This window comes from Humulus lupulus, chromosome 8 (assembly GCF_963169125.1).
Source record: "Humulus lupulus chromosome 8, drHumLupu1.1, whole genome shotgun sequence".
Classification (NCBI taxonomy): domain Eukaryota; kingdom Viridiplantae; phylum Streptophyta; class Magnoliopsida; order Rosales; family Cannabaceae; genus Humulus; species Humulus lupulus.
Window position 1 is genome coordinate 27,029,888 of NC_084800.1, and position 71,214 is coordinate 27,101,101.

Genomic DNA, 71,214 nt, shown 5'->3' on the forward strand with positions numbered 1-71,214 from the left:
AACAGAGGAAAGGAAAATGTTGATCCCAATACTTGCATTCCTTCAACAAAGAAGATTGAGTAAGTATCTAAGTTACTTGGATCTTTCTATTTACTTCCTGTTTTGTATTTATTGTATATCTTGATGGATGTACAACATCACTCAATCTACAGTCCGAAAAAACAATACCCTTTGGCGCCGCCTTTTAAATGAGATGCCCATAATGACAATAAAGAGGCAGAACTAATAATATCTCACGGGGTCTTGTTCTTATTATGCTTAATATATAAAATCTTGTTCTTTCTGTTTGGATTATATATGTATAATATAAGTAATATACTTACCTTTATGAAAAATCATTCAGTACTTTTCTATTACATGATGTTATAGAGGTCACTCGAATCTCTAATCTCTAATGGTAAGTACAAAAATCTTTTGGAACTAATATATATATATATATCTTTTGATTTATTGCCTTTTGCCTGATGTTGCCCTCTTCTTTATAGGGATTTCGAAGGTTTCGAAATTCAAATGCCATTATTTATTAAAATCATATATATGCATTGAGTTTTTTCTGTGGTGAATGACTTATATTCTTTTTCTTCATCATTGTATATTACTTAAGTTTTGGGGTAGATCTTTTGACTACCGATGTCTTTGTGTGATTTGTGTGATATAATCATTTAAGAACTTACAATGCAACGATGAGTATGCTACAACCACTAAGAGAAAAGCCACGATAGAGAAATGTATATCCAAGAGACTTATGATAAGTAATATTTCTAGAAATTAAAATTTATTTTATGCATTTGCTGTTACAATTATGAGGTAGTTTAATTAGATTGGTAAAGATTTTGAACATGCTAATGTTTAATCCAATTAATGATAGTCCTTTAAAAAAATCGTTAATCTTTACTATTATTAAGTCCAGTGAAAGTTTTATTAAAAAACTTATGACCATTTACATATCATTTTCACGCAACTTCAAAAACCATTATTAGGCGGTTTATTTATTTATAATAGCAATATTATTGGATATTAATTTTGTTCGCAGGAGAAGTCTCAGTTGACGTCAATGGATCATGTGAGAAGGGTAAATGTTGCAAACTCAGCTGCTATGGAGCAAAGTCGTATGCTTGCTAATACATTAGCTCAGAACAATGATCCTAAATTTCAGGTTTGTAAGCTATGTTGTGCTGCAACTTTATGATTCTCTTGTTTTCAACATGAAGATATTCTTCTGCACGTGTTTATTGCTTCTAACTTTCATATATATTTTTTCCATGTCTTTTTGAGTGTGTGTTATGATACAAGTATTGTGATCAATACACTTTTCGTTGATTACAATTATGCAAATGTTGTTGGGCCGTTAGTTTCCGGAACTTACTCATCTTTAAAGATGTTTGAAGAAGGGAAATCAATGGCAAACTACCATTTAGATTTTTACTTAGTTTGTATTGTATATTACATATGGGTTCCACAATTTAAATATCTTGGAACATGGTTTTTTTTTGTAACCTAATTTTTTGTTAAATTTTCATGTAGTATATTTTTGTTAATTGATGTTGTGCTTTGCTCAGTCAGATTATGTTGTGTGATTATATCATTATAGCAATTTATACATGTTCTACAATTTTCTTGCATAGCACATGTTTGATGAAAGTCCCAAGTTTTATCCTATAATCTTAATATTAATGTAATGCCCCAAATTTCCTAATAAGGTTTAGGACCTTGATTAGGAGGTCGGGAGGGCCATAATTGATTTATTATGGTATTTAATGATTATATGCATGTTTATGTGAATTATATTATTATATGATGGTGAATGCATGCATATGGGCTCATATTTTAATTGCAAGGGCATTTTGGTAATTTGGTCGTTGGGGGCGTGATTGTGTAATTTCATGCATATGGGTGAATTATAATTTTACCACATTATATGTGGATTGGTTCGAGCCATTCGGCATGAGACGATCATGGGAATGCAAGTTTTCGGTCTAGTCATAACGGGATTAAGTTCGGGGCTCGGGATGTTTAAATGATTAGTACGTTGCCGGGAATTAAAAGGGTAATGGGATAAGAATTAATGGCATTTGAGAATATTGTGAATAACGGAAAATGGAGGGTGTTAATTATAATTAACGGTATAGGTTGGAAAGGACAATTTTGCCCTTGGGGTGGCTTTAGAAACCTTAAGTGACCTAGGGGCATTTAGGTCATTTGGCAAAGGATATGTATCATTTAGATGGCTGTAGAAAACAGAAAAAACAGAGCATCGTCATCTTCATCCTTCTCCCTCTGCCGTACACCATTTCCCTTCTTTCTCCCTTTCGGAATTTTGAGAGCCAACTTGAGGTAACAAGCTAGAAAATCAAGGTTTGGGCTTAGGGACTTGTTTCAGCTATTGAAGGGGATTGAAAACCAAGCTTGAGGTAAGGAAACTCAGCCATGAAAGTCTGATTATACTCTGTTTTCTTTTAAGTTTCAGCTTGTGATTTCTTGGTGGTTAGTTGGAATTAATGGAAGTTTGGTTGGTGTCTAACTTGGGTTTTGATGAGGGTGAGTTGTAGATAATGTTTAGTGGTTGAATTGGATGTTAGGTTGAGGTTTGGGACTGGTTTGAAGGTTTGGTTTTGAGGGAAACGCAGGGGAAGAAAATCTGACTGTTGCTGGTTTGTGTAATGTGTCGCAACCTGGCTATGGCGTGTCGCGGCCTGAGTGTGCTTCTGGGCAAGTTTTTGCCTCTGTCTGAGGGTGAGCCGCGGCATGGCTATGGTGAGCCGCGGCCCATCAGGGCAGATTTGGCCAGAAATAGGTTTTTGACTTGGGGATGCTAGCTTAAGGCCTCGGGGTTGATCCTACTACCCGGTTAAGTGTGGATTGATGTCCCGGAGGCTAGTTATTGGTTTGGAAACCTTTGCTTTCATTTTTCATTGATGGTATCCTATATTTTTGGTTATGACTAGGTGACCGTTAAAGGACCAAAGGACTGATCGTTCTCAAAGGTCGTTTCTTTTATTAATTCTTGCTCGAACCCAAGGTAAGAAAACCGCACCCCATATGTGACATGCATGGTTATGTTTGATGCATGTTGGATGTTTAAATGTAAACATTGATAGCATAATGAATGCTTGGAAATCTTGCCCATTTGCATATGATTATTATTGAGGCATGCTGGATGATTAAGTGTGATGCATGTGATGCACGAGAAACATGTGATTAGGGCATGCCATGAATGATGAATATGAGATTGGTCAGAGCTTGAGCCTCTGTGTTTGTGCACAATCATGATTATGCTGGAAACTGTTAAGTAAGCATGCTGAGTGCCCTACTCTTGGATAATTGGCATATGATACACATTGATAGCATTGCTTACTTATGCATGGCACTGACTAATTAGTCAGATTTGGCAAAGGTGTTAGTATCAACTGTGAAGCTGTGACTCACTAGTCAGGTTCGGCAGTGGTACTGGGCACTGGTCACATTGTGCTAACTCACTAGTCAGGACAACCCTAGTGTGTTTAGTGCAAGCTATGTCGATTAGACCTAATCAACCTTCTACATTGAATGACTCAAAGAGCATTAATGCAGGACCGACCTCAAGTTCGATGAATATAAACAAGCTTTTATCTAGCCAAAGGCTAGTCATTTAGAGCCAGGGCCAGCGAGCCCTGTGACTGTTAGGTCACATGGCTATGGGTACCGGCCCCTTAGTGACATGCTTGTCAGTCACTCATTTGATAAGAGCCTTTGCAGGAAAGCCTAAGTAACGGTGTTGTTACACGGCTATGGGCACTGGGCCCCTAGTGACTTGGTTGTCAGTCACTCAGTATGGTTTACCAGGACCTCAAAGTGATATTCACTCATCTGATCAGAGCTATGAGCTCTGTATGATCATTTTGATCATCATATGCATGGCTTTGGGCACTGAGGCCCCAGTGACTTGCTTGTTAGTCACTCAGCATGGTTTACCAGAACCTGTTGAAGGTTAGAGGCTTACCCAACAGCCAGCCTTCCATTTGAATTAGTGACTTGCTTGTCAGTCACTCAGTATGGTTTACCAGAACCTATTGAAGGCTCGAGGCTTACCCAACAGCCACCCTTCCACTTGAATTAGTGACTCGCTTGTCGGTCACTGATAGTCCTCCAATCAGAAGGCCAGGATTTCTTATCCTGGATACCCCAGCATCTGTTTGAATTCATTTGCATGCTGAATAGAGCTATGAATGCTAGGCATGCCATATATGATTTGGTATCGTGATATGACTGTTTATGAGCATATGAGTTTTCTTGCTGGGCTTCGGCTCACGGGTGCTTTGTGGTGCAGGTAAAGGAAAAAGGAAGCTGGACCATCCTTGAGTTGGAGAGCTTAGGTGATGACGTGTACATATGCAGCTGCTCGACCAATACTTGGGCAAGGTTTGAAAGTGGAACTAAGGCTGAACCCTATTTTGCCGCTTAGAACGGCCTGTTGTAAACACTTTCTTGTAATAAACTCTGAAACTATATTTTGGGATCCCAATGTATACAGTAAACGTTCTAGTGAAACGTTATATCTTAACCAAAGTTTTTAACCCCTAAACTGCTAATCATGCTTAGTTACATGTTTATGGCCAAACGACTCGATTAGCGAGTTTAGCACTGTTTTCAATGTGCACTGTAGCGGTCCCTGGAGTTGGGGCGTTACAATTAGGCTCCAAAATTAAAGGTTTGAGACACTTTTAAGCATGTTTTATATAGTCAATCGAAATGTTATATATTACATATAATTAAGGCCACCTCTCTACTTGGCTGACATTTATATAAACATTACTTGAATATAAAATAGACTATGTAACCACCATTATTTGTGTGGGGTCCAATGTTGTAGAAACTGATATTCTAACATGTTTGCCCATTTTTTTCTTCCTCTTGTGTTTAAGATGTTTCGTCCAAATTACTTAAAATTTATTTTTGCATCATGCAATTTACAAGTAACAGTTATTTCTAGTGGTCAACATTTTAAGAACTTTTTATTTCCAGTGGAGAAACTTTTTATTAATTTTTTAGTTTGTTGTTCTCTTTTGCTTTGGTGATCATTATTCTTTAAGTTCTTACCACTGTTCTCTGATTAATTCTTTGATGACAATTATTTCTTTATGAAGCTAGGTAGTTGACAGAATGGAACATTTGGTTTTGGAGCAAGAAAATCAATATCCATCTGGAGTAAGATGACAACTTTCAAATGCACATGTATGTTTGCTTTGCTATGTAGCTTGGTTAATGTGTGTGTTGCATTTCTATAGATTATCTCTTGTATAATAATCTTTATTCTCCTATAAATGTTTAGTATAATCGTCTCCCCGCTTTTTGTAATGCCCCGAATTCTCCGATGTGTTTAACGGCGTGAACAGTAGACCGGGAGGGCCATACTTGCTTAAATATGCTATTAATTGATTAAATGCATGTATATGTTGATTATATTATGATATGATGTGAAATGCATGCATGTGAGTCCATATTTTTATCCACAGGGGTGTGATGGTAATTTGGCCCGTTGAGGGTAAATTGATTATTTGTTCACATGTTGGTGATATATCTTGAGACCACATTATGATGTGGGTTTGTTCGAGCCATTTGGCATGAGAGGATCAAGGAATGTTAATTATCGGTCTGGTCATAACGGGCTTAAGCTCGGGGCTCGGGGTGCTTTTAATAATTAGAGTGTTACCGGGGATTAAAGGGTAACGGGATGTGACATATTGGTGTTTGAGAATATTGAGATTAGTGGGAATTGGGAAGCGTTAATTATCATTAACGGTGTAGGTGGAAAATGCCAAAACTGCCCTTGAAGTGGTTTTAGAAGTTTTTAAAGACCTAGGGGTATAATGGTCTTTTGGCTTGGATATATATGAGCTTGGAAGGCTGTAGAGAAAACAGAGCCAAAACAGAGTGTAAGTTTCTTCCTTCCCATACCTTCACTTTCCTTGTTTCTTCTTTGGAGATTTTGAGCTCAAGGGGTGGAACTAAGCTAGGAAATCAAGGGGCTTAAGTTATAGACTTAATTCAGCCATTGGAGAGGGTTCAATACCAAGTTTGAGGTAAGCTTTGATCATTACTTTTCTAGTTTTGCCCTGTTTTAAAGATAGTTTTCAACTCTTGATTTAGGTGTGGAAAGTTGGAATTAAGGGGAACTCTTGAGGGGTTTTACTTGGGTTATGTTGGGGGAGAGTTATGGGTGATGTTTGGAGGTTTAAATGGGTATTTGAAAGAGGTTTAGGTGGTGTTTTAACTGGGTTTGAAGGGTTGGTTCTAAGAGAAATCGTAGAGGAAGAAAAACAGGGGTTTTGGCTGAACTGGGTGTTGCGCCGCGGCATGGCCAGGGAGAGCCGCGGCCCTTGGTGAAATCTGAGTTTGGGCGCCTCTGTTTGAGGGGCGGGCCGCGGCATGGCCAAGGAGGGCCGCGGCCCTTAAGGCATTTTTGGCCAAAGTGAGCTTTTTAGCATGGGGATTCAAGCATAAGGCCTCGGGAATGAACCTACTACCCGGTTGAGTAGTGTTTGAGGTCCCGGAGGTTAGGTTTTGGTTTGGGAACCTTTTATTATTCATTTTATTGATGGAATCCCATAATTTGGTTATGACCAGGTAACCGCTAAAGGACCAAAAGGTCAATCGTTCTCAGGGTCACTCTTTATTCGTTCTAGCTCAGACCCAAGGTAAGAAAACTGCACCCCAAGTGTGACATGCTTGGATATTTGTGAGGCATGTTGGTTATGCAATATGGACATGGATTGAACATGGAATGCTTATCATATGTTGTTCAATTGAGCATAGCACTGACTAATTAGTCAGGTTTGGCAAAGGTGCTAGTATCAACTGTGAAGCTGTGACTGATTAGTCAGGTTCGGCAGTGGTACTGGGCACTGGTCACGTTGCACTGAATCGTCAGACAGAATTGGCAAAGGTGTTAGTATCAGCTGTGAAGCTGTGACTGAATAGTCAAGTTCGGCAGTGATACCGGACACTGGTCACCCAGAATTGGCAAAGGTGTTAGTACCAGCTGTGAAGCTGTGACTGATTAGTCAAGTTCGGCAGTGATACTGAACACTGGTCACATAGCGCTGACTGATTAGTCAGAATGGTCTTAGCGTGGTTCATGCAAGCCAACGGAGATTAGATCTAATCGACTGCTAGCATTGAATGACTCAAGGAGCATTAATGCCTGACCGACCCTGAGGGTCGATGAATGAAAACAGAGCTTGGAGGCTAGTGGCTTACCTAACAGCCACTCTCCCGCTAGAAAAGAGAGCTTGGAGGCTGGTGGCTTACTTAACAGCCACTCTCCCGCTAGATTCATGTGTTGTTCATTCGCTTGTTGAAAGCTTTATGTTCAGTATGATTATAATGATAATCATTTGATAATGTTTATGAGAAATGTTATGTTTTCTTGCTGGGCTTTGGCTCATGGGTGTTATGTGGTGCAGGTAAAGGGAAAGAAAAGCTCACCTAGCCTTGAGTGGAGAGCTGATGTGGTGGTGTGTACATATGCGGCCGCTTGACCACCACGGCCAAGGCGTTCTCAGAGGAACTAGGGGGTTTACCCTATTTTTGCCGCTTAGGTCGGCGGGACTGTAAATTTAAACCTGTAATGACCATTTTGAACTGAGAACCACTTGTAAATGTTTTGTTTAGCTCTGCAGAGCAGTTTGTAATAAAATCTCCATTTCCTTTTTATTAGTTTTGTACCTTAACCTGTTAATTACACTTAGAGCACGTTTTTGACCAAAGGACTCAGGTAACGAGTCAAATTTCCGGTCCACCGTTCACCGTAACTATTCTGGGGTAGCCAGGGCGTTACACTTTTGTTTAGGATTCTTTCTCTAAAATCTGTCTTGTTTTGTCGCTTGATATAGAAAATAGCTTAGTGTGGCAAAAGCTAGAATTTGTCTTTGGTAAGGACTTTCAACACTAGTTTTTATGAAATTGCAGTATTTTTGTTTTCTAGAGATGTGACACTCAAAGTTCTTTGGGATTTAAATGTTGGTTTGAAATTATTTCTTCATAGCATGTGGACTGTCTATAGGTTAATTAATATGTGTGAGTAACTAAATATCTCTCCAAACTCTAATACTAAATCTAGACATTACGCAGGTTGACATCTATTTTTAACGTTTTGCACTTAAATTTCTTTTATATTGGATATGATCTTTTGATTAGTACATTATTTCTTAAGTTTAAAACAATCATTTTTCAGTCTTAATTCAAATGAATTTGTATTTCTCTTAATAATTTATTTCTAGTTGCATGAGGATTAAAATTTAATCATTAAAAAATGTTGAAATTTGTAAATAAATACAAGTGTGGCTAGCTCTCTTGAAACATATTTCTTATCCCAAATTTCCTTGATCTTTTGGACATGCTTATTTTCTAAAGGTATATTTTTTTTATAAATACAATATTCTAATATTAATTATCATCTTGCAATGGATTGATTGTTTCTAAGCAAACTTTTGAAAAGTTTGATGAACCTAATAATTAAATAATTTTTTTATAATGTGCAGGTCTATATTGAGATGCATTTCTTTGGCACAATACTAGATAACATTGGTAGTTGAAGTTTTTAGAATCAAAAATATATTTCACTAACTTTGTATACATTTCTTGTTTAATATTTGGTGATGATAGAATTTGACTGTAGTCTAAATTATCATGTAATATGATTTTGTAAGCCGAGTAGACTAAATTTTGAAATTATATTTTTGAATAATTAATAAAAAAATATTTTGTTGTATTTTCTTTTGAAAATTTTAGAAATCTAACATATATAATATATTTTGGACTCTCAAAGGGATATATATTTTTTTTAAATCAAAATAAAAATTGCAACTGCATTTTAAAAAAAAAAAATTACTTTTAAGGGCATGCAAAGCGAGTCCTAAAATCTTAATTTAAAAACACTCAACGGGATCTTTTAGGACTCGCAAAATTACTTAAAGGCACTCAACAAGAGTTTTTAGGACTTGCGTTGTGAGTCCTAAAAATATTTTTTTAGGACTCGCAACGCGAGTCCTGGAAAACATCAGTTTTTAAGGCTCTCAAATAGAGGACTCGTGCCCTGCGAGTCTGTTATACCTAGATTTCGAGCCATGGTAAATATGACCTCGAAAGTTGGATTCGCAACAAATGGTCTCGTAAGGATTGAAGTATGCTCCAGGATTGTATATCGAGCCTGCAAAGTACGATATATGACCTCGAATATATGAGCTCGAAACGATCTCGATCTCGAAAGGTAGTTCTGAGAACACACTCATCTTCGGGGACGACTTCGGATCGGGGGTCTCGAGCTAGATGTACGTACGATCTCGAAAGACACGTGATCTCGGGAGATGTCATTAGCTCAAACAATGACGTGAGACCTGGGATGCTAAAGCCTTAGAGATACGCGATAATCACCTTGAATATTTACAAGTATTATAAATATGAGATGTAATCCTCATTTATTAATGTAAATCCCCAAGAATCGTGGGATATTATTTGGTCAGTTATGCGTTTCCTGGGCTTCAAAAAACGTTTCTTTTTATATCTGATTATAGGCATTTAAAGCCATATATTTTATTCACAAAAGAGTAACTACCCAAAATATGTGGGATAGTATTCTGCATCCTTCTCTATAAATAGGGAAGCCATGCACCATTGTAAAGGACCGAAATTCTGATCCTTGAGAGAAAACTCTGGAGAATTCATGCTAAAGAATTTTTCAGAGATAATCTTAAGATTAATAACAGAGACTCGTGGACTAGGCAGATTTAACTGCTGAACCACATAAAAAACCGTGTGTTTGATTTGTTTGGCCATTGTCATTCATTGTTTTTGTGCTCTTCTTTTATCTGTTGACGAAAAACGGCGTCAACAGAGTCCTAAAAGCTTTTTTAAGACTCGCAATGCTAGTCCTAAAGAGTCTTTTTTGTAGTAGTGTGTGTAGTATGCAGTGAATTAATGTTTAGTTGATGTTTTATTGTTGTTTTTGTGTTGTTTAGATTTTATGTATAGTTGTTTTCATATTAGTTTTTAATTGTTTAAGTTTATTTATAGTTGTTATGCTGTTGTGTTGTTGTCTATTTGTTGTTTAGTTGTTTGCATATATATTTTTTTATTTAAAAAAAAAACATAATTCATGTTTAGTTGTTTAATTGATACCTTATTTTTGTAAATATAAAACTTTACAAAAAGTAAAAAAACACAAAATATATATATATAGGACAATTCTTCTACAGGGGCTCCACTTTAAGCCCTACCAGTAGGGCTTTCAATGTTTCTCGACCCGTGAACAGTTTTCGGCGCGACCTTTTTTTATGACCGTGTATATTGTAGCTATTTAGAGCATCCTGCAAATTTTCAGAAAATTCTGAATAGTTTACAGTACTGAAAACTAGGTTCAAACATGGTGTTTTCCACTCGCATAAAAAAAAATTAGTCACGAGTGCAACATGTTTGAACCTAATTTTCGGTACTGTAAACTATTCAGAATTTTCTGAAAATCTGCAGGATACTCTAAATAGCTACAATATACACGGTCATAAAAGAAAATCGCGCCGAAAACTATTCATGGGTTGAGAACACTGAGATCCCTACCGGTAGGGCTTAAAATGAAGCTCCTATAGGAGAATTCTCCTATATATATATATATATATATCTTCTATATAATAAATGTGTAGATAACGGAAATTCTTAGTTTTAACGGTTTTTTATTTTTTTAATGTTAATTTTAACAGAATATTCTTATATTTAACAGAATATTCTTATATTTAACGGTAATTTGTAAACAATTAAACTTAAATAAAATAAAATAAATAATTTAAAAAAAAAAATATGATATTTTTGAGATATTTTACCATAATAATTATTTTAAAATAATAAATAATTAAACAAATTAAAATATAATATTTTTGAGATATTTTACAATAATAATTATTTTAAAATAATAAATAATTAAACAAATTAAAATATCATATTTTTGAGATATTTTACAATAATAACTATTTAAAAATAATAAAATCATACATTTTATAACTTAAATAAAATATAAATAAACTTAAACTCACTTATTAGAATAATATCATATTAAACATATAATATAATCTACTGTGAATTAACAACAAATTTTTTTTTTTTAAAACTAGGTGGAAACTTAAATTTAAAATCAACGTATAATATTTAATATTACATTAAACATATAATATATAATCTCTTGTTGTTACTCCTAAATTCAAAAACTACAACAAAACATAAATAAATAAATTATTTAATTAAAATACGATATTTATTTAAAATTTATATGACATTAATATAAATTTAATAAAAATAATTAATAAATTTTATAATAAAAGTGAGCAATACGTGGATATTGCACATTATGTATAATTATATTTTTGAAAAAAATCTCAAATCACATTTAGATTATAAAGCTAAAAAATTTATTACGAAGAGATCCATTAGTCGCAAAAAATTCACAATTTATTTATTTAAATAGTTTTATTTTTTTCTCAGGCCACCATAGATTACTCTATCATGGAGTCTTAATGTCTCATGCATCTGTGTGTGATAACTATTGACGGCGTGGTTTACTCTTCTCGGCTGAGCCATCGGAGTATTCTTCGGCCCACCAATCGGACATCGGTAGAGAGAGCGGTCTTTGTGTACATATCGACATTGGAGCTTTTCGTACGACAACGCTTTTGTTTTGCTTGGGTGGAGCGGCGATGATCGAACACATTGATGGATCCAGCTCGAAGTTTCTCTCACTCGAAGGGTATGGGGAAGATCGGTGCGGGATTGGCCGAGAGACTTCATCTTCTTCGTCTTCCCATCTATTTTGTGTTGTACTTCAAGGGCGTTGTCCCCTCTGGTGCCGTCAGATGGGTGGATGGTTTAGACAAACGATTTTTGGTGAGTTGCAGACTAAGAGAGTCGGGGGCTCATGGAAGTGACTGGCTGGTGGTAGTGATGGCCATGGTATCATGGTCCTCCCTAATTTGTATTTGGGCCTTTTTTACTCTCTGTTTTGTCTGCATTTTCGTTTATTAGGCTGCTAATATTGGTGTTTGTTTGTTTATTCTGTCTTAATTCGTTGAAGGCTTCACGGCTTTTGCCACTGTTAATGGTAATATGTCAAAACTCTTATACAAAATGAAGCTAAGATAATCTACACTACCAGGAGGCTCAAGGGCCAGTACTTTATTAATTTTTAGTAGACATATATCTCTAATTAGTTTTCTCTTATTTGGAGTTTATGAATTTTGTAATTTTAGAGTTTATAAACTTTGTAAAGCCTTGGTTAGCCTAAGTTGTAGTGGGTCATCTCCTTTGGGAGACTAGTATTTACTCCTTGAGTATTTCTGACCTGTAAAAGGACTTTGGTCTTTCTTACCAATGAATGGAAATTTCATTTATCTTTTAAAATATATATATATATATAAACTGTGTTATTGGTCGTTTAATTAGTTTCATATGAGAAAATGAGATTGAAAATGTGCTGTTGGATAAATAATCAATTTATTGCAACTAGTGGATCTCTTCAGATTAATTTTTTTTTAGCTTTTTAATCTTCTTTTATATGTGGGTGTTCTTGCTAACTATGTTCTGCAAAAGTTTCATTATATATATATATATATATTGTCTATAAGCATAGTAGTAACAGATAAAGGAACAGAGAATAGGAAAAAAAGTGGCACTCCTTTTGTTTGTTTTTTTTTTTTCCTATTATTCAAATTAAACTCAATCCTGTAGTATAACCATGTGCAATTAAAAATAGAAAAAAAGTACAGCCACGTGACTCGGGATAAAATTCCACCGTGTTATATAGCACTTCTATTCTCTTTATGAGATTTTCTGAGAAATGCTATATTTCACGGTGGAATTTTACCCCGAGCAACGTGGCTGTACTTTTTTTCTATTTTTAATTGCACATGGTTATACTACATGACTGAGTTTAATTTTAATAATAGGAACAAAAAACGAACAAAAGGAGTGCCACTTTTTTTCTTTCTTCTCGGTTCCTTTATCTCTTACTACTATGCTTATACACAATATATATATACACGACAATTCTTTTATATTTTAAACCCTATTGGTAGGGCTCTCAATATTTCTCGACCCGTGAACAGTTTTCGGCGCGATTTTTTTTTATGACCGTGTATATTGTAGCTATTTAGAGCATTCTGCAAATTTTCAGAAAATTCCGAATAGTTTACAGTACAGAAAACTAAGTTCAAACATGTTGCACGCGTGACTAATTTTTTTTATGCACGTGGAAAACAGCATGTTTGAACCTAGTTTTCGGTCTTGTAAACTATTCGGAATTTTCTGAAAATTTGCAGAATGCTCTAAATAGCTACAATATACACGGTCATAAAAAAAATCGCGCCGAAAACTGTTCACGGGTCGAGAAACACTGAGAGCCTTACCGATAGAGTTTAAAGAATAAAAGAATTGTCATCTATATATATATATATTGTCTATAAGCATAGTAACCGAGAAGAAAGAAAAATAGTGGCACTCCTTTTGTTTTTTTTTGTTCCTATTATTAAAATTAAACTCAGTCCCTGTACTATAACCATGTGCAGTTAAAAATAGAAAAAAAGTACTGGGTCGGGATAAAATTACACCGTGATATATAGCATTTCTCTTTCTTTTAATAACGTGCCATGTGGCGGAAGCTTGACAGGTGGACCTACCACAAATTGCAATCTGGATCGTGTTGAAGCTTCAAGCGGGACGCATAACTCAATCTACGAAGTCGGGCAGTACCAATTTCATTCACCTTCGTCTTCGTTCGTCGCTCCCCAAAGCCTCTTGCCCTCAGGTACACATCTCTCTCTGATGGAGATCTATTCCTTTTGATGGGATCTGATTCTTATGCTGCTATAATTCTCTTTGCTTCAATTTTGTTTTCACTCTTATTCAAATTACCTTTAATTTCATGGTTCTTGTCGCAACTCTGCGCCATTTGAAATATAGATTTTATGGTTTTTTTTTCTTAATTATATTATACGCACACATATATATGTTAAACTAATATCTTATTGAGAAAATGGAATATGAAAAGCATAATTTTGTATGTATCAATAACTCTAAGTGGTCTTTGATTTAGTAGATCCGTTAGTTTCTAATTTGTTTATTCTGCATTGTTTACTTTATTCAGGAAGTTTTAGTTTTTAGTTCGTAAGATCTTGACATATTAATCTGGCTTTCTTAGTTTCTAAACGTGATGCACCTTATGTTTTGTCAGTCTTTAAAAATTGAATATTGCGGATCATGTAGCCAGTAGTTGGAAAATTTTGAAGGTTTTGAGTACTGGCTTCTTAGAATAATCTGTTTTGATGGGCAAAATTTATGGATTTTGAGAGGGAATAGTTTGTCTTTGATTATTTGCATTTGTGATAACTGGGAAGAATGTTAAAAGTGTTATTATGCTTAAGATGTCAATGATTTTTTGACTGAATGTGTCTTTTGTACTAATGATAAGTTTGTGGTGCTAATGCTATAAAATCTTGAGCTTGCAGTATTATTCGAGGTCTGCAGTACCATTAGCACCTGTTCTGGAGCTCAACTTTGTAGTATGTTAATCCGAATAGTTTAACTTCATTATTATGTTTATGGTTGAGCATTTATACATATAAAAGCTGCAATATTTGCATTAAAACTATCACAGGGTGAGAAAGAATGTAAATATGGTAATGGTAGATCTTTCTCATTACAAACAGCACCGCATTGAACTAAACTTTTGTATGACATGTATTATTTATTATGAAAACTTCTGTTGTGAGACTTCTATTTGATAGAATGTCTATAAAATTGATATCTATTTTAAGATATGTTATATGTTTTTAAGAAATTATAATATATTGTTATGTTCGAAAAACGCTATTAGAATTAATGGATTTTTTGACAACAGTCATTAGTTTTAAATAACCCAACCTGCCTAATCTCTCCTAAGGTCTGCCTGATACAAGAATATATGAACCGCTACCTAATTGAGCAGTTATGGGCTATCTTCAAAGGCTTTGAGTGTTAGAATTGATTTTTTATTTTTGTTGGATTTAGTTTAATTTTGTGATCTATATTAATTTGTTTGCAGGTTGTGAAAGCAATGAACTGGGTTCAGCGTAAAATCTATCTTTACAATGTTACTTTTGGGCTGTATATGTTAGATTGGTGGGAGCGTTGTCTTTTCAGTATCCTTTTTATTCGTTGTTTTCCCTCTTATAATTTGATCTATTGTCACGTGTCTAGTAAACTTGGATTACATACATATATATAATGAATGCAGTTCAGTACTAGGTTTTAGCTTGTCAAATCTTTGGAGTCATTATGCCTTGTATATATTCATATATAAAAGTTCTCACGAGTGTGTATTGTCTAGTACAAAAACCATTGAATGTGTTGTTACTCAAATCTTTGAAACTCCTGAGTTGTTGTTGTTGTTGTATTTTCCTTAAAGTTTGACAGATACTATCTTAGTGGTGTTGATGTGGTATATTCTTTACAATGGATCCAAACATGCAAATTTCATTCTGCAAGAGGTACTCTTATAGTTTTCTGAAGCATTTCCATATATTAGTCTTAATGTACCTTAAAATTGGCATTGTCATGTTTGTATTTAGACTATTATCAAGAAACAAGAAAGAGATTGAAGAATTGAGAAATGTTTTATTATTCAAATCAGATAAAATGAAACTGGTTTACAAGGCTGTATAAAAAGCCGAAGCTAATTAACCCAAACTGATAACTAACCCAACTAATTGTAACAACCAATACAGATTATCCAACTAAGTTGTTAAATAACAAACTTACAAACTGAATATACAGAAAACTGAAATAAAGGACCAGTAAACAGAGGCTTAAGATAACTAAAAATATGTAGCCTTTAATACCCCCCTTCAAGATGGAGTGTAGATGTTGTATACACTCATCTTGCTGATATGTGATAGGAGGACAGGAGATGTTAGAGGCTTTGTGAATGCATCTGCCAACTGGAGTGGGGACATGAGCAAGTCTGACTGTAGAGTTGTTGATTTTGTCCCTGACAAAATGACAGTCAAGTTCTATGTGCTTTGTGCGTTCATGGAAAGTGGGGTTGTTGGCGATGTGGATGGCGGATTGGTTGTCACAGTAGATGAATGAGGGGGTTGTTTGTGGAATTTGAAGAGCGAGAAGTAGGTATCTAATCCACGTTATCTCACTGGTTGTGGCTGCTAATGCTCTGTACTCAACTTCAGCTGAACTTTTGGATATGGTTGGCTGCTTTTTGGTGCGCCAAGAAATGAGAGAGTCGCCTAAAAATATGCAGAAACCAGTTATTGATCTGCGGGAGATAGGACAGGCCGCCCAATCTGAGTCAGAGAATCCCCTCAAGTTCAAACTTGATCTTGATGAATAGAGAAGTCCTTGTCCAGGATTGCCTTTGAGATAGCGTAGCAAGTGGTGGGCAGCTTGTAAATGGGTGGTTCGGGGAGAAGCCATGAATTGACTAAGATTGTTGACAGCAAATGTGATGTCCGGTCTAGAATGTGTCAAATATAGTAAGCGGCCAACTAATTGTCTGTAGGCAGAAGGATTTTCTACTGGTTCTCCGTTGTCATTGTCTAGGCGTAGCTTAGGATCCATAGGAGTCTTGCTGGGTTTGCTGCCTAAGAAACCAGTGTCTTCCAGTAGTTCAAGAGTGTACTTGCGCTGAGATATGAAAATACCATCTGAAGCTCGTGCTAGTTCAAAACCGAGGAAGTACTTGAGGTTACCAAGGGCCTTGAGTTTAAATTGTTGATGCAGAGAAGATTGAAGTTCATGTAAAATGGAGATGGTGGGGCCTGCTATTATTATGTCGTCGACATAAACTAACAGAGCAATGAATGTGTCCTTTGATCCTCTTGTGAATAGGGTGTAGTCAGCTTGAGATTGATGAAATCCTTCTCGTAAGAGAGCATCAGAAAGTTTCTTGTACCACTGTCTGGATGACTGTCTAAGACCATATATGGACTTGTGTAATCTGCAAACAAGGTTAGAATCTGTAGAAATAGAAGAAGGGAGTGTTAGTCCCTTTGGTAGGGTCATGTAGACCTCTTCATTGAGGTCCCCGTTTAGGAAAGCATTATTAATATCTATCTGTAAAGTATGCCAATTATTAATAGAAGAAACAGCTAATAATAATTTAAAGGTAACCATTTTAGCAACGGGGGAAAAAGTGTCAAAGAAATCAAGCCCTTCTTGTTGCGTGTACCCTTGAGCAACAAGACGGGCTTTGTACCGTTCAATAGTGCCATCACTGTTGTATTTAATTTTGTATACCCAACGACATCCTATGGCATGTTTGTTGGGTGGAAAAGGGACAATGGACCATGTTCTATTTGTCATGAGAGCTTGGAGTTCATTCTGCATGGCATTGGTCCAATGTTCATTCTGAATGGCATGTTGATAGTTTGGAGGTTCTTTGTTAGAGGAAACTGCAAGAACAAAAGCTTTGTGAGTGTCCGAAAGAGTGGAATAAGAAATAAACTTATTGATGGAGTGTGGAGTAGAGGATAAATCCTGTAATGCTGAGTAGCATTCAAAGTCTTTTAAATGGCTGGGAGGTCTTGAAATTCTAGTAGATCTGCGTGGAACAATGGAGGGAGGTTCCTGCTGTTCAGAATCATTGACAGGAACCGATTCTTGTGCTTCATCTACTGCAGGAATAGTCTCTTGTACCTGTGATTCAGTAAGAGGAGTACAAATATCTTCTGGGGAATAATCAGATACATTAGTATGAGTAACAATATGATTTGGAAGCACAATATGTGAAAAAGGATCAGTAGAAGTTTGTTCTCTGTTCAGATTGTGAAAAGGAAATACATTCTCATGGAATACAACATTACGTGAGTTAAAAAACTGATTACTATTCAGGTCATAAAGACGATAACCTTTGACACCATTTGGGAATCCCATGAGAACGCAGGGTCGTGCTCGAGGTGAGAATTTAGTCCTGTGTGCAGTTAAAGTAGTGGCAAAAACAAGGCATCCAAATGTGCGCAAGTGATCATACTGAGGTGTTTTATTAAACAGCAATTCGTATGGAGACTTATTGTGTAAAATAGGTGTTGGAATCCTATTTATCAAATATGTAGCCGTTAAAATACACTCAGTCCAGAATTTAAGAGGGGTTTTAGCCTGAAAAAATAATGCCCGAGCCACATTTAATAGATGCTGGTGTTTTCTTTCAGCCACAGCATTTTGTTGTGGTGTTTCAACGCAAGAGAAATCATGTAAAATACCATGTTTAGCAAACAGATTTTTAAAAACTAACTCTGGTGCATTATCAGATCGGAATTTGCGAAAAATACAGCCAAATTGATTTTGGATGTAAGCAAGAAATTGAGGTATAATCACAAGTGCATCAGATTTATGGTGAAGTAAATAAATCCAGGTAAATCTGGAATGATCATCAACAAGAGTCAAAAAATATTTGTGATTAGAGTGTGATGCAATGTGATATGGCCCCCAAATGTCACAATGAATAAGATCAAAAATGTTTTCAGAAAAAGTATTATTATTAGGAAAAGGGAGTTTCCTTTGTTTAGCCAAAGGACAAACATAGCAAGGAATATTGTGTAAAGAAGAAGGTTTACAATGCAAGACATCTTTAAGTAGGGATAATCGTGTATGGGAAAGGTGTCCTAGCCTTGAATGCCATGTCTCAGCAGTGACATTGCCAATGTGAGGAAGAGCTGGTGTGGTGTCTAGAATATAAAGGTCATTAGTGGTTCGGCCTCTGCCAATCATCTTCCTGGTGGCATTGTCCTGGATTGTAAAAAAAGCTGAGTTAAAAATAATGGAAACAGAGGCTTGCTGAGACAAATAGCTTACTGAGATAATATTATACTTGAAGTTTGGTGCATATAAAACATCATTTAGAATAATGTCTTTATTAATTCGAACAGTACCACATTGATGAACAAAGAGATGGTCATTATTTGGTAAAATAAGCTTGGTGTGGGGTATCTTACATATACATTGGAATAACTTGATATTAGAACAGATGTGTCTGGTTGCGCCAGAGTCAATGATCCAAGAATCAGTCAAAGGCAAATTAGAAAAGTGAGATAGAACGATACCTGCATTACCTGTCGAGGTGCTAGGTTCTGAAGATGTCATACCAGATTGTTGGGAGGCAAGTAAATTGAGGAGCTGTTGATACTGCAAGGTTGTCAACTGGGGTAGTGTGGTATGACAATCATCTGTGTTACAATTCCCTTCGTCACTGGCTTGAACATGATTTGTACTAACATCCTTAGGCTTGCTGTTTTTGATATAACCAGGAGGATATCCATGGATTTTAAAACATTTTTCAACTGTATGTCCTAAGACATTACAGTGGGTACAGAACGATCTATTCTGTTTAGGGAAATGAGTGCATGTGGGCTGGATGTCATTTTTCTGAGTATTGGGTCTATCACCGTGGAATGCAAAGGCCATAGCAGGTGTGGAATCATTGTTGAGGGAAGCTGAGGACCTTTGATTTTCTTCTTGAGTCACTAGGTGAAAAACACGGCTAATTTCGGGCAAAGGGTCCATAAGCAGAATGTGACCACGGATTGGGGAATATGAATCAGAGAGACCCATAAGGAAAGAAATGATGTATTCCATGTGATAGTGGTCTTGGAGTTTCTTGACTCCACCACAGGTACAACCATTGCACGTACATGAGGGTCTATAGGTATTCAATTCCTCCCAAATTGTTTTGAGTTTAGTGAAATACAGGCTAATAGATTGGTTGTCTTGTTTAAGGTTCATGAGATCTCTCCTAAGATTGAAAATATATGGACCATTTCTTTGATGAAAACGAGTTTTAAGGTCATTCCATATTGCAGAAGCAGATTCATCATAAAGAATGCTAGATGAGATTTCTTTGGAAACAGAGTTCAAAATCCACGATATAACTATGTTATTATTTCTTAGCCAGGCATTGTAAAGAATTGAATCAGAAGGAGAAGGTTTAGAAATTGAACCGTCTAGAAATCCAAGCTTGTTCTTTACTGAAATCGCCAGCTGCATAGCCCTGCTCCATGTGATGTAGTTATCCTGCCCAGTGAGAAGCTGAGAGACAAGAGTGTTGCCGGGGTTGTCACCGTGATGGAGGTAATATGGGTTTGCTGGGTCTTCAATAGGACTTCTGGATCCCAGAACTGGCATGTGAGGATCGGTTCGAGTAGAAGAGATCTGAGGTTCGTCAATGGCAGTCGGGATTGACGAATGGGTCTGGGTTTCGCGCTCTCGATCGTCGGAGGACATCGCAACCTAGTAGAAGAACTGCGAGAAGAGGAGGATCGGAGGAAGTAGAACAATGAAGTGCGGAAGGTGAGATCGGCGCAACTGTGTCTAGAGAAGAAAGACAGGTCGGAAAAAGAAGAAACAGAATCAAACGGGAAAGCTTTCTTTCCTCTCTGATACCATATCAAGAAACAAGAAAGAGATTGAAGAATTGAGAAATGTTTTATTATTCAAATCAGATGAAATGAAACTGGTTTACAAGGCTGTATAAATAGCCGAAGCTAATTAACCCAAACTGATAACTAACCCAACTAATTGTAACAACCAATACAGATTATCCAACTAAGTTGTTAAATAACAAACTTACAAACTGAATATACAGAAAATTGAAATAAAGGACCAGTAAACAGAGGCTTAAGATAACTAAAAATATGTAGCCTTTAATAACTATTGTGCCCAGTTTTCTTTTCTTTTTTCATTTGCAGTTGCATTCAATATCAATAGGTTATGCTTCTCTTACTTACACTTAGGACTCTTGTTTATTTTTCTCAGAATTTCACGATTCTACGTCTCAGATTTTTAAAATCATGAAATCCAATTGAATGTTCATGTTTTTTCTCATAATCATATGTATTCTTAAATAAAATATCTTGTAATCTATGCACTTCTTCATAGCCGGGTAGTCTATTAGAAGATTATCTTTAGACTCCATCAGCTGTTCTAAATTAGGAGAGTTATAATCGAGTATTTGCTGCATTGTAAGATAGTAATATCGGACTTTCATTTGTGTGAACTTTTAACCTCAGCAGAAAAATGCAGAATCATTATTTTCTTATTTATTTGGATCAAAATTTGGTAGCTCTGGATACCAAATCATATCTTTGAATTAATGTACACCACAATTTCAGGCATCAGCTTTGGTTACACGCATGAAGTTGTCTAGAGCTTCAACCGAAAATGCTGGGATGGAGGCCTAGTATGGTCAAAAATTGAATGTTTGAATCATCATGTTAGTTTCTGGGTCTATTTCACATATTTTATGAAAATATTCACCTGTACAACCAGTTTTACATGCTAATTCTCACGTTTTACTCTCTAATTGTTAGAATTGTTATTATTTTTTCTTAAGGATTTTTGGCACCAGCCTCTTTTTTTTTTCTTTTCTAATTTTTTGGTCATTAGTAGAAATATTCAAATGCTAAAGCTGTACAGATTGAAAGTGTGTAGTTCAAAAATCTTCTCCCTTAACTATAAGAAATTAAGAATCTAGAAGCAATATTATTACATTATTAAAAATCTAGAAGCAATATTATTACATTCTCTATTATTAAAGCAAAAATAAATAAAATAAAACATACTTATAGTGTACATGGGGAGTGTCTTAAACGATCGGGCATGTGGTTTGTTCATACAAGGTTTGAGGATGGAGTTTATTTTGAGCACTTACGTAACAATTATTATAATTTTTTAATTCTCAAATATTGTAAAAATAAAAAATAGTGCATATATCTTTACAACAAATGCCTACTACAGTTTCTTATATTTTTGTTCAGTTTGATAAACTAAAACTGAAAAATGCATCAATCAATTATTCTTGTAGAAGTTATTTTGTAGCACTTTCTAGATCTCTATAATGAGTGATACTTCTACTTGAAACCTCATAGTTACAAAGTTATTTGGTAATGTATAGTGTTTGAGAAAAATATACCTCGGAAAGTAAGTGTGGATATAGTATGGGTATATTCAATAATTTATAAGAGTTTTTTATCATGCACCATATTCTACTTTTAAATAATTTGTTGTTAGGTTACAACAAAATTCTTCCGTTAATAAATATAAAGAATCTAAAAAAATAAAAATCATTTTCTATCCCAAAAAAAATCCAATTGTAATGCATGAATACATAACTAATTAATCTGCCCTATCATCTATAAATATTTCTATAAATATTCACTTTCTCTAATCTCTCTTTACCAAAAAAAAAAAAAAAAAACAAGAATCCAATCTTTAATGTTTTTCCTTTTTGAGCGAATGGTCAAGACACTTTTGAGTTCTGAGTTAGATTGGTATTTTTTTGGGCAATTGATTTTGATATTATTACTTGAAAGTTTTCCGTAGGTGGCGATAATAATGAAAACTTAAAGGGCATTTGTGTCATTTCAGCTTAAAAGTTAGCATAATAACAGATAGGCCATTCTCATTTGGTGACGTGGGGTGTGATCATTGGTCACTAGCTACAAACGTCTTTCCTTTTAGAACTCAATGCCAGTGCTACAATGACACGTCATCCGAAAGCTCGCTTAACCAAGCGATCAGGGAGCTAACACATGTCATCTTGCTCCAAGTCATGTCGACCCCACACCAAACCCTTTAAAATCTATGACAGAACCTACAAGCGCCAAAACCCCCCAATCTCTCTCTCTGGCTCAGCACTTGTAACTGGTAAGACTATTTCAGTTTCATTTCACTTTTTTCTTTTCTGGTTTTGGCCACAATTTATGTTAAAAAATGTTCTTGTTATGAATGGATTGGTTTTTCATAATGAAATTCTCATGCAATTTCGTCTTTTGATCATTTTGATCATGGGTTTTTCTTTGTCATGTCACCTTCCTTCTTTTTTTTTGTATTTTTTTTATCATACTAAATAAAAAAAAATCGTGCTTTTTGTTCACATTTGGATGGTTCTGAGGTGTAAGTTATAAACTTGTGATTTTTCTATGCTTGGATTCTTTGAGATTTTGGGTTCTTGATGTGTGTTTTTAATTATATGACTGAGCTTGGGTGTTGTTTGTTTCATCGTTTTGGCTTTGAGTTCTTGAAAGGAAGCTATGCTTTTGGGTATGGATGATTTTGTAGTTTTGGGTTATGAATTTCGTGTTTTCATTAATCTTGTTTTGTGGGTTTTGTGATTTATTGTGGGATATAGAGTTGATGGATTTTGTGGTGTGGGCGCGTCTGTGATGACCGATAGGTTTCACTATATGAATCATCTTTCTCAAGTTTTCATCCATATCTATATGCATTTTAACATCTTGGTTAGTATCTTTTTTTTTTTTTTTGATATGATAGAAGATAGTGGGTTTTAGCTTATGAACATGACTTCTTTTTTGGGGATTGTGTAGTCTAGATAAGAATGGCTAATAAATAATTCACTGTGCGTTACTTTATTAGTTTGAATTTTACTGCCTTGAGTATGTCGCTATATTATGATATTTACAAAGATCATAAATAACTATTGATTATTCATTTTTCTATTTGTCATATCAATTCTTGTAAAAACATCTACTAAAAATGAATTTGTTAATAATCTTTTTGACTCATTTCATTTCAGAATAAATTGAACAATGGAGAATGAAGATTCCGAGAATAAATACAAACCTTCAGGATCTACTCTTCTACCAAAACCTGAATGATTTTGGGTTCTCTGCTACGATTGAATCTGCTAGTACTTTTGGGAACTATAATACTGGTGGAGCTAATAATATGTCTCAGTCTCACGGAAATATGCAAGCGACTCCTTAATCACACCGCACCCAGGGAAGGCCTATGATTGGTTTTGACTTTTCTGATAATGGAGCATGTTTTTATCTCATGAATAATCACAACGAATATTTCAGGAATCTTTCATTCCCTTTTGAAACAAAAATTAATAATAATTTCATGACCGGTGTGCATCAACTTCAATCCAACTATCCACAAGAACTTGATGGATCTTTCCTGACCCTTGGAATTGGGGGTACTGCAGACACCATGTCTAGATGTAATATTTCTGGAGTTGAAGGTACTCCAATGATGTCTCCTCAATCAAACACTTCTAACATTCTAAGTGTCGGAAATTATTTATATCCTAGTTTCAACATGGCTGGTAGATTTTCTGATTCTCGAAGTGTTGTGGATGGTCAGACTTTTCTTGGCAATGGCGCAAGGGTTATGTCTGGTGTTGATTCAAGGTTTCTTTCCAACCCGAATTTCACTGCACAAACATCTCAAAATGATCAGTGGCAGGACTTTGATCCTGTCAATCAGTTATATCAAGGTCACTCAGCTATATCTTCAATAGCTAGAAGCATTCAACTCGATTTGCCTGGCAATGACCAAAGGGTTTCGTCTGGTGTTAGTTCGGGGTCTCTTTCCAACACATATTATATTGCAGAAACACCTCAAGATGATCAGTGGCGTGAGTTTGATCCTGTACCTAGAAGGGAGAATGCGGTATTGGAAGGTATTAACTTCAATTATGATTATCAAGGTCTCTCAGCTATATCTTCAATACCTAGAAGCACTGAACTTGGGCTTTTTGGCAATGACCAAAGGGTTGTTTCTGGAGTTAGGTCAAGGTTTCGTTCCAACCCACAATATGTTTTAGAGACACCTCAAGGTGATCCTGGACCTACAAGGGAGAATGCAAGATTGGGAGCCATTAACTTCAATTATGATTATCAAGGTCACTCATCTATATCTTCAATAGCTAGAAGCAATCAACTTGGGCTGCCTGACTCTAGACAGGGCAGGGAAACTGGCTTTCCATCAGTATCTAATTTGAGGAGGACTCCTACTCAACCAGCAACAGGTCAATCACAGAATTTTTATACGGAGACTCTTTGGCCTCATAAAACAGGGATTGTGACAGGTAACAAATCAGCATCTATTTTTTTTTTTAAAATTGATTCCATTTCTTTGAGTATATGACACTATGGATATAAAAAGTTTGAGACTAAAATAAGCTTTTAGCTTTTACACCAGTTTCACTTTGCTACTCAAGTATTTTAGTTACTTTTTGAACAAAAATTAAGTTCTTTTGTGCAGTTTTCTTTAAAATGGTGATTGTAGTTCTTTTGTATATGTTATGTTCAGTTAGGTGCCTTTGCTCCTTACTACGACTTCTAAAAACCAAGTAATTTTACTAAACACTCAAAATTCCAACAAAAAGTCAAAGTATTTTAAAAATGGTATATATCTTTTATGCTGCATTTGGTTTTGCTTCATAATCTCTTATACTTGCTATATACGTTTCAAAATGCAATTATGTGGTCTAAACTCTGTCTTACTCAATCATCATCTGCATATATTTTTATTTGTTGTAATCATGCTCAAGGTAGACTTACTTGCGAGGACGTTGAAATGAATGAAAATAAGTAATAAGAGACTGACTTTGGCTGCTGCTCGGACATCTGAGCAAGTCATCTTATTGGTTGCATTGATGGCTTTGTAATGCATTTGGATGTTGCAGGTGGTTTGTGTGAACCTCAAGTCACCGGTCCCCTGCAGTTGTCTAGAACCCTCAATGCAACTGGTAGTTACTACTTAAAACTTCAATAATCTTACAAATTCACGGTCTTATTCTCACGACTTTCCTGTTTTTCCAGGACACGGTATTTCAAACTTTTCAGTGACAAATATCAATAGCATTTCTCAGGCTTGTAGTGTTTCCACTCGACCCCCCCTTAAAAGTGATGCAATGCAGTCTTCTCAAACTATTAATCATAGTCAACACGAAAATATGAGAAAATATTATGTTGGTCCAACTATCCTGGCTCCAGCCCAGCCACCACCAAATTCGTCGGGCTTTGGTTTTCACACTGCCCAAGCCCATGATGAGCGTTCTTCCCTGTATCAAGCTAATAACACTATATTTCCACCCCTGCCCCAAACTGCTTCTCAATTTTCACAGCCATGGGCTGCTCCACAATTTCTCCAACAGCCACAGACCACTCCGTTCCTCTCATCCTTTTCATTGCCTGTAACAACTCCATCTCGTCTACAGTCATGGGCTGCTTCACCAATACCACCACAGCCAGAGACTGGTACACAATTTATCTCACAATCACAGATCGCTACACAATTTCTCTCACAGCTACAGACTGCTCCACAAATTCTCTCGCAGCCACAGAATGCTTCACAAATTGTCTCACAGCCACGGACTGCTCCACAACTTCTCAAACAGGCATTGGCCCCTCCAAATATACTACGTCGGACTCAGAATACTAGACGTCGTTCACCAAGAACTTCCCCGCTCAGGACTTCTATGCCTGTACAGCAAATTGAGCATATAAATTGGCAAGGTATTTCTGAGGTTTTTTTTTTCTTATTTTTAACACCTTTTACTACTTCATACAGAATTCCTATGAATAAACTGCAAGCAGTTATGGTTAGAAGTGATAATATTCTTTTTTGTTTCTACAGATCCAGATGAGACTTCTAAACGAATTGGGCACAAGTGTTTTATATGCAAAAGGGATCTTTCATTATCAGCAGACGGCTCTGTTTTCCGGTCAAATCTTCTGGTGCCCTCTGCTATTCTACCATGTGGCCACACTTTTCATGATCACTGCCTTCAACTCAACACCCCTCCTGACCAAGCTACCAATCCTCCATGCATTCACTGCTCCAAGAGAGAGAGTTGAATCCATTTTCTTGAACACAGAATATGATTGTCTCCAAATTTTGTAAGTTTAGTCCAGAGTAGTAGACAAAGTAAGCAGAGCCTGGAATTGTTTTTAGAAAATCTGCATATGCTGCATTAAATTAACTATATAGATGAAATTCTCAACTGTAAGTATATATGGTTGACAAAGCAATCATTATTATTACTTGGGGGTACTGAAAAAAGTACAAAGTGGTAGTTTATACACATTTTTGTTAAGCTGGACTTCTGACCCACTTTATTGTGGTTTATAGTAAACAATTTATCAAATTTCACTTTGTTTCTACTATTTCAGTTTTCATTTGATATTGGTGCCATTATTTCTACATTCATTCAATGGTCAGTACAGCATCTCCATTCATTGAAGCTAAACCAACACTTTCAACTACTAATAATTTATTGAGATTTTTTCAAAAATGAGTATTTTTATTAATATTTTTACAAGTTTTTTATGGTCTTTGAAATTTTCTTTTTCTTTAAAAATTCCGGTTTATTTTATTAAAGAAATATAATCTCACCAACATTTACCTTGCATAAATCCAACGTATATACATCTAATACACACAAAATTATTTTTAAATTAAAAAAAATTGCACTTGATGTATTTTTTTCCTAATTTATTCTAATCAAACATTTTACAGAAAAAATCATAGGCACTTGCAATAGTTTTCTTATTTGAATTAAAATGCCTTGGCATAAATCATGTTCCTCAATCTTAGCAGTTTGCACTTTGCAATTATATCAATTGAGCCAATGCTTCAGGTAAGTGCTGATATATCATGTGTGAGTGAATTATCAATAGATGTTGAGTTTTATTATGATAATTTAATTATACTGATTGAACTTCTTGCTTCCACAAATGATTATTAAGTGTAAATGAATAACTGGGCTTAGATCAAACTCCTAATATGGTTAAACACTGGAAAGAAGGTTTATTTATTTAGAGAATTGAAATTTCATTTATGGTCGACCATATTTTTGTTTCTAATATCATTTTCATATAAGCTCATTTATTTTAGTTGAATAAATATTTTATGGCCTCCAACTTTTGTGAAGTACAAAGAAAACAATGGGAATTAATTATATATTTTAAAGAAAACTTGCATTGAAGACCATAAAATATTAAAAAAGTTGGCTAGGCTATTAAATAGTTTGTGGTAGCAAGATTTTATATTTATTTTTATGACATTGAAGAGAAGAAGACCATAAAAATTGCATATATAGTTTGTTAGGCATTCACCTTTACTTTGCTATTAAAATACTGTGTGATAGTAGTTTATAAATTAATACGTATTTTATGTTTGTTTTTTTAGATTAAAATCAACTACAAATTACTGGTTTATATCAACCATAAATTATTAATGATTTATAATAGTATTAGTGTAAAATTTAATATTTGTAAAAAAAAAAACAAATCTATCAAATGTCGGATTTATTTTATTATTGTATTACGTTAGTGCTATTTTTACAAGCATAATTTTATGGTCGTGAGATTTTTCCAAAAAATATATAATAATTGACTTTTATGTTTTTTTTTTATCATTTTTACAATGTTTATATTTGAAAAATGGGACGTAATATCTAATATCAAATATCTATTATATATTTATAAATTATAAATGTGAGAAATTATTGTGTTTATGTTAGATTCAATACTTTTTTTTAACACCTTTAATTTTAAAGTTATTTAAATAAGATAAATAAATTTTAAAAAATTAAAAAAATAATAAAACCATCTAAATAAAGTAAATAAATTAAAAAAATAATAATAAATAAGCCCTTAATAATTTATCATAATATATTTTAAAATTTTTATTAAAGTATTTAAATTACTCTATCAATTCTATATATGTTTTCAAAAACTATAACGGAAAAATATTTTTGAGCTTAATTTTTATTCTTTCCTTTATTAATTATTTACTTTATCATTTACATATTTTGTTTGTCCAAATGTATATGTGGTAGTAAAATAATACATAAATATACATATTGTATTATTTTATTTCTTTTTTTTAATGATAAGTTATTTATTTTAATTGTTTCTAGCTATTAATTAAATAATATATATTTATATATAACTTTGTGTTGGCTTTAAATTAAATAATTAAAATTTGATCATATAAAACTTGTTTTAAATTCATAGTTTTAATTTATAATTTTTTTAATATTTATTATATTGAAACTCGTAGGTATTTTTTCTTAAAAGAAATTAAAAAGAAAAAATATTTATTTTTAAAATTAGAATGCACTATATCTTTATATATATAAAAAATGTATCTAACGAGTTTTTGGTTTAACAATTTTGTTATTTTTAAAAAAATCATAAACGATGTTTTATTTTAATTTATTTTTAATATGTTTCTATCATTATTTTATAATATATATAACACTGTTTTCTATTTAAAATTGATATGACAATTAAAATAATATAATAAAAATAATTAATACATTTTTTTTAAAATAAAAACTAAATAAATGTGTATAGCACGTTATTTTGACCTAATATCATAACACATATATATATCCAACACTAGAAAATATTTTTTTAACAAAAATTTAGATCAGTACAAGTGGCAATAATTAATATATGAGGTGAATCCTAGAACACAAACTCACAACAACAAAAAAAGATAAATGGTACAAATTAAAAAAAAAAAAGTCCACTAAGAATGTATGTATCAAATATCAATAAACTCGAGTGTATTTGTCAAAAAAAAAACTCAGTAGAAAAAATCAACTAGAAAGCCCTATATTTGCAAATGCAAATGTATAGGTGGGCTGTTACAATGCCCAAGGTCCTCGCAATAAATTATATTAAATTGGTGTATACTTTTTTTTTAATCATGATTTTGTCCTCATCATCTGTTTAGCCCATGTATTTTTTTCTAATCATGTTTTGTAAAATTATTCAAATAGACAATTAAATCTAATTTTGATCAATTTTTTTTAATTAAAATCACAAATAATTCATCAAATTAACAACTCAGAACAAAAATATAACCATTATACCTAAGAACTGTGTTATTACATTCAATTTGTGTTCATTAATATCAGGTTTATGTGTCTATTTCAATCATTTTACAAAACACAGGGCCCAAAAAGTAATTTGTCAAAAACAATGTCCAAACAAGTAATGAAACAAAATACAGAGTCCAAAAAAGTATAAACCCTATTAAAAAATGGAACAATTGTATATTTAGAATCTAAAGTATTTACAATAATATCTTCAACCAAATTATTTACACAAATATCGATGCCACGTCAGCATAGCCTACCGGATTTTGAAAAAAAATGGAAAATCCCGCTTCCCGAAATTTTTTGTTTTTTCTGGGTTGTAAAAAGTTATCTTTTGGTAGCTTACGATACCGATAAGATATCTATTGGTCACTTTTTTATATTAAAAGTTTTATTTTTAGATCATATTATTTCAGTACATTTTGGTTACCTCCAAAACTTAATTCTAGACATCTTAATATACCAATTAGTTATGTTTATGTTATATTATGATCTTATTATTTAAGATACATTTTGGTAACCTTCAAATTTATTTCATAAACTAATGAGTTACCATATAGTATAATAAGTTACCCTATAGTTTATTGATAAAAATTAATTTATTATTCTACACGGTAACTTTTAATAGACTTTTTTAGTCACTCATGTAATTTATATGTCTTATTATTTAAGATACTTTTACATTACCTTCAAGTCTATTTTAGAAACTAATTAATTATCATATAGTATAAAAAACTACTCGTATAATTCCAAGTTACCATGAATAACTTATTAGGAAATAATATTATTTAGTATACTACATAGTTACTTTTAAAAGCTACATTTTTGTTGCTTTTAAAATCATTGAAGATACCATTTGGTTACCATTATCAAACAACATCCTAAATAATCTATTTTTAAAAAATTACTTGAAATATTTTTAAAATAGCTTTAAAGTTGTTAAAAAAATAACATATGGTATCTTTAAATGTAAAATAAGAATACACATTTTGCTAAATTAATTTTTTTTTAGTTTAAAATTTAGTTATTTTTTTGTTAACAAAATATAAAAAGAAACTAAAATATTGTTTTTTATTTTGATCATCTTCTCCGGCGCGACGGCGAAAAAATATATGTTTCTCATATATTAAAATGATAACTTTGAAGAGTAGGTTGCAATGGTACCATTTTTGAGTCCAACTGATTAGCAATGTGGCCGAAATTTTTTTTTTGAAGTTAAGGAGAAGAAAGAGAAATAAAGTAACATTAAAAAAAATTGAAAACTTATAAACGATACCATGGGACAAAAAAAAGTGGAAATGAGTTCAAAATGATATAAAGCAAAGGTATAGTAGTAAATAAAATAAGTACGTTATTATTATAATTAAGATACAGAAAATGATACTAAGTGTAAATTTTCCTAAATTATCTTATGCAAGTTAGATTGTACACTGGAGTTTTGGTTGGGAAAATATATTATGATGAATAAATTTTTTGGTATTTATGAAACTCAATAAATTATTGTTCAAGGTTGAGGAGAAGTAAAGTGGTGGGGTGGCATTAGTTGGTCTTTCTTGGATATATGAATATGAATTCTGAAGAAAGAATCATAAATGGGCCACAACTCATTGACTTTGCTTCTACAAAATCCAATAGTCAAGCCCAAACACCCAAACCAAACCCGGATGGATATATCCACTTCATTACAATTTGGAATAATAATTTAGGGATTTTTTATAAATATGATTTTTATGTTATTATTGTGCGAAAATATGATAATTATACTTTTTTTAATTTATATGAGAAAATTTATTAAAGAAAAAAAATAAAGTATGAAAAACATAATTACTAACTAATTAACGTTGAGAAACTTGATTAAAAATAAAATTATGGCATAAAACAACTTTTATATAAAATTATGGGAAACCAAATTCATAAAAATAAAAATTCTTTGAAAAAGTTATTATAATTTTTTTTGAAAAAAAACCATATTTTTGTACTTTATTAAAAAACCTATATACAATTTCCTCTAATAATAATAATAATAATAATACTTAATTATCTAAACTTAAAATACCCAAAATAAATAAATAAAAAATGGAGTAAATTTGGTGACACTCCCCAAAAGGATAAATGCTCTTGTTTGTCTCCCTATAGTGATCACATGAAGGCAAGGTTGGACTGGTAACTCTGATTCTTCTTCACACCAAGCCAAATAAATAAATTAAGCCAAAAAAAAAAATTATAAAATAATATTAATAATTTTTCTTTAATTTATTTGATTTTTCTTCTCCAAAAATGAGAAGAGAATTCATGGGAAAATACATAATGTAAAATAATTAATTATAAAGTTCCAAATGAGAAAGTAAAATAAAAAGGGTCCCACCAAACAATTCCAAGTAATCTCAACCGTTGAAAGGTTCAGTGATGCGGTCCTGTTCGATGATGCTAGTGGTAATCATGATGATGTGATATATGATATATCCCTATGAGTAAAATGTGCTTCTCTGTTGTATTCTAATGTATTGTATGTGTCAAAATCCCAAAGCAACACAACAAGGAAGAAAATAAAAGATTCCTCAAAACCCAAAAACTACAACATCAATAACAAGAAACTCTCTCTCTCTCTCTCTCTTTTTCCATTTCCATGGAAAGCCAGAACAAGAGCAGAACAAGGGTCAATGGAGGAGGAGGAGGAGGAGGAGGAGAAAGAGGACGAGGAGGAGTTTTGGATGGCTTTTCTCCAGTCTCCTCCACTCGAATTGATTGGAAATCTCGAAAAAGAACAGGTAGCAGTACCAATTTCTTTTCTTTTTCCTTTGAAAAGATTTTGAATTTTTTTTAATTATTATTTATTTGCATGAACTTGGGTTTTGGTTGTTGCATGCTTTAGGATATGCCCATCAACAACTTATATCTGGAAAATTCATGTGAAAATTAAAACGGGTTGATCTTCAGGTTTATAAATTTGCTGCTTCATCATGATTTTCAAAGGTTTTTCTTTCTTACCTTCCATATTTACTTTTGATTTTATGATATTATCGTTTTTCTTGTTTAGCTAAAATTAGGGTAAAAATGAAAGAATTTTCAAATTTCGAATTTCGAATATTGATCTGTAAATTTGCATTGACCCTTTTGAAAAGAAAAGTTCTATTGTTAGTCAATTATGTAAAAATTAGATTTTTTCTTACTTTGTTTTTGGAGAAAAAGAGAGGTAAAAACAGTATTAATATTAATTTAAGACTAGCTTAGCTGACTTCGCTCTTACGTTACTTTACTTGCGTTTGGTTTAAAATTGGTTGGTTTACCTTCCCATTATTAAATTATTTTTTATTTTATTTTATTTCCCTTTTTCTTGCTTGTTCTACCACATCTTGATGATAAGGAAGCCCATGTGGAAATATATCAAAATTGATATAAATGTATATATTCATATATATATATATAAATGGAGTATGTGTATGTCTTAACTCAATAATATTTTAGTTGTTGTCTTTTGAAAAGAAAAACATAATAATGATATTGGAGGACCATAATTTATGTCATTTGATTGTAATTTTTTTTAGAAAAAAAAGGTGTAATAGATATAGCCAATATTGCCCCCACTTTGACTTGATTATAATTTATAACAACCAAGTCCCTTTCAGGTTTTAAAGTAAATTTACATTATTAATATATTTCAAATGTTTCCATTTTTTTTTCATTGGACATAAGGGCCGGGTCTATAATTTATCAGTGTATATTTTCAGTGATTGAAAAATGATAATTTAATGTTAATTTTTGGCACCTTATGATTGGCACCCAAATTGTGTGGAATGAAAACTTTATTTGTTATACAATAATGATTGTTCATGATTAGACTCTTTAACCAACCTACAATTTTAAAGCTTTTACAATTTTTTCAGAGTGATGTGACACAAGACAATGTTTTAAAGCTTAGAGAGCTAGTAATGAATGGAAATAAATGATTTTATGATTAAAACTTCTTTTCTTAATTGTTGGTCAGTTTTCTAAATTGGTTAGACTACAAAAACAGGTAAAGGAAGGGATGTAGAGAAGGTGACCACAACAAGAGAAGAAGATAATGTTGATATTAATGAAGAAAGTTTTCCCTCTAATGAAGTAAAAATGGAGGATGCAGCTGATGCAACAACTCCTGTGCTTTCTGAACGTAGGAAGGCTCTGTTTGAACCATTGGAGCCTACAACTCATGCCAATCGACGGCGGCCATCGGCCGAGTCTTTGCTCCCCATGCCGGACTTTGACACCGCCACTTATCCCCGCGGCTGGCAGATTGGCAAGAAGCGAAAGCTAGTCAATGTTGATGTTGTTGAAAGCATGAGGAGGATTGCCGTCCAAGAAATGAACAGACAGGTAACTAACTACTAATTACCATTTTCCATTCTACACTTTTGGCAAAATATATTTTTTCTGAATCCGACACACTCAATAACTTATTACACACTCTTGACACCTATGGAGAAAGATATTTTACAAAGAATTATTTTTAAAAAATTACAAAAAGGGTATTTAGCAAAATAGTTTTTTCTATTGGCACCTTCACAATACTCTATTTGATAATTTTTTTTTGTAAAATGAACTTACAGTGCTTTGTCAAAATTCGACACCAGAAACCATTTTACAAAATGATATTTAAAAAATGTCTATTTCCACTTATTACTACTCTTTTAGAAACAAAATGACATTAAAAAATATATATATATATTTCTACCGATTACTCTTGATCATACATATGTTTTGTTTTGCTTTTATTATGTTGTCTTGTATTTGCTTTGGGGGACAGGATAAGGAAATTGATGATCTAAATGGGGTAGTTGAAGAGGATGGTTGGCTCATAGAACACCTCCAAACTCAGCTTCAAGACGAAAGGAACAAAAGGTCTGATGTTGAGAGGGAAAATGCAATGCTTCGAGACCAAATTAATATGCTTATGAACATGTTGCAAGATGGTGAAGCCCCAGATGATGAATCCCCTCATGATGAACCCTAGCTAGCAAAAAGATCCCCTAGTTTTAAAAATATATGTATATGTTCCATTATATTTTTTTTTACAGATTTGTTATGAAAAAGGAGTTAGAAGCAGGCAAGTTGCATATACATCCCTAGTTTTTATGAGTGTTGTTGTGGTGCAATTAGCGCTTTGCATAAACATGCTTCCATGTGAAACTTCTGTAATGAAGATCTTTATTTATTTGTGTGTAGAGAGGTTGACCTTATATATCATCAAAACTTGTATTATAATTCAAAAGAAATTACTGCAAAAGTCGATTTTTGATTTACAAGCCAAGGCATTAGAGGGAGACAATACAAAATATTTACAAGCAAAACTACCCTACTAGTCTTTCTATAAGTATAACTCTTAGAATACAAACATGTCTACGTCACTATATCTCAACCTACTATTTTTACATAAATTTTTTGGGAGTTTGATGAAAATCATTATCTGGCTTGATTATCCGAATCTTGGGACAGGTTAAACAAAAACTGTGGTAGAGAAGCTATTCTTGGAAGAGAGAGAAGAAGCTCCCCAAACGAGTCCTTTCTGGACATATCCTGAGATTGCTTGCGTTCTGAACCATCAATGGAGTTGTCCCTTTTGGACTCGGGTGCCAATCCAGAGTTGGAGTTTATTTGGCCTGTTTTCCCTTCAGTGTTTGGATCAACACTAATACTGTCATCACTTATGGAGTGGAAGAGTTGGTTTGCTGAAGAATCCTTCTGCAGAAGGCAACACAGGGAGTTGACCCTTGTCATAAGGGACTGCTCATCTGAGGCCGAATTAAACTGAGAATCATTAAACAAGTACTGTGTAATCTCCTCCAGAATGCCCTTGTCATTTTTTTGCTTTCCAGGAAAGGCAGGGTTTGTGGAAGAAGTCATTTTCTCAGATATGCAATTTCCAATGTGGTTCACTAGATCACTCATTGACATTGATGGGTGAATTCCAGGCATTTTGATTTGATCCCACCTGCTTAGCATCTTGGAGTTCTCTGCTCCAACGCTCTTGAATTCTTCAGTTGTACATAAATATAATGTAGAAAACAAGTTCAAGTATTCACTCAAAATCAGTGTCTATAAGAAGATGATAGTAAGAATCTTTCAAGGCTAGTTTTTTTTTTTTTTTACCTGAGCAAGCTGAGGAAATTTCGGAGCTATAACTTTCAGGAGCTCTGTTTGTGAATTCCTGTTCGTTTATGGAGGATGACTGAGCACCAGATGTTGATGTTGTATCATGTATACCAAAGAAAACAGGCCTGTCTTCCGTCTTTAGATCAAACCCATTGCTAAGCTCATTCTTGTCTTCAGTACTTGTTATTCTGGGTTCAAAATAAGGAGACTCTAACACAATCTCTGGTTGTTGACTTAGACAGTTCAGACGAGGGTCGCATTGGATTAGCTTTTCAAAATGCTTCCCCAACAAGCCTTGTGGACACTGTAGAAAATGTTGTCTGTCACAATATAAATGACCCGGTCAAAATTACACGTTTGCCATCCAAGCAAACCACATAGCTTAGAAGTTACACCATGAAAAGTTGGAAAGAAAAAAGGGGCATCACAGATTCCTGCTCGAACCATGATTTGGTCAAGACGAAAAAGTATGCGTAAAGGAACATTTTTCTATATTACATAGCTTGAAAATGAAGCAACAGCAGAATATATACGTATACACACACAATATTTCTATTTCTGACCGAATTTTTCAAACTTTAAATAATAATAATTCATGCCAAGTACACGGTCAGACGTTTGTTGATCATATCCACACCAACAATGTTGAATACATATTGGATAATAACCAAGTCTCATATACGCACATCTTTATCCCAGATGATCATATACACACCAACAATGTTGATTACATATTGGACAATAACAAAACAAAATGTAGGAAAACTCGTACCAAAAGTAACATTCCCCACAGTAATGATTAGAATATGAAATCTATACTATACCTGTGTATGGACGCTTGTCCTCCAGTAAAATCAGACGTTGTCTGCCACAAGGTATGCTTTCTTGGTTGGGGATTGGTCTCCCTAAAGAAAAGGGGCGGTCTAGCCAGCTATACCAAAGAAAGAAACTAGTCACATCACCATCACCATCACCATAAGTGACCAAATAACAATGTTTAGTACCACTTTATGAAAAAAAAGAATTACCACTACATCCAAAGTCCCCGGAGCATCATCTGGATAGTTAGCCTTGAGAGCCACGATATCTGACCACTGAATTTCTATCTTGTTCTTAAGACTACCATCAAGCACTTCCCATACAAGTTTGTGCTTTGCAAAGTAACATTTTGCGACTAAATCACCTTCATACCTCGACTTGTACTGCCAAAAAATATATAGTATTTCAGTATTAAAGCTAACTCATTGCCCACCACAGAAAATTGAACATAGAAAATGTTTCCAAAATATATACCTGCCAAGTTCCTATCTTTAGAACTGAAGCTGGGAAATTGGAAGCCTTGAGCTTATCTGTATTACTAAAAATAGAACTTCCCTTGAGATTTTTCTTGCCTAAAGTTGCCAATTTAGCTACACCATCTTGTGATAGCTTCATTTGGATCAAGTCCAGAAGAGAGGGGCTTTTCCTGAGACGCAAACCCAGTGGACTTGGTTCATTAAGAGGATTGTACATCGACGACTGGTCTCCAAATGTATCAGAACTCATATTTTCCTGCTTGCAGAAGCAAAAAATAACAGCTTAAGAAACTGAGGATTGAAATACTCGAATATTTCCCTGTTTGGCAGGTGAGAAAGTGCAGAGCAAGAAACCCATATAACAAATTTTTAAATAACAGGTCAAAGGAATATTTTGATCAATCAACATATGAATTGAAACACAAGTAATTATTGAAGATTAATCATAAACCTTAATCAGTTGTCTCTGAAACTAAGATCAACGTATATGTATATATACAAAATTACAAATAAATAAAAATATACGAAACCTGAGAAGACGAGTCGAGTTTGGGTCGCTTGTGAAGCGAGTTTAGAGAATCCGATAAGTCTTCAACATCGATCTCCATCTTCACCGTCGCCTTTCTGGAACCCTTGCCTTTCAACTCGGCCATAGCCGAACTCATCAATTGAACCATGTGAATAAAAAAAAAAAACTAGTCGATTCACAAACACGGTGAGTCAACACGTACGAATCGCTGAGTTTCTTTGCACAGATGTAACTCGCTGAGTTGGTACACAAAATCAGAGAATAGAACTCGCTTAGTCTCGTCCTCGCAATAAAATGGCGTCTACGGAGGACCAGGCTGGCTCTTTAGAGAGTTTGATATATGAATGAAATAAAAGGAATCCACTTGGGACGTAATTTTTACACGTGCCTTGCGGATATGCCACGTGTCAAATCTAGACATGCGTTGAGGAAGAAAAATGACCGAAAAGCCCTTAGAGTTGTATGGCACACCCGTTGTCGACGGGGGTGGTAAAATTGTCAAGAGGTTGTGGAGGAGGTGACGTCAGCAAATTCGGAGTGTAGTGCTGAGTGGAGGAGTCACGTGAGGAGCACGTGGGGGAGAATGGATAAGAAGAGTGGGACCCACTGGGTTCGTGAAGGTTCTGACTTAGTATTGTCCGGTGGTGTGATTGGGTGGGAGGTGGTGACGGAGTTGGCGTGTTTAGACACGTAAGATTTCAGTTCAATGGATTTGCTTACGTGGCGTTTTGGATAAACTTGGCTGACATGCTTTTGTCTTTTCCTTGTCGACACCTTTTATTTTTTTATTCATCCTTCACTTATTTTTCAACTTGCCTATGCTTTATTTATTTATTTATTTTTAGAAGGAAGACTCTAATAAGTGACTTACCAATAAATGTAATATCTTTTCAAAAAAAAAATATGTAATATATTATTTAAAAACTTATCCAGTATGGTCTTCTTGTTTTTTTATTTATTTAAAAATTATATATTATATATAAATATATTAGTGGGGTTACTCCCCAAGCCAAGCCTATTTTAAGGAATCTATTAAAATTACAATTGAAGAGGAATCTAACTTGTGATTTTCAAATGAATATTATCTATTAACCTCATAAGGGAGTATACCAATATAAAAAGATACTAATTTCAACTTGGATATGACTAGTAAAGGTCATAATTGGTTCGTTATTTATGATATTGTTTACATCATTTTTCGTCAACTTAATTATGAAGATTATTAAATAATATTAAAAAAAAAAAAGAATTTCATAATTTTTACATGGTTCAATTAAAATATTTTTAGTCTATGAGTCAGTATTATTAATCTTGATACATTTTCAAAACTTCTTTAGAAAGCAATTTGACAAAGTATTATTAGTACAGTTTTGTGTGTGAGTACAAATGAAAATCCACAGGCTATTTATAGACCTGGTTGTCAGAATATCTCCTCTTTATTTTGGAAAGTTACTAACAATAATTTAAATTATAAAATAAATACATTAATTACATAATATCCCATGATATTTGGGATTTAATATCTAATAGTAACAAATCTCTTAGGAATAGAGATTCCCTAATAGCTGCCATGTGTAAAACGCATTTTTGAGTTCGATCGGAAAGTGGACGCGCTTTCGAGATCGAACAAGACTCCGAGCTCATTATTCCAGTCAGCCTCCTCCTCACCTAGTGGTTTCATCGAACTCATTCTTCGTAGACTAATACCTTCGAGCCTGCAACTAAGGTTTGAACCATACAACTCATGCTCGAGTATTGATAACTCATAGTGGATCTAGAATCATATCAATTTATACAAATGTACTGCCAACACTTATTATTTTCGAGCTTACGGTTTATGAGCTTAAATTTATTAATTCTCAAAATTTAGGTGTAACACATGTATATTAGGATTTTTTTTTAGCATAAATGTTATTTAAGTTTTTCATTGTTTTGGTAATTTATTTCTTAAAAAAATAAAATCACTAATTAAGTCATTTTATTATTTTTTTTATCAATTCTAAATTTTTATGTATATTTTTGAGATTTTTTCTAAACATTATATATTTCTAAATATTTTTACATATCATATTTTATTTTAATTTTAAATTAAATCATACAAAAACTAAAAAAAATTTGTGAAAATAAAAGCTTAATTGCTACTATTTATAAAATTTAAAAACTTAACTATCAACAGAAATTATGAACTAAATGCTCAAGGAATATTTATGCTAAAATCTCTATCTTTTATAGTATTTCAAAGCAAACGAAAAAATGTTATGCCAAGTTTTATTACACTAGATAATAATAATTATTATTATTATTATTATATTGACTAATTTTGTATAATGGTTTATAAAAAAGTTAAGTTATCGCCATCAAAATGAATAGAAATAGGAAATTTATATAAAATATGAAAATTTAATAATGTGAAATCTACTCATTTGAATGTGTACTATTTTTTTTTAAAAGTAAGGAAATTTCCATTAATAGGTAAATCGGACATAGTTCATTACATGAAGATATCACTCATACAACATGATCAATAATAATAGGCTTTACCAAGCCGTTTATGATTTTGTATGGGCTATCGAAGCCTATCGAGGCAATAAAAAATCAAAATATATCTAACTCTATCGAGACCTATCGAGGCAAATGCAAAAATCAGAGTATGACTAATTTTATCGAGGCACAATCAAACCCAGAACCTAACATATACTATCGAGCCCTATATAGGTGAATAAAAATCTATAAAAAAAAACTCAGATTTCTTCATTCCCCAGCCTCGATCTATCCTATGAACAAAAAATTAACAAATAAACAATGTCCAAACAATTTATTGTAGAATAAACAAGTAAATCCTGCACATTTTTCTATTTCAGGGTTGTTTCGTCGATCTCTTGAGTTTTCTCGCCTACCCGCCTACTCTGGTCCAGATTTCTTGTCATTGATGCGCGGTTGTGGTTGTGGAAGACAATGCCCACATATTCGACAGTGAATGCGAAAGGAGAGTGACAAATTTTGGTTTTGGGACCGAGAGAGTGAAGGAGAGAATAGAGAGAGTAGAGAGAGAAAGTGGGAAACAAATGACAATGATTTTTTTGAAACTAAGGAAAATACTAAAATCAAATTGACATATATATATAGTGGGAATAGTATTTTTGTTATGGTATCATATTTAATGCATCAATACTCAAATTTCCCTAATAATAATAATGCTAGCTATCTAGTGTTGTCTACCCCATCCCATTTTAAACCAATTTTGCTTTGTTTTGTTTTTAATTAAGAATATTGAGTTTAAAAAAAAAAAAAAGACAAAAAGTAAGATCACTCTTATTCATTTTCTATTTGAATTGAAGGGGAAGAGACTAAAGAGTTTGTTGACTAAAAGCACTTATTAATGAATGGATGGATGAGAATGAAAGTGAACAAATAGTTCCTCAACATAAATATTTATATATATGTATGTATGTGACAAAGATATTACTTTGCCTTCCAACTACCTAATGTGACATGTGAAAAGGAGAGTATATCCAAGGAGTATATGTTGTCATTAGATTTTAGGAAAATAAATATATAACTTATATGTTTTTTTTTAACTCGTTAAATTGAAAAAAAAAATATACTAATATAAATTACTTCTGTGATTCTTCATAATTTAAGCAATTTATTTACCACTCACTTCCTATTTCAGTAAGCAATCATCTTTTTAGAGAAACTATTCACAAATCTATCACTTAAGTCATTTTTTCTTGTCATTTAAGTCCACATATATAATCAAGTTTCTGTAAAAAAAAAATAGATGTTAAAAAGAAAAGCATTTAAACAAAAGTTGCGTAGAAAAAACAACTTTTCCGGATAATTTTTTTTTTCAAGAATGACCATCCTACACAATTTTATTTGAAAAAAGAATAACAAAGGGCTCTAATACATATAATATTTTTCAAAGCATGTACGTTATTTCAAGCATTTTTTAATGTTACAGTGTATTTATACACAATTATAATTTATTTACTATTTAAAAGATAAAAAATCAATTTTATTTAATAAAAGCATTTCATTTTACGAACTTACCAAAAACCATAAATAATTTTTTTTTTACTTTTCAATAATCATTTCTTTAGATTAATATTTTGTGTGTGTGCTCGCGTTCATACTATTTTTTATCCTCGGGGGAAGGGGGAGGGGCTATTGTTTTTTAATTTAAAAAAAAAAATTATCAGGAGTCATTTGCTTCAAATTATTAGTTCATTATCAATTTATTTTACTCCATCATCAACGCCATTTTTCTTCGTGTTCAAAGTTCATTATCAATTTCTCTAAAAGTCACAATGAAGTTTGCTACTTTATTAGTAACCAAATAGACTTACTTTTGTTTATGTTAAACAATAAAGTACATGTACTATTGTAAAGGGTTCGATAATATAATTCAATTTCCAAGCTTAAAAAAAAATCAAAACTTATACCAAATATGAAAATCTTAAAAGATTACTATTCACACCAAACAGCCCCTAAAAATAAAAAAGTTCGAAAATCCAAAAATAAAATAAAATTTCTTTCCATGGACTCAAAACTGCACTGTGAATGCTTTCTTAAATTTTGCTCGCAAATTGGAATATCTTATACACAAAAAAGAAGTAAAAAAGGAAAAAAGAGGGCATACAATTAGTAGTTTCAGCTTGGCTCGGTCCATTTTACTTTCCTACTTTCCACCCTTATTGTAGCTGTCTCTCAGGGTCACTGTCCGATTAAAGACGAGTTTTTCAGGAGTTGAATCCTTGTCAACCACAAAATACCCTACACATAAATCAAATTGAATTATATCTATGAATAACTGAAATTCTATATGCAAATATCAATAGAATCTATATAATACCCTAAATTGGTGAACTTGCATAACATAACAACAAAAACGACAGAATTAAACTCCCTAAACACAACTCTCTTTTTAGGAATGGTCAAATAGAATAATGACCATAGCCTAGCTAAGCCACTACACCATTTCACTGTTCCTAAATTGAAAAACCAATTATAAGACACGCAGATTACACAAAACGATTACTTCATAAATAGGTTTCCCAAAGTTCAAGAGAAAATGTTAGAATGGTGAAGAGCAATAGTAACATTAGTCAGCAACTTGTTAAGAAAAAGGTCCACATAAAAGATGTAATCTTTACTGCAGAAAACAAATCTGTATGGAAACTCTTTTCTTGCAATGAGATAGGAAAACTTAAAATCACACATGAAAATAGATCATATATTTCATGTCATGCAATGTGCACCTGCAAATCTATTAAGAGTGAGACTAACTCAATGAAATTGTTAAAAGTAGGGACTCGGGAAAATACCAAGCCTTTCAAACTGAAATCCATCACCATTGGCTGCATTTCCAATCGATGATACAGCATATGCATTGGGTATAACCAATTTGGATTGAGGATTCAAATCAGCAAGCCAGTCTTCAAGTTCACCAGGATTCTAATGTGCAGTAATAGAACAAAAAGTTAAATTTTAATCAATTTTCTAAGAAGAATGAAAGAATGAGAAAGAAAGAATATGCATTTGTAAAGAATTTCACCTCGGAAAGGAACAATTTTTCAAACAATCTAACTTCCACATTGAGTGGGTCAACCCCAGGAGAAGGCTGTCCAACCCAGTGTAGGACACCCTGTGCAATATTTAATATAGTTAAAAATTAAAAAACTAAGAAGCACTAATCAGTTTGGCACCACTATAGAACTCTTCAAACAAAAATGCGACCATAACAAAAACCTTAGGCTTTGTCTTCTTAGAAGGATCATACTCAGCCCGAATTTCAAGAACCGTTTCCTTATCATCAGCTAGGATAACATCTGTGCACTTGATAGGGAAAGCGTATCTGAACCCAACAACAAGAAATATTAGAACAAAGTCTACATATCCTCGAGTAAATAATAGACAGACACTAGTAATGTGTGTACCAGTCTATTACCTGAGTAGCACAGATTTACCAGGAGCAAGCCCATAGTAATCTTTTGAGTCTTTCAACCGAAAATCAGAATGTTCGATATATACTACATTGGAAAAGGGAACCTGAAGAAAAAGAAGAAAAGAAGTCGCTTATTAAAACAAAACCCCTGTAAAAGACTTAGATTTAACATCAGACAAAAATTAGAACAGCAGGGACCAGTGTAAATTCTATAAAGAATATATAATAAACTTACATATTGCTGCTAAAATTATGTGTTATGTTACAAAAAAATCATCTATTCAAACCAAAAATCACAGGAACAAAAAAAAAAAAAATATTCAAGGGCAAAGTAATCATGAACGACATTCAAATAAGATTAGCACTATCCCCCAAGGTTTTAAAGGGCGAAATCGCGAGGCGAGGCGTTTTCTCTTAGTACCGCAAGGCGTAAGCCTCAAGGCACAACGAGGCGTAGGCCTCAACTATAAGAACAAATAAATTTTAAAAAATATAATAAAATTCATAAAACATCCTAAAATTCATGAAATTTCATAAAATTCATAGAATTCATAACAAAGAACACATAAGTCCATATCAAAGTCATAAAAGTACTAGTTATATAAGTCTTAAAATCATATAGATAAAATGCACTAATCGGTAGATGCTGCTGTGAGATGATGGTAGAGAAGAAAAGTGTGAGGGAGAGAGCATAAAATGCATGAAATGAGTGAGGAGAGAGCTTCTTGCGTGAAAAGGAGATAAATGAAGAGTGTGAGGGAGAGCTGAGATGAGATGATGGAGAGATGCTGCTGTGAGATGATTGGGGGGGGGGGGGAGAAATTACGGGAGATGCTGCTGTGAGATGATGGTAGAGAAGAAAAGAGGGGATTGCTGTGAGAAGGTTAGGAAGAAATTAGGTTTTTTTTTTAACTTAAAATCTGATAAAATAAGCCCAAACTTTAAGCACATTTAGTTAAAAGAAAAGCCCAAAACACTATTTTAAGAAAGCCCCACGTGTGAGGCAATAAAACAGCCAAAAAGTGCAGAAACATGAGGCTTACGCCTCAGTCCGCCTCAGCCCGCCTCGCCTCAGAATCGTCCGCCTCACTCATGTGAGGCGTTCGCCTCACTGCCACTCTATGAGGCGGCGCCTCAGAGGCATTTTTTACCGCCTCGCCTCAAGGCGCGCCTTGAGGCGTACGCCTCAACCGTTTTTTAAAACCATGCTATCCCCTTGAAATATCAAAATAGTACTCAATGTTACCTTGTAGAAAGCAGAGGCATCATCAGCATGCCCATCAGGCCATTTCCTAGCATCGAGGTACATTATAGTGCCAGCTTCCAAGTTGGTAATAACAACCTTCCAACACACCAGATATTAGACTTATGCAGCAGACAATGCATAAAGAGGCCAACAAGAAAACAGTGAATACCTTTAGTGGCTGTAAAACAACCATCATCCTAGGAGATGTTTTGTTCAACTCTTCTCTAATATGATACTCCAGTCGATCCACACGTATCATGCTACAATCACTGTAGCAGAAGGAATGATAAAAGCATTAAACAAAAGAGCAATAGGCATGTGGATCTTGAAAGTCTTCAACTTGTGACCAAAACATATATACCAAACCTTCTCGTGACTCCAATTCCTCTAACAAACGTGTTTATTGCGGTTGAAGTCACACCCCTTCGCCGTAAGCCAGCTAGTGTCATAAGGCGAGGATCATCCCAACCATCAACCCATTTTTCTGTCACTAATCGATTTAACTGCAACAGGATATCCATAGTTATGACAATTTTAAGATAGTTATGTCATAAAAGTTTGAAGGCCACACCTAGAAATTTGTTCCATAGGTTTCACTCACCTTGCGCTTTGACATGACAGTGTTACTGACATTCAAACGTGAATATTCCCAGACATACGGTTGGTAAATGCCCAGTGAATGCAACAACCAGTAGTATGATGCCCGTCGTGTCTCAAATTCAAGGGTACAGAGCTACAAATATATTCGATAGATTTAATAAAGGTATATGGCAGACTCATAAACATGTGCACCATGGCTGTTTATGGGTAAGGAAACTATACATTGATTTCATACAAATCAAAAGAATGTGTACACAAAATGAAGAATCTTGAAATAATCATAATTAATTGTCTTTTATCTAAAGAGTAGTCAATGAGAACCCAGCATTCTAGCACATAAAAATAAGCAAAAGCTTTAAATAGAACTGGCCTGAGCCAACAATGAAATGTAATTAATGGACCCAAGCTAACTTTTAACATACGAATAAAATAAGGCTATTTAATTAAATTAGCAACCACAATAAAATCAAACATAGGGTTTTTTTTTTTTGCTAAACAAATCAAACATAGGTTACTTTCTAACAAAATTCAATGATATACCTCAGATGATTAAATGTTTAAAAAAGATATATGTAAGTTCATTTAATGCATGTATACGTATGTAGATGTTATCACAACTTTGGAAGCATAACAACGCATAGGTTACTTTATAAAATTTGGACAAAACCTGAAATTTATACCTCACATGCTTAAATGTTTATAAAGAATATATGTAAGTTCATTTAACGTGTGTACACATATGATTAATCAGGAATTTGGATTAATACTAATCAAAGGGAACATACATACCGAATGTGTAACATTCTCAAGAGAATCCACGATACAGTGAGCATAATCATAACTTGGATAGACACACCACTTGTCTCCGGCATGTGGATGGGGAGTAAACTGGAAAAATAAATAACCACAATATGATATATATGTGTGTATGTTCATGGTGGGAGTAGTAAGACATGTTGCCACTTGCCTTGATTCGATATGCAATAAGGTCATACATATTAAAATTATCACTCTGCATGTCCTGCTTCATTCGAAGTGTTGCTTTTCCTTCTTCAATGAGACCCCGCCTCATATCCTCAAAAAGTTTCAAAGATTCAGCAATGGGTCTATCTCTCCAAGGACTATTCATCTTCTTTTCCCTATACTCCTTTATCTCAGCAGGGGTCTATAACCAAGTTTTCACAAACAAAAGCGAATTCTCAGACCAAACCCATAATACGAAAACACTAATTAAAGTTACTCACAAACTACTAATCATGAAGTTCTCAATGATGCAGAGGAGATAATAATCCCAGGGAAGACAAAACCTAGTTCACAGCTCATATTGGTGTAAATTAGAGATCAGGTCATGCAGTAGCCCAGTTCAAATACTCATTGTATTTGTACATTAGAAATGGCATTTGGGCAGCAGTGGCACTGAGATAGAAGCAAAAAGTCTACCACAAGGATTCAGAAAATGGATGTTGAGCAAAATAGAAAAATCATGTCAAATAAACATATATATATACACACACATATATATATAGAGCGAGAGAGAGAAATTTGCAGAGTGAGTTTTTCACTAGTATAGAACAAGACCTGATGATCAACATAAGCATGACCTCTTCGTATCAGCTCCACAGCTAAATCATATAGCTCTTGAAAATAATCGCTAGTATATGTAATCTGAAAGACAAACCAAGATAATCAGCTACATAAATAATAAGAGTGAGAGAGTCAATTATTGTAAGTCATCAGTTATATACCTTAAATGGCTCCCAACCCATCCACTTGACAATCTCTTCAATATGATCGATATACTCTTTCTTCTCAGCTTCAGGGTTTGTATCATCATACCTAATAGAGATCACTCAATAAACTATTAAAAAGTGATATGTTGCGACCTTCACCTCTTTAAACTAGATGAAGCAGAATTGAAAGATTTTAAGATTGGAAACTCCCAGAAGCCATAACAACTATTAGTTGAAAATTATGGTTTCCATGAAAATAATTCAAATTTTTCCTACGATAAAGTTAAATATTATCATAGGCTTAAAAATATTCCAGCAATTATAATTTACATTATTTTAAAAAAAACATTTTTTCTAGCTTCGAGAAATACAAAACGGTCAGCTGATACTTCTCCTTTTCCTCCACTGTAAAATAACATACACAACAAAGAAAAAAAGAGCTTTCTCACCTTAGATAGCATCCTCCACCTCTTTCTTTAGCCAGTCCAAAGTCTATAAACATTGCCTGATTAACAATGTCAAATATAACTATTTCAAGTATATACTTAGAATAAGAAAAATAACCATTTTCAAGGCACAAGTTTAAAGCTAAAACATACAGAACTCAAACAAAATAAATAAACTTAAAACAATAACAATCTTGATTTAAGTTTTTTTTTTTTTTTTTAAAAATCTATTTTCAAGGCAATAAAGTATTAAGCTAAATATACAGACTTATACCTTGGCATGACCTATATGCAAATAGCCATTTGGTTCAGGAGGAAAGCGAGTTAAAACTTTCCCTCCTGTCACTTTCAAGTGTTTTTGAAGCAGCTCCTTGATATTGCAACATCTAAGAATGGAGCCATCACTAAAGAAAACTTCAGTGTGTACCTGAAAATGACATGAAAACTAGATTAATCCAAATTGTACACATGTTGGAAGGAAGAACTAATTGTTCAACAAAGTGGCAGATAAAGTGTTCGTAAATACATCCATGCTAAACAATTAAATTCATAGACAAGATGAAGACATCAGTTAAAGCTAGTTTCAAATATGTCAATAAAATCTCAGAACATCATGCGCTGGGATATGTTCTAAACTAGAAATCAACAAACTAACATTGATATGAAATCAGAAAACCATATCAATAATATATATTCCAAATGGAAATCAATCAAATTTTAGTCATCTAAAGAGATGGAAACTGAGGCTGCAAATTTGCAATAAACAAATATATATTGTGTCAAGTTTTGTTGACCAAGAACATCTAATCTGAAATATCAACCCGCTATAAATTTTCTTCAGGATTCAGCATAGAGATATGACTATCTTCTAGAAAGGAAGTTACACAGTACGTAGTACATACCTTAAAGTTTTCCTCTGGTTGAGGAAAGATCAAAAATGGATTAATATCTTCTTCGGATGGTTGTTCTGGAGTAGAAACAGGAATGTTTTTCTCCTAAACATGTATACAAAGAGAGCAATCAATAAAATCTCAAAAGGTAGCTGAGAAAAAGAGAAGAAAACATATATAATGAATTGGCAAACCTCTGCTTTAGGATTTTTTTCTTTCTTCTTTTTAGGAACCTTTTCATCATCTGCTGCAGTCCTTTCACCAAGTAATTCAAATAGTTTTGCATCAATGAGTTTCTATGACAAAAACAAAGGCACAAGAAACACTTTTAATAACAAATTATGCAATATATTAATAAGGTTCACATATAAGCAATATAGAATATTACCTTCACAATTTTTGGATCAGCCCATGGCTGCCTCTTCCGAACATGTGCAAACAAATCACCCACTATAGAAAGCAACAGAATGTGAAATTTTGATACAATACAATGTTTATTTAACAATTATAACATGATAAATAGACCAAAGAAAACTAATAAAAAAGTAAATGTAATGAGGTCAAATTATATATTAAATGTAATGTGCAATTCCAAATAGATAAACTACCGTTTGTTCGATACCGTTGCTCCAAAATGGCACCCTTACTCTCTTCAAACACCTCATTTACTGTTCTTTCAATCTCTTCAGCTGAAACCTCAACACCTAATTGAACACAAGTAGGAAAGCGATGTCACTCTGCTTCAGGATTCTTCCCTCAACTTCAAGTCAAACTCCGCACACATTAAAATTTATAGAAGAAACACAACATAATATTACACAATGTGTAAATGCAATCCAATGAATTATACCTACGCCACATGCCTCTTCAAAATCTTCCAACTTAAAGCTTTCAGAGCCAACATTCGTGAGAAATGAAAATGCAGCTTCTAATTGAGCTGGAGTTTTAATCTGCGTATTACCAACTAAGTTAAATTAAACAAAAAGAACCATTTAAAGGTCACAAACAGACGATTTAAAGTAGTTCATGTGCCCCAAACCCACCTTTGATGAAACAACATATTTTAAAAATGCCGGGCGATGAACAAGGGCATTGGCTGGGTACTTGGTGGAAACCTGTTACAAATTCTTATGATTGTCAAATAAAATCCTATAATTCATTAATTAATCCAAAGTAAACTTGACAAGATAATTAGTGCTATTACAACTTGCTTAAATACACTCTTGTTTTTTGTTTTTTGATTTTAAAGGAAATAAATCAGAGATTTCAAAAATAACATCTTAACCCAATCAATTCACATTCAAAAACAAAAATGTATCAAAGCAAGCGTAATTATAAATAGTGTTACCGTGTACAAAAGATTGCCAATAGTCCGATCACATCCCCCAGTTACATCAGCCTGGAAATGAATACAGAAAATAATAAATAAATAAAAAATGAAAGTATGAAGCTATCTATATACATACACATAAATATAAATATATAAATTAAGACCTCGTGAATAACGGTGATGAGACTGGAAGTGACTTTTGCATTAGCAAGGGTGTTTTTTGCAGTTCTTTCATCCAATTGAATACGCAGAAAGAGGTCCAAAGTCTTATCTTTCTCCAAAGAAGAGCTATCTTTTGTCGTTGGCGGCATCCCTTACAATATACATGAATTTAATGTTTATTATTTATAGAAATTAATAGAACTTCAAATCAAATTTGAGAAAGAATCTACAAACACAACAATTTTTGTATAATTAAAACCCAAAATCAGCAACACCATAACTTTTAGCTGAAAAGAGACATTAAAAAAGCATAATTGCTTATAGTCCAAGAAAAAAGAATCACCGAGAGCTATTAATTGAAAATTACAGAAAGTTCAAATTTAGGGATATTGTGCCTAAGTTGATCTTCTATGCCAGTGCTTCAATGTTGTGGTATTTTTTTTTTTTTTTGTTGAAGGACAAAAGAATAGAGATATTTACCGGGGCAGGTGAGTGAAAAAACGGCGAACTGGTGACTGTAGCGCGCGGTGGTCGACCTGTGCAGGAGAGTAGGGTGCTCGAAGAAGAAGATGGCGACGACGGCGATGAGGGGCTGAGGAAATGTATTTGTTAATTTCTAGGGTTTATTAGGATAGATTCCATTTGGTTAAAACATAAATAAAATAACACTAGCGTAGATATGCCGCACCACTCACAGACAGTCACAAGTATGAGTTTTCGGACAAAAGTACTGATGATGAGAGTCAATTACTGGGAAAAATAATAATTACAGTTGTAAAAAAAAAATTACAGAAAAAAAAATTAAATAGATTATAAAATATCCTATATTAACATTGACACTACATACATATCTATGTGCTTTACTTCCACCCACGTCTTACAAAAAAATCAAAGTAGGATTAGATTCAATAGTATTCTTTAATTGGAATAAATATATTATGAATTGCAAAAATATCTTTAAAATAGATATTGTTGACGCGGTTCTTCGCCAACAGGTAATTAAGAGAAAAAGAAAAAGGGATTAGTGCTGAATATAGAACCGTCGCAGATATAGAATCTTAGAGAATGAACTAGGTGACTCACAATACGTTTTTAAGTGGTTCGAAGGTTAAAATCCTTCTACTCCACTAGTCAATATTATTGATATACTCTGGGTATTTGGTTACAAAGCATATATCTATTCAGAGACTATTTTTCTCAACCCTTATCAACTCCCAGGTTCTCCATATTTATAGGAGAAGGCACCTGGAAGTTGGTAAGGAGGTCATCCCGTGACCTTATTATTTGTCATATCAACTCTGTGACATTTATGATTAATTCCTAAACCTGGCACATAAGTATGGTCAAATCGATAGGTAAGGAGATAATGGGCCGCACGGCCCAACCCAGCCGTGGGTATCTGAACACGCACGTTCCTGCTGCGTGTCCGAGAAGTCAGGGAGATATCGGACACGTAATGTCAGATATATGCACGTTTATCTTGCGTGTGTTGACTTTACAGAGGGTCAGAGCTCCATATATAGCTCGTGCCACGAGCTGCTCCCCTGACCCGACCTTCGGCCTTCAGATTCTTTGCTCCAGTCCTGGGCAACCTTGGCGAGTCCTTAGGGATTGCTCGAGCTAAGAAGGTACGACCTCGAAACGGGAGCTCCGGTCTTGGGGATGTTCATTGACTAATTGTGATTAGTCCGTAGCTCGACCTGCTAATCAGCCCGTGGGAAAATCAGGGCGTACATCTGCCCCCCAAGCTCCTGCTCGTGGTACATGACGTCGTATATAAGACCACAGTAGGGGCTTTTAGACTTCCCTATAAACTCTTCGCATTCCACTCTTTACGCAGGCGTCTGATACGTGGAACGTCGTGGGTGGTGACGGTACGTCTTACGAGAACCGCATTTAATGGCCTAGCCTATGCCCAGTCGTCGTTTCGTATTTCGAGTGGAAGGCCTCGGATCCCTCACTAGGGCCATCCAAGAGCCTTCTACACGTGATCCTTCACGTATATAAAAAGGGGGTGGCCACCCTACGCACAGGCTACCCTTTCATTCGAAATTTTCCAAATCTCCTTTCTTCTTCCCTCTCCATATTTCAGAAGAACGAAACCCTCAACCCTCATGCTGCCATTTTCATCGTTCACGAAGCTTAGGCGCACGGATTTCTCCGAAGCTTTGGAAGCTACTACACTGACGAAGCTCCTACCAACGCAACGCCCTCGTCTACCTCCCAGCCATACACTGTAAGTTTCCTGACCCTGTTCACTTTGAAAACATGCTACTGTAGCTTAGGTAAAAAAATTCACTGTAGCCGCATGCAAGGGTTTTCTGGGTTGTGTGGATATGGAGGGTGACAGCCCTTTTTAGGTTAGGGCACATTTGTTGTAGGAAATCGCTTTAGAGTATGGGTTTCAGGATGCTTTTTCTGGAAAAATTTCTGGGTAGGAGTTTTGGGAATTTTTGGGTGCAAAACCAGGTAGCTTAGGGAACACGCCTTTAAGCGGTTTTGTAATTTTCTGCCTATTGAAACTTTCCCCCCCAAGGCAAATTCTATTCTGAACCCCCTGACACGCGAATTCCGAGTAATCTGGGATCTGTTAGGAGTATACGCGCGTGTTCACTGAACCGCGTGGTTCCACTCTCCACGAGCTGGGCTTACCTCAGCTCGTGCAAATAATAATTGTTTCTTTCTCCTGCTTGGGTCGCCTTTTCTAAAGTGTTTTCTTTTGTTCGCTAGGCGACCAGATGGCTCCAAAAAAGAACTTCCCCCAGAAGAACGTTGAAAGCTCGGCCTCTCAGCAGGAAAAAGGAAAGGCGGTGATGCCTAGCTCCCCGATCCCCCGCTTCGGGCCGGCCGTGGAGAAGGAGGTCAAGGTGGCCCCCGACGCATTCTTTGAGGCAGAGAGAATCGTCTCAAAGATAACCGACCAGACGAAGATCAACAAACTCTTCCTCACTCACAACATTCCACTGGGGAAAGCCTCCGTTATTGCCCGACCTGCCTCGGATGGCGAGCGGAGCTGCACGCCGCTCGATGAATCGTTCGCGGCCTAGAGCGGTGAACACTTCAAGGCAGGGGCCTTCCTTCCTCTGGATCAGTACTTCGCTGATTTCCTGAACTACGTGGGGTTGGCCCCTTTTCAGCTCCCCCCAACTCCTACCGTCTACTGGCAGGGTTGATATATTTATTCAAGAAGCAGGAGTGGGAGGTCCCCACTCCTGCTGATATTTTATATTTCTTTTGCCTCAAAGCCAACCCGGATCAGCGGGACGAGGTGACGGGTTTTACTATTTAACCCATTTTCCCAATACGGCGGCGGTCATCGAGCTGCCCAGCCACCCTAATGACTTCAAGGATCAGTTCTTCATGTCAACTGGGTTCCGGAACTGCGACCACCACTACTTCAATCGTCCTCGTAAGTAATCCCTGATCTTAGCTCGCCTTTTAAGTGTTATTTTATTTTAGCTCCTCCCGTATTCCATTCTGATTCCAGCCAATCTTGCAGTCATCTACGCGAGGACCGAAATGTCTGTGACCCTCGGGGGCCAATATGAAACACTGGCGGGCTTGCCCCCCAGTGAGAAGGACTATCGCGTGCTCGTGACGGACGAGACGATGGTGTTTTGCAAACTGATTTTTCCAAATCAGACCCTGAACCTGAAGAGGCCCCGAGGGCCGCCCCCAGCCCGCGACAACAGACCTATCATCGTGGAGGAGGTCGCGGTAGAGGAAGACGAGGAGGACGAGGCGGCCGAAGTTCCGCTCGTGAGGAATAGGAAGAGGGCCTTGGAGGTCGCCCAGAGGATGGGCGAGGAGAGGATCCAATCCGGAGCAGCCGCGGGTCCTTCCGGCCAAGGTAACCCTTACTTGTTTAAGAATCTAGATAGGGGCACTGCAGATGTAATGCCCCGAATTCTCCGATGAGTTTAACGGCATGAATAGTAGGCCGGGAGGGCCATACTTGCTTAATGATGTTGTTAATTGATTAAATGCATGGTATATGTTGATTATATTATGATATGATGTGAAATGCATGCATGTGAGTCCATATTTCTCATTACAGGGGTGTGATGGTAATTTGGCCCGTTGAGGGTAATTTGTGTATTTGGGTGCATAACTTGATTTGTGAATGAGATTCCATTATTATGGAGATATATTCGAGCTATTTGTCATGAGACGGTTATTTTTAGTAGATTAGCGGTTTTACCATAATGGGGTCAATTTTGGGGTAATAGAAATGTTTATTTGATGATAAATTGGGAATATTTGAGATCAGGGTGCAATTTTGGAGGTTTTGACTATAATGTCCCCGGGGGTGTTTTCGGGACCCCGAGCATTAGGTTTTATTTGAGGTTACTTAAGTTTGAAGTAGCTTATCAGATAGAACATACGATAAGAAAACCTTCCGTTCTTCCTTTTCAAAGTCCGTTTTACCGTTTAAGCCTTTTTGACGAAATCTTTAGTTCTAGGAGTCGGAATCGAGTGAGGATCGAGGCATAGCGATCCTAGGGAAGATTAGAAGCTTCTTAACCGAAGGATTCGATGGAAAACAACCCAATTGAAGGTAATCGAAGTTTAAGTTTTGAGTTTTTCCGAGTTTCTAAGCTTTGAATTGATTTTGTGAATTGTTGAGTTTTCGGTTCGTTCGAGTCTTGGGTTTTGAGGATTTTGATGTATTGGGCAGCTTGGGAACTTTGTTTTGATGATTGGGGAATGTTTAGGTGTGTTTTTGGGGATGTTGAAGTGTTGAAAACACGTGGGAGAATGGTTCTGGGTTGGGCGCCGCGACCCTGTTCTTGGGCGCCGCGGCCCTAGCTCGAGTTAGCAGGTGGCCTTTCTGTTTCGCTGGGCGCCGCGGCCCTTGTGTGGGGCGCCGCGGCGCTTGCCTCTGGAAATTCTGGGGGCCGCGGCCCAAAGTGCTAGGGTCGCAGCCCTTGCCCTGTTTTCGCCCCGTTTGCTCGTTTTGACCCCGGAAACCTAGTTTTAGGCCTCGGGAGTGTCCTTGCTACTTGGATTAGTTTGGATTGATCTCTTGGAGGTTAGATAATGGTTTGAGAACCCTTGATTATCTTGATTATTGATGGTATCCCAAATGTGTTGTGATTAGGTAACCGCTAAAGGACTAAAAGCTAAACCGTTCTCAAGGGTCGTTCTTTTGTTCATTCTAACTCGAATCAAAGGTAAGAGAACTACACCCCAAGTGTGACATGCATGGATGATCATGAGGCATGTTGATTGTGAGAATATGGACATGGATTGAATATAGAATGTTTAGCATATGTTGCTCACTTGTGCACGGTACTGACTCATTAGTCAGGTTTGGCAAGGGTGCTAGTATCATCTGTGAAGCTGTGACTTATTAGTCAGGTTCGGCAGTGGTACTGGGCACTGATCACGTTGAGCTGACTCATTAGTCAGGACGGCCTTAGCGTGTATTACGCAAGCCAACAAGATTTGATCTAATCGATTATCAGCATTGAATGACTCAAAGAGCATTAATGCCAGACCGACCCCAAGGGTCGATGAATGAAATAAGCGCTTGGAGGCTAGTGGCTTACTTAGCAGCCGCTCTCCCATTTGAAAACAGTGACGTGCTTGTCAGTCACTCAGTATGGTTTATCAGAACCTGTTGAAGGCTAGTGGCTTACCTAACAGCCACTCTTCCATTTGAATTAGTGACTTGCCTGTCAGTCACTCAGTGTGGTTTATCAGGACCTCATGTGATGTTCACTCATTTGTTTAAAGCTTATTGCTCAGTGTGATTATAATGATAATCATTTGATAATGTTTATGAAAAGTGTTATGTTTTCTTGCTGGGCTTTGGCTCATGGGTGCTTTGTTGTAATGCCCCGAATTCTCCGTTGGGTTTAACGGCGTGAACAGTAGGCCGGGAGGGCCATACTTGCTTAATTATGTTATTGATTGATAAAATGCATGTATATATTGATTATATTATGATATGATGTGAAATGCATGCATATGTGTCCATATTTCTTATTACAGGGGTGTGATAGTAATATGGCCCGTTGAGGGTAAATTAATTATCTGTACGCATGTTGGTGATATATCTTGAGACCACATTATGATGTGGGTTTGTTCGAGATATTTGGCATGAGACGATCAAGGAATGTTAAACATCGGTTTGGTCATAACAGGCATAAGCTCGGGGCTCGGGGTGAGTCTCGGGGTGTTTTAATGATTAGAGTGTTACCGGGCATTAAAGGGTAACGGGATGTGAAATATTGGAGTTTGAGAATATTGAGATTAACGGGAATTGGGAAGCGTTAATTATGATTAGCGGTGTAGGTGGAAAGTACCAAAATTGCCCTTGAGTTGGCTTTAGAGACTTTTAAAGACCTAGGGGTATAATGGTCTTTTGGCTTGGATATATATGAGCTTGGAAGGCTGTAGAGAAAACATAACCAAAACAGAGTTTTACTTCTTCTCCTTCCCGTAAGTTCATTTCTCTCTTCTTCCTCTTTGGAGTTTTGAGCTCAAGGTGTGGAATTAAGCTAGGGAACTTGGAGGTTGAGGTTGTAGACATAGCTCAGTCATTGAAGAGGGTTTGGTTTCAAATTTGACGTGAGTTTTATCCATTGTTTTACTGGTTTTGCTCTGTTTTCGTTCATAGTTTTCAGCTTTAGATTTTGGTATGGAAAGTTAGAATCAAGGGGAGTTCTTGGGATGTTTTACTTGGGTTATGATGAGGGATAGTTATGGGTGATGTTTGGAGGTTTAAATGGGTGTTTGAGAGAGGTTTGGGTGGTGTTTAAATTGGGTTTGAAGGGTTGGTTTCAAGGGAAAACGCAAGGGAGGAAAAACAGGGGTTTTGGCTGAAATGGAGCTTGCGCTGCAGCATGGCAGGGGTGAGCCGCGGCCCTTGGGAGCTACTGGGTTTAGGCGCCTCTGTCTGAGGGGCGGGCCGCGGCATGGCCAAGGAGGGCCGCGGCCCTTAAGGCATTTTTGGCCAAAGTGAGCTTTTTAGCATGGGGATTCAAGCCTAAGGCCTCGGGATTGAACCTACTACCCGGTTGAGTAGTGTTTGAGGTCCCGGAGGTTAGGTTTTGGTTTGGGAACCTTTTATTATTCATTTTATTGATGGAATCCCATAATTTGGTTATGACCAGGTAACCGCTAAAGGACCAAAAGGTCGATCGTTCTCAGGGTCACTCTTTTATTTGCTCTTGCTCGAACCGGAGGTAAGAAAACTGCACCCCGATTATGACATGCGTGGACATTCATGAAGCATGTTGAATGTGAGAATATGGACATGGACTGAATATAGAATGCTTAGCATATGTTGCTCATTTGTGCATGGTACTGACTTATTAGTCAGGTTTGGCAAGGGTGCTAGTATCAGCTGTGAAGCTGTGACTTATTAGTCAGGTTCGGCGGTGGTACTGGGCACTGATCATGTTGAGCTAACTTATTAGTCAGGACGGCCTTAGCGTGTGTCACGCAAGCCAACAAGATTTGATCAAATCAATTATCAGCATTGAATGGCTCAGAGAGCATTAATGACAGACCGACCCCGAGGGTCGATGAATGAAATAAGCGCTTGGAGGCTAGTGGCTTACTTAGCAGCCACTCTCCCACTTGATTTAGTGACATGCATGGCAGTCACTCAGTACGGTTACTAGAACCTGTTGAAGGCTAGTGGCTTACCTATCAGCCACTCTTCCATTTGAATTAGTGACTTGCTTGTCAGTCACTCAGTGTGGTTTATCAGGACCTCATGTGGTGTTCACCCATTTGATTGAAAGCTTTATGCTCAGTGTGATTATAATGATAATCATTTGATAATGTTTATATAAAGTGTTATGTTTTCTTGCTGGGCCTTGGCTCATGGGTGCTATGTGGTGCAGGTAAAGGGAAAGAGAAGCTCACCTAGCCTTGAGTGGAGAGTTGATGTGGTAGTGTGTACATATGCAGCCGCTTGACCACCACGGTCAAGGTGTTCTCAGAGGAACTAGGGGGTTTACCCTATTTTTGCCGCTTAGGTCGGCGGGATTGTAAATTTTAAACAGTAGTGACCATTTTGTACTGAGAACAACTTGTAAACGTTTTGTTTAGCTCTGCAGAGCAGTTTGTAATAAAATCTCCATTTCCTTTTTATTGGTTTTATACCTTAACCCGTTAATTACACTTAGAGCACGTTTTTGACCAAAGGACTCAGGTAGTGAGTCAAATTTCCGGTCCACCGTTCACCGTAACTGTTCTGGGGTAGCCAGGGCGTTACATTTGTGGTGCAGGTAAAGGGAAAGAAAAGCTCACCTAGCCTTGAGTGGAGAGCTGATGTGGTGTTGTGTACATATGCGGCCGCTTGACCACCACGGCCAAGGAGTTCTCAGAGGAACTAGGGGTTTACCCTATTTTGCCGCTTAGGTCGGCAGGATTGTAACTTTACAACTATAGTGACCTTTTTGTACTGAGAACCACCTGTAAATGTTTTGTTTAGCTCTGCAGAGCAATTTGTAATAAAATCTCCATTTCCTTTTTAATGGTTTTATACCTTGACCTGTTAATTACACTTAGAGCACGTTTTTGACCAAAGGACTCAGGTAACGAGTCAAATTTCCGGTCCACCGTTCACCGTAACTGTTCTGGGGTAGCCAGGGCGTTACAGCAGACCCCCGACTGGTTAGGTTCAATCCTAGGCAGATCGTCCATCGTCACCGAAGGGACCCGGACCTGAACACACTCCTGCTCCATTGTGTTGACCGGCTCGTGCTGGATCACCAAGAGAGCCGGCCTAGGGGTACCGTAGTAGTAAATAACACCCTAGCTTTTAGGTCGATCATATTCGAGGAGTATGGGACCAACCTACGCACATGGCCATCACTCCAGAGGGGTATCTATGCTCTAGGGCTTAGGCAGTATGTAGAAGAGTCTAGCCCTGAGTCAGAACCGGACCTAGAACCTGCGCCAGTTCGTGAAATAATCGTCTTAGGTTCTTCCAGCTCGGGGGGTAGGGCTCCCTCAGTATTCACATGCTTTTTAGCTTTAAATTTTTGTCTTTATCTCCGTATGATTGCTAACTTGTAATAACCATGTTTTTTGTTTTTGACAGAAGAGATGTCTCAGCCCAAGGATAGCTTGCGGGGCATAGTCTTCGGGGGGAACCCCCCAGCCGGGCCAAGACTGAAAAGGCTCTGAGGGTCCAAGAGCACGGCTGGGGTCTCCACCAAATCCCCGGCAAAGGAGAAGGAAAAAACCCCGTCAGACCAGGTCGCGGGGACGATTCTTCCTGCTGCCGGAGCAGGACAAATGCCCCCACCGCCCCAGCGATCTCCATCAGCCACCCAGGACGTGGGAATGGAGATCGGGACTCCGGCCGTGGTAGCCCCCGAGGTACGCATCCCGGTCGATCCCCGGGACCTGGAGAAGATCCCAGAGGCCTTCCGGGGAACGGTGTACGAATCGGCGAACTACGCCGTCAGCCATTTCTACAAGTTCAAAGAGAAGGAGCTCCGGGCTATTGAGACAATGAGCCCGGTTGACGTAATAGAGTCTTCAATGGGAATGACCCTAACGGTAAGCTGCCCCGTTCTTTTAAAGCTTTTACCTTTGCATATTGCCTTATTTTTCCACTTAGCCAATTTATCTTTCATTTCTCGTAGGGCGTCGCTGCAATCCACCGGAGCATCACCAGGGCCAGAGCTCAGCTCGAGGAAATGAGGACCGAGCACCAGGCCGCTCTCCGGGAGGCTCAGGTGGCAAAGGATGCGTTGGCGACCTCGAAGGCCGAGTTGGAGAGGACACGCTCGAAGGTCCAAGAGCTCGAGACCTCCCTTGCCACCTCGCGGACAGACCTCGAGGCAGCGAAGACTGAGGCCCAGGCCGCCCTGGAAGCTGAACAGACCACCTCGGAGCAGTCCATGCAGGATATGTTCTACCATTGCTGGGCCCACAACCCGGAGGCTGACTTCTCTTTCATGCCACCAAGTCTCTGAGCGCGCTTGCTGGTGACGTTCCAAGCTCGCCTCGACAAAGAGGCGCCGCCCTCGGAGACTGGGGAAGCCTCTGGCGCGGCGGAGCATGGTGAGACAACGACCTCCAAGGGGCCAACCGATGGGGCTTAGGACGCTTTTTCCTTCTTTACCTTCGGATATTTTTAAGTATTTTGTGTAACCTTTGCATGAGGTGTTTTCACCTCGAGACGCTTTGCCTTTAATTCGCACGTTTTAACTTAGGCTTTTTTCATGCTTTTGGCTACATTATATATATATATATTTTTGAAAAAACTTAGTTCGCGTTAACTTTTATCCATATCTTGAACTCTTTAAGAAGAACAACGATAAATAAATTTAAATCAACTTCTAAGTTTTATGACCCGGTTAAAACCAGGAACTTATTTTAAAACTTAGTTCGTGTTAACTTTTATCCATATCTCGAGTTCTTTAAGAAGAACCACGATCAATAAATTTAAGTTAACTTCCAAGTTTTATGACCCAGTTAAAACCAGGATAGGACTTAGTTGGCGTTAACCCTTATCCGTATCTCAAGCTCTTTAGGAAGAGCAACGATCCATAGATAAAAATCAACATCTAAGTCGTTCAGGAGACCTGGTTATATCCAGGTACCATATGCCCCCCAAGTAACTGGGAAAGGGTATTTCGTGGTTACTTTAAGATTACACTCACAAATATGCGTAAACAAAAAAAAAAACTAACTTTTATTAATACATAAAAGTTGCCTCCCAGGCCTTACAAGTGGATCATTGATAATATTTCTTTAAGTGGATGGCGTTCCAAGTTCGCGGGACCGCCCCTCCATCAGGTCGAGCTAATTTATAAGTTCCTTCCTTGATGACTTCGATGACCTGGTATGGTCCTTCCCAGTTCGGTCCCAAGACTCCATCTTTGGGATCTTTCCCGGCCAGGAAAACTCTCCTTAGGACCAAGTCGCCAACGCTAAAGGTGCGCCTTTTGACTTTAGAGTTGAAGTAGCGAGTGATCTTCTGCTGATAATGGGCGAGCTGGAGTTGCGAATCCTCTCGCCTTTCATCAATTAGATCGAGGGAATGGCACAGGAGCTCATGGTTCCGATCTTGGTCGTAAGACTGGACTCTATGTGACAGAACCTCAACTTCCACGGGGAGGACTGCTTCATTCCCAAAGGTTAGGGAGAAAGGAGTATGACCCGTAGGAGTCCGATGCGAGGTCCGGTATGCCCATAGGACCTGGGGGAGCTGTTCTGGCTAGACCCCCTTTGCCTCACCTAGCCTCTTCTTGAGGCTTGCCTTTAGAGTCTTGTTGACAGCCTCGACCTGGCCATTCGCCTGAGGATAGGCCACGGAGGAGAAGCTTTTCACAATTTCGTGCCTTTCACAAAACTCGGTGAACAGGTCGCTATCGAACTGAGTGCCGTTGTCGGAGACGATTTTCTTCGGCAGGGCGAATCGACAGATGATGCTTTTAACCACGAAGTCGAGTACCTTCTTCAATGTGATTGTTGCCAATGGTTCTGCCTCGGCCCATTTGGTAAAGTAGTCGATGGCTACTACGGCATAACGGACCCCTCCCTTTCCAGTGGGTAGGGCGCCCACTAGGTCTATTCCCCAAACAGCAAACGGCCAAGGGGCCGAGATCATCCTCAACTCGACTGGAGGAGCTCGGGAAACTGCAGCGAATCGCTAACACTTGTCGCACTTCTTCACGTATAAGATCACGTCTTTGGACAGAGTTGGCCAGTAATAACCTTGCCTGAGAACCTTTAAGGCCAGGCTTTGCCCCCCAGTGTGGTCTCCGCAGAATCCTTCGTGAATTTCCTGCAGGATGGCCTTCGCCTCACCTGGAAGAACGCATCGGAGGAGAGGTAGGGAGTGCCCACGTCGGTACAATACCCCATCAACTATTGTATATCTAGGAACTTGATATAGGACTCGTCGCGCGTCATTACGTCCTTCAGGCAGCTTGCCCTCGACGAAATACTCAAGAATGGGGGTCATCCAGGTCGGCCGAGCATCAATCATCTCGACCTCTGCCTGATCTCCTTCTATACTTGGTTTTTCCAAGAATTCTATTGGCACTAACCCCAGGGTCTCCGTCTCTCCCGAGGTGGCGAGTTTGGCAAGGGCATCCGCATTGGCGTTCTGTTCTCGAGGTATCTGTTCGATCGATCCTCGCTCAAATGCGGACAGCTCGGCTTTTACCTTTGCCAAATAGGCGGCTATCTTGGGTCCCCGCGCCTGATATTCGCCCAGAACCTGGTTTACCACGAGCTGGGAGTCACTAAAGTACTGGACGGAGCTCGCCTTTAACTCATTGGCTATCCTCAACCCGGCTAACAAAGCTTCGTATTCCGCCTCGTTGTTGGAGGCCTTGAACCCAAACCTTAGCGCCGAGTGGAACCTATGTCCCTCGGGGGATATCAGAATGATTCCGGCCCCGGAGCCATTCTCGTTGGATGAACCATCTACAAAGATCTTCCACAACGATTCGGGCGAGGTGAGCTGAGATGAGCCTTCTGATGGATCCTTCTGGAATCCCGTTACTCTGCCACGAAGTCGGCCAAGGCCTGACTTTTTATGGAAGTTCGTGGAGTATAGAAAATCTCGAACTGACTGAGTTCGACTGCCCACTTTAACAAACGTCCCGATGCTTCAGGTTTTTGCAAAACCTGCCTTAGAGGCTGATCGGTCATGACGTGTACCGAGTGGGACTGGAAGTACGGTCTAAGACTTCGCGAGGCCGTGATTAGGCAGAACGCCAATTTTTCCATCAGTGGGTACCGTGATTCTGCTCCGAGGAGTCTCTTGCTGATGTAATAAACTGGCTTCTGAACTTGGTCTTCCTCTCGTACTAGTACGGCACTGGCCGCGTCCTTAGTGACGGCCAGGTAGAGGAAGATAGACTCTCCTGCCTTGGGCTTGGATAGCACAGGTGGTTCGGCCAGATGTGCCTTCAGGTCGAGGAATGCGCTTTCGCATTCTACTGTCCATTCAAACTTCTTGTTTCCCCGGAGCAGGTTGTAGAAGGGCAAACACTTATCGGTCGACTTGGAAATGAACCGGTTGAGTGCTGCTACTCTTCCTGTGAAGCCTTGGACATCTTTCCGCGACCTGGGAGAAGGAAGCTCGAGCAGTGACTTGATCTTGTCGGGGTTTGCCTCGATTCCTCGGGTATTAACTATGAACCCCAGGAATTTCCCGGATGCGACACCAAAAGTGCATTTCTAGGGATTGAGCCTCATGCCGTATTCCCGTAGTATTTTAAAACATTCTTCCAGGTCAGAAACATGGTTGTCGGCAGTCTTTGACTTGACGAGCATGCCATCAACATACACTTCCATGTTTTTTCCGATCTGGTCCGCGAACATTCTGTTTACTAGCCTTTGGTAGGTAGCTCCGGCGTTCTTCAGACCGAACGGCATGACCTTGTAGCAATAGACATTAGTCGGGGTCATGAAGCTAGTGTGTTCCTGGTCCGCCGGATTCATCGCGATCTGATTGTAGCCTGAGTACGCGTCCATAAAGGACATGAGCTCGTGCCCCGCCGTGGCGTCCACCAACTGGTCGATCCTTGGCAATGGAAAACAATCCTTGGGGCAGGCCTTATTCAGGTCGGAGAAGTCAATGCAGGTCCGCCATTTCCCGTTGGGCTTTGGAACTAGCACGGGATTGGCGACCCAAATTGGAAATTTGGCTTCCCGGATAAAGCCACATTTTTTGAGTCAGGCTACCTCTTCTTCTAGGGCTTCAACTTGGGTTGTTCCTAAACGCCTTTGCTTCTGAGACTTGGCAGGAACGCTTTTATCCAGATGGAGCGTGTGCATGATGACACTCGGGCTAATTCCTACCATGTCCTCGTGGGACCAGGCAAATACATCTAAATTAGCCCGGAGAAACGTAACCAGCTCCGTCTTCCTCTTGCTACAGAGGTTTTTCCCGAGCTTGACCATCCGTGATGGATTTTGCGGATCAGGGTTCACCTCCTCGAGCTCCTCAATGGCCTGGAGCCCGGATCTGTCTTCGCCTACTCGGGGGTCAATTTCCTCACTCAAGGCAACCTTTTCCTCTTCGGGGCTCTGAGGTTTTTCAATCTCAGGATCCACCAAGGGTCCCTGAGATTCCTCTTCGCCCTGAATGGCCATTGCCAGCTGCCCGGGTTTAGACTTTCCCTTCATGGAAATGATGTAGCATTCCCTGGCAGCAAGCTGATCGCCCTTGATAGTGCAGATTCCGGTTGAAGTAGGGAACTTCATGGCGAGGTGTCGAATGGAAGTGATAGCCTTGAAAGCTATGAGGGTAGGCCGGCCTAAAATGGCGTTGTAGGCAATAGAGCAGTCAATGACCACGAACTCAAGTAGCTTGGAGACTGTCCGAGACTCTTCTCCTAGGGTGATCACCAGCTCGATCGTCCCTATCGCTGCCGACCCTTCTCCCGAAAAGCCATACAACATCATGGAGGTCGCCTTTAGCTCGGCGACAGTCAATCCCATCTTTTCTAAGGTGGATCAGAATATGAGGTTTACCGAGCTTCCGTTGTCCATCAACACTCTCCTTACTTTCCGGTTGGCGAGCTGGACTACTATGACCAAGGGATCATTATGAGGGAATTGGACATGTCCTGCGTCTTCCTCCGTAAAAGTGATCGGTTGCTTCTCTAACTGTTGCTGTTTTGACTGACGCTGCTCCGGGACGAACTCCGCTCCGTTGTGGGCCTTTTATTCATTCACATATCTCTTCTGGGCGCCTCTGCTCGTTCCAGCCATGTGCGGTCCTCCAGAGATGGTGGATATCTCTCCTTCGACCACGAGAGGAGGGACGTCCTGATCTACCAGAGGCCCGGGCTGACTGGCTGGGACTTCTGGAGCGGGTCGACTCGCTGGGACCCTGTTTCGTGAGTATTGCGCCAAGGGGCCTGCTCGGATGAGAGTCTCGATCTCATCTTTTAGATGCCTGCAATCGTCGGTATTGTGGCCGACGTCGTTGGGAAAATGACAAAATTTGGAAGTGTCTCTCTTTCCCTTGTGGTGTTTCAATGGTTCCGGCCTCTTCCAGGGGACCCGAGTAAAGTTGGCCAGGAAGATACTTTCCCTGGACTGGGTGAGCTCGGTATATGTTGTGAACACGGGCTTGAACTTATCCACGGACTTATTCTTCTTTTGACCGTGCTGACTGTTTTCACCATTCCCCTTTCTTTTGCCACCACCAGGCTGGTTGTTCTGCACGACGTCGGGGGTCGCCATCACGATCTCCGTCCCCGTTCCAGCGGGCTTCTCAGGAACCTGGCTGGTCCCCGCGGCTGAAGCTTCAGCTTCTTCCAAGTTTATCCACTCTTGGGCTCTGTTAAGGAATTCGTTAATCGAGCTGACTCCCTTCCTCTGAATGTCTTTCCACAGGTCTCCCCCGACCAGGATTCCGGTTCTCATGGCCATGAGCTTGGAGCTATCATCTGCGTCCCTGGCTCGAGCAACGACATTCGCGAATCTGCTCAAGTAGGCTTTCAGCGTCTCACCGGGCTGTTGCCTTACGTTGGCTAGGGAGTCGGCCTGAACACGGGCGGCCTGAGAGGCGCAGAACGCCCTTTTGAAATCAGCTGAGAAGGTCTTCCAGGAGCTGATTGACTGTCTTTTACTCTGCTTGAACCACTGCCTGGCAGGTCCAGTCAGTGTGGAAGAGAAGATCAAGCAACGCAGCTCCGGGCCAATGTTATGGGCCATCATTAGGGTGTTGAACATCCCTAAATGGTCCGACGGGTCTCCGTCCCTGTTGAACTTTGACAAGTGAGGCATACGAAAACCAGATGGGTATGCCGTCGCTGCTATGTTGGGGGCAAAGAGTTCCATCTCGTCTCCCGAATCATATTCGTCTTTTTCTTTTTTTGATAGGAGCTTCCTCATCAGTTCCTCCATCTGAGTTAGGCGCTCGAGAGTTTGGTCTTGAGATCCTGGGTTATTCCGGGGCTGCTCAACAGCTCCGGACCCATTGTACATATTAGGTGGGTTATTGCCCCTCCTATCTTGAGATAGGTTATTTGGGACATTCCCTCCGTTATGTACTTCGGATCGGACCCCCCCCCCCCCTCGAGCGAGCCTGGCTACCATCTCTAGCTCGATCCTCTCTGTGAGAGTTGAGGCGATCTCGAAGGTCGCCTCCCTGGGTGGTCCAGTGACTCTGTGCCGAACTTAGTCGCTGACGCAGGTCTCCTTCAGAGAGATCACCCCGGCGACTGTCGGTCCAATGACTCATGCCGGATAGGCTTGGAGTCCGCCTTTGGTGGTGAGGACCTGAGCATTCTTCAGGCGCCCTGCTACGCCGGGAAGGTCCCGCTGATGGTGGGTTTCTCCTACTACTCCCGTAAGCTGGGATGTCTCGGACGGGCCGAGGAGGAGACGAATATCTGATCGGAGATGGAGGATGCCTGACTGGAGAAGCGATCCTAGTTTCGTTTGGACGAATCAAATTTGGTGGGGGCCTTTCGGCCCTGCCAACTTGCTGGTCCCGCGCCGGGTGATCTGGACGGGGCGCAGGATGGTCTTCGGGGACGGGCTGACGTCGTGGGCCCTCCCCGGATCTCCTTCGGGAATTCCCTCGAGCTCTCCTGGGCGTTCTCGAGGAAGGTTGAGAGCTAGGAGTTGACGTCCTGACCGAACGACTGTATTGCTGTTGCCCGGTCCCAGGCATTTCCCCGAAGTTTGCGTCTCGATGGTGCGATGAAGGGGTGGAGTTGGCTGCCGGAAGTCTATCCGAACGGCTATGCCTGGACCGATTACCCCGGCGAGACTTTGGAGCCTCACCTTGCCTTTCTCCAATGTTAACGTTGGTTGTGAGAGGGGGTAGTCGGGCCAGAATATCCTGGATTTGCTGACCGGCTGCTGCTAACTGGCTCCTCAGTTGACCATTCTCCATCTCCACCGCAGCATAATAACACGGGTTCGGATTAGGTGGTCGGGGCGCCGAACTAGCAGTATTGTCCTGGCCCGCCGGCTGCTTTCCTGGCCTCTGTTGGACTTCAGGAATTTGTTCATCAGGGATGGCAATATGATGAGCCTCCTGCCCATCATGCTGTTCTGTTTCGTTGCCATGCCTGGATCGAGTGGTCACCATAGTTGGATGTTTGCGGCAACACTAATCGAACTTGCTCTCAATGAAAGCACCAAAATGTTGACGCGATTCTTCGCCAATAGGTAATTAAGAGAAGAAGAGAAAGGGATTAGTGCTGAATATAGAACCGTCGCAGATATAGAATCTTAGAGAATGAACTAGGTGACTCACGATACGTTTTTAAGTGGTTCGAAGGTTAAAATCCTTCTACTCCACTAGTCAATATTATTGATATACTCTGGGTATTTGGTTACAAAGCATATATCTATTCAGATACTATTTTTCCCAACCCTTATCAACTCCCAGGTTCTCCATATTTATAGGAGAAGGCACCTGGAAGTTGGTAAGGAGGTCATCCCGTGACCTTATTATTTGTCATATCAACTCTGTGACATTCATGATTAATTCCTAAACCTGGCACATAAGTATGGTCAAATCGATAGGTAAGGAGATAATGGGCCGCACGACCCAACCCAGCCGTGGGTATCTGAACACGCACGTTCCTGCTGCGTGTTCGAGAAGTCAGGGAGATATCGGACACGTGATGTCAGATATATGCACGTTTATCTTGCGTGTGTTGACTTTACAGAGAGTCAGAGCTCCATATATAGCTCGTGCCACGAGCTGCTCCCCTGACCCGACCTTCGGCCTTCAGATTCTTTGCTCTAGTCCTGGGCAACCTTGGCGAGTCCTTAGGGATTGCTCGAGCTAAGAAGGTACGACCTCGAAACGGGAGCTCCGGTCTTGGGGATGTTCATGGACTAATTGTGATTAGTCCGTAGCTCGGCCTGCTAATCAGCCCGTGGGAAAATCAGGGCGTCCAGATATAATACAAAATAATAAATTCAAACTTTAACCTTTTTTTTTATACAATTCATATTTTTTTAGAAAATAGAATTTATTACTATTTAATTTTTAACATATATAATAAAGACAAATTTGTGAATTTATTATTTAAAAATAAAAGAAAATGGCAATCTTCTAATTTTTAGGATTTGTTAATCCAATTTCTTAATCCTAAAATTATGTGAGAGACAGATAATTCGTTCTCATTCCTTAATCTCTGACATATGTGAAATCTACATAATTCGGTCACATTCCTTAATATAAATTTAAGTAAGTAGACATAATTAATCATGTCCATTTTTCATTCTTATTCCCTAATTTAATCACACTATTGCATTATTTACTCGAACATGATTTCTATGGAAGCTAGATAGATTTTGTTATAGCCATTGATCAATAAATGTAGTACTTTTCTCTTTTTCTGTGCGTATTATCAAATAATGTATAGCATGACTTTCTTCAAATTTTAAGAGAGTTTTATAACTAGTAGATATAAATGAAGATTATAATTATAAGAGTAATGAGTTTGTCAGGAAAGTTTGTAATTGTAATGTCCATTTTTTTAATTATGTGACATATAATCAAAATAACTACCGAGAAGGAGACTTGGGGTATTATATTAAAGGGTAATTCCCTCAATTTTTATTTACATTAATCGATATATGTGTTATAATAGCTCTTAAAATATACAAGGTCTCACTTGTTTAAGGTCTTTGACTTCAACATTTGATATGTTAAAAACGAGGTGTTGTTTTTTTACGCCCACTGTTTTTGTGATCTGTAGCTATATATTATTATTTGATCTTTCTGCGGGCTATATATCCTATTTATATATATAGACATTTTTTACAATAGCACAATATTAAAGTTATTGGCCTCATTTGTGACAATTTTTATAAAAGTCAAACGCTGCTTTCTAACAAAAATTGTGCATTAACGATTTTTGATAAAAAATCATAAAATAATTTATGCAGAAATTATAACTAAAAAATATAAAATTGGCAAAACTCAATTTTTAAATTTTTTTAAAAATAGCTTTTTGAAAAATATTTGCAACAAATTTATTATATATTTCTCAAAATAAAAATATTTAAAATAAATTAACATTATAATAAAATAAACAATATTTGATTTTAATAAGTTTAAATTAACGAACTACTTTAATATAGAATTTATTATAAACTATAACATTATTTTTGTATCTCATATTATTTTTAAATTATAATTTATAAAAAAAACATATTAATTTCATGTTTTAGGAAAAAAATATAATAAAATTAATTAAAGACATAAAAAGTGAGAGTTTTGAGATATCTTAAGTATTACATATTTATTATTACATCATATAATACTATTATTCATACCCCACAATTTTAAAAAAAATATTTAAAAATATATATTTTTAATAATTATAAGATTGCGCAGATGACATTTTCAGTTATTATTATAATTCGAAGCTTAGCTACATTAACTAATTATAATATATATACACAACAATATATATTATATAATAAAATATTTTAGTTTATGATAACTTTATTAGTCTTTTTATTAAAAATATATTTAATTTAAACATGTGAATTTATTTTAATAAAATAAAATAAACATGACATCATGATACAACTTTTCCAACTCACAACACTTTAAAATTTGTAATTTATAAAACACTCACAAACTTTTCCCCATAGCACAACTGCAATTGTTTTTCCCACAACACAGCTACAGTTGTTTTTTCCCACATCACAACTATACTAAATTGAACCTTAATAACTTAAGTGCAACATTTGAAGTTACAAATTGACTTATGTCACAAAATAAAAAATACTTAATGACTAAAGTGTAATATTTTAGACTACTTACTAATTTTTATCGCTAAAAAAATTATTTAATAATTTATGTATAACTTTTCAAACTACTATTTTATTTTCTTAATTTTAATGATATATTTATTACTGCCAAAATTAAAAATTAAATATGTGCACAGCAAATTGCCAAAACATAATAAGCAATAAATAGTAAATAGTAACGATCAAAAGTTTAGAATTAATAATAATAAATACGATAAAAAGTTTTTATGCGAAGATATTTTCTAAAAGAAATTTAAATTATTTAAAATAGTGAGTAATAAACTAATAAATAATTTAAATTTAAATAACTACCAACAAATCTATATATCTATATATATATAAATGAGAGTTTCAAGGAGATGATGTGGCACTCTAAAATTACTTCAAACTATTTTTGTTATTTTCTCCTTTAATCTAATTTTTTTATTCATTATTATTAATAAGGAGATTATGTGTCATTCTAAAATTACTCCAAACTATTTTTTCTATTTTCTTCTTTAATCTAATTTTTTTATTCATTTTTATTAATAATTATTTAAATTTTATTTTTTAGATATTTAAATAAGATATTTTTTGAATTAAATACCTAATAAACTAACAAAAAATAAAATAAAACAAAAACTACATTAAACGTTATTTTTTTAGATATTTAAATAACATATTTTTTGAATTAAATACCTAATGAACTAACAAAAAATAAAATAATAAAAAAAAACTACAAATATATACTACATAATATACTAATAAAATAACATATTTGAAGCGGTATATAAAAGATTATCCAAACGAGTAATCAACATTTTGATAAAACATAAGGTCCATGCGTTAATTTTAAAAAATAAAAGGTCCAAACGGGTAATCGGCTAAAATATAAAGTTCAAAATAGTGTGTATATATAATTTACTTTCTATAAAGAATTTTTAACACTTTGAATAAATACATAGTCCAAAGGTTGATTTTTAAAAATAAATAGTCAAAACAAGTAATCGGCCAAAGTATAGTGTTCAGATAACCAATCTATCTATTCCTATTTTTAACATCTTGACAAAACTTGAGGTCCACAAGTTAATTTTTAAAAATAAAGACCCCAACGAGTAGTCGGCTAAAATACAATATTCAAAATGATGTGAACCCTTACAAAAAAACATAAATTATATATAATTTAATTTTTATAAAGAATTTTTATCATTTTGAATAAATATATGGTCCAAATGTTAATTTATAAAAATAAATGGTCAAAACGAGTAATCGGCCAAAATACAATGTTTAAATAATCGATCTATCCAATCTTATATTTAACTTTTTGACAAAACACGAGTTCTAAAAGTTAATTTTTAAAAATAAAAGGTTCAAACGGGTAATCGCCCAAAATAAGTCTTATACAAAACATAAATTTTTATATACATAATTTAGATTTTTTATAAAAAAAATAACGCAAAGCGTATAATAATGATAATAATAATAAAAAATAAATG

General features: G+C 36.6%; 5 protein-coding genes across 10 annotated transcripts; 3 read left to right on the forward strand and 2 right to left on the reverse strand.

Annotated features, from left to right (window-relative positions):
- Positions 1–11,586: 11,586 nt before the first annotated feature.
- On the forward strand, positions 11,587–21,415 carry LOC133796496 (uncharacterized). Of its 3 annotated transcripts, none has more exons than XM_062234028.1 (6): positions 11,587–11,970; positions 13,682–13,819; positions 14,520–14,573; positions 15,095–15,191; positions 15,466–15,539; positions 21,168–21,415. In XM_062234028.1, exons 1-6 carry the CDS (start codon positions 11,734–11,736, stop codon positions 21,234–21,236), a joined length of 669 nt encoding a protein of 222 aa, XP_062090012.1. In that variant the 5' UTR covers positions 11,587–11,733; the 3' UTR covers positions 21,237–21,415. The 3 variants fall into 3 exon arrangements, with proteins under 3 accessions (XP_062090012.1, XP_062090013.1, XP_062090014.1); XM_062234030.1 differs by having other exon boundaries at positions 11,595–11,904; XM_062234029.1 differs by lacking the exon at positions 14,520–14,573 and having other exon boundaries at positions 11,593–11,970.
- A 796-nt stretch (positions 21,416–22,211) lies between these two features.
- On the forward strand, positions 22,212–26,972 carry LOC133796494 (uncharacterized). Of its 2 annotated transcripts, none has more exons than XM_062234027.1 (5): positions 22,212–22,701; positions 23,591–24,889; positions 25,490–25,552; positions 25,626–26,321; positions 26,449–26,972. In XM_062234027.1, the coding sequence occupies exons 2-5, from the start codon at positions 23,806–23,808 to the stop codon at positions 26,661–26,663; spliced, it is 2,058 nt and encodes a 685-aa protein (XP_062090011.1). In that variant the 5' UTR covers positions 22,212–22,701; positions 23,591–23,805; the 3' UTR covers positions 26,664–26,972. The 2 variants fall into 2 exon arrangements, with proteins under 2 accessions (XP_062090011.1, XP_062090010.1); XM_062234026.1 differs by having other exon boundaries at positions 22,220–22,701; positions 26,443–26,972.
- A 5,220-nt stretch (positions 26,973–32,192) lies between these two features.
- Positions 32,193–34,899, forward strand: LOC133796498 (protein HEADING DATE REPRESSOR 1). Of its 2 annotated transcripts, XM_062234034.1 has the most exons (4): positions 32,392–32,466; positions 32,571–32,671; positions 33,714–34,051; positions 34,482–34,899. In XM_062234034.1, exons 2-4 carry the CDS (start codon positions 32,659–32,661, stop codon positions 34,686–34,688), a joined length of 558 nt encoding a protein of 185 aa, XP_062090018.1. In that variant the 5' UTR covers positions 32,392–32,466; positions 32,571–32,658; the 3' UTR covers positions 34,689–34,899. The 2 variants fall into 2 exon arrangements, with proteins under 2 accessions (XP_062090017.1, XP_062090018.1); XM_062234033.1 differs by lacking the exon at positions 32,571–32,671 and having other exon boundaries at positions 32,193–32,466.
- Positions 34,900–34,950: 51 nt separating this feature from the next.
- On the reverse strand, positions 34,951–37,964 carry LOC133796497 (uncharacterized). Its single transcript, XM_062234032.1, has 6 exons — positions 37,653–37,964; positions 37,121–37,378; positions 36,856–37,029; positions 36,652–36,758; positions 35,825–36,147; positions 34,951–35,709 (listed from the first exon to the last, which is right to left on the reverse strand). The coding sequence occupies exons 1-6, from the start codon at positions 37,797–37,799 to the stop codon at positions 35,138–35,140; spliced, it is 1,581 nt and encodes a 526-aa protein (XP_062090016.1). The 5' UTR covers positions 37,800–37,964; the 3' UTR covers positions 34,951–35,137.
- A 4,108-nt stretch (positions 37,965–42,072) lies between these two features.
- Positions 42,073–50,668, reverse strand: LOC133796499 (glutamine--tRNA ligase). 2 transcript variants are annotated; one of them, XM_062234035.1, is made up of 24 exons: positions 50,483–50,668; positions 50,005–50,153; positions 49,859–49,909; positions 49,554–49,625; positions 49,361–49,460; positions 49,119–49,214; positions 48,899–48,960; positions 48,705–48,806; positions 48,523–48,615; positions 47,895–48,047; positions 47,624–47,679; positions 47,190–47,280; positions 47,023–47,109; positions 46,412–46,609; positions 46,234–46,332; positions 45,446–45,577; positions 45,211–45,347; positions 45,014–45,113; positions 44,845–44,940; positions 43,602–43,702; positions 43,403–43,508; positions 43,209–43,298; positions 42,979–43,108; positions 42,073–42,427 (listed from the first exon to the last, which is right to left on the reverse strand). In XM_062234035.1, the coding sequence occupies exons 2-24, from the start codon at positions 50,149–50,151 to the stop codon at positions 42,333–42,335; spliced, it is 2,394 nt and encodes a 797-aa protein (XP_062090019.1). In that variant the 5' UTR covers positions 50,152–50,153; positions 50,483–50,668; the 3' UTR covers positions 42,073–42,332. The 2 variants fall into 2 exon arrangements, with proteins under 2 accessions (XP_062090019.1, XP_062090020.1); XM_062234036.1 differs by lacking the exon at positions 43,209–43,298.
- Between the last annotated feature and the right edge of the window lie 20,546 nt (positions 50,669–71,214).

Coding starts and splice junctions, on each gene's coding strand:
- LOC133796496 (XM_062234028.1), top strand. CDS start 11,734: ATGGATCCAGCTCGAAGTTTCTCTCACTCGAAGGGTATGGGGAAGATC. Junction 11,971..13,681: donor TGGTGGTAGTGATGGCCATG/GTATCATGGTCC, acceptor GAAGCTTGACAG/GTGGACCTACCACAAATTGC. Junction 15,540..21,167: donor CAAATTTCATTCTGCAAGAG/GTACTCTTATAG, acceptor CCACAATTTCAG/GCATCAGCTTTGGTTACACG.
- LOC133796494 (XM_062234026.1), top strand. CDS start 23,806: ATGATTGGTTTTGACTTTTCTGATAATGGAGCATGTTTTTATCTCATG. Junction 24,890..25,489: donor TAAAACAGGGATTGTGACAG/GTAACAAATCAG, acceptor TGGATGTTGCAG/GTGGTTTGTGTGAACCTCAA. Junction 25,553..25,625: donor TAGAACCCTCAATGCAACTG/GTAGTTACTACT, acceptor CTGTTTTTCCAG/GACACGGTATTTCAAACTTT.
- LOC133796498 (XM_062234033.1), top strand. CDS start 32,325: ATGGAAAGCCAGAACAAGAGCAGAACAAGGGTCAATGGAGGAGGAGGA. Junction 32,467..33,713: donor GAAATCTCGAAAAAGAACAG/GTAGCAGTACCA, acceptor CTACAAAAACAG/GTAAAGGAAGGGATGTAGAG. Junction 34,052..34,481: donor TCCAAGAAATGAACAGACAG/GTAACTAACTAC, acceptor TTTGGGGGACAG/GATAAGGAAATTGATGATCT.
- LOC133796497 (XM_062234032.1), bottom strand. CDS start 37,799: ATGGTTCAATTGATGAGTTCGGCTATGGCCGAGTTGAAAGGCAAGGGT. Junction 37,379..37,652: donor AACTCGACTCGTCTTCTCAG/GTTTCGTATATT, acceptor TTCTGCAAGCAG/GAAAATATGAGTTCTGATAC. Junction 36,759..36,855: donor CGGGGACTTTGGATGTAGTG/GTAATTCTTTTT, acceptor TCTTTGGTATAG/CTGGCTAGACCGCCCCTTTT.
- LOC133796499 (XM_062234035.1), bottom strand. CDS start 50,151: ATGCCGCCAACGACAAAAGATAGCTCTTCTTTGGAGAAAGATAAGACT. Junction 45,348..45,445: donor CTGTCATGTCAAAGCGCAAG/GTGAGTGAAACC, acceptor ATCCTGTTGCAG/TTAAATCGATTAGTGACAGA. Junction 42,428..42,978: donor ATTTCAGTTTGAAAGGCTTG/GTATTTTCCCGA, acceptor ATTTATGTGTAG/GGTATTTTGTGGTTGACAAG.